Raw genomic sequence first — 72,089 nt, forward strand, 5'->3', positions numbered from 1 at the left:
AAAATTATGGGAGGAAATCTAGGTAAACCACCCTTCACTTTGGTCTGGGAGGGGCAAGAAAGCGCTGTACCCTATGGCTGAGATTAACTGGATGTCAACCAGCTCTTTCACAGACAGCAGTCTGGTGTCACATCATCTGATGACCCAGAAAAACCTCAATATACATTTAAATGAATTTAGGTTAAGATGCCCCAGAATAAGTAGCACCTCTAGACCCATGATGAAAACAATGGAAACCCCCTCTAGATGTAGGGAAAACCACGCTAGGCCTCAAGTTAGTTCAACAAGTATATTTTCACTCTAACGTCCAGAATATAGTCAAAGATGTGAAGACAAACACCTGAGCTGGTGGAAAAATTGGACAACAGAAACAGACCAACAGAGAGGCCAGATATTAATATTATCAGATACAGATTATGAAACAACTCTACTTATGCTCAATGTCATGAGACAAGTTTTAAAGTTTCAAAAAACAGTTTTCACAAAAAAACATTTCAAGAAATTTAAAATGAGACATCACAGATTTTTAAAAGAGTCAAATAGATGTTCTAGACCTGAAATACACAATAATTTAAATTGAGACTTCAATGAATGAATTTACAGAAAATTAGATATAAGTGAGAAAAGAGCATCTAAAATAAAACACTGTGTTATGAAAGGGAAGGGGGATAGAATTTTTTTAATCGAAAATAATTTGAGAAAGAACAGAAAAATAGTACAGGGTAGGCAAATAAATAGCACATCATGATAAGGAAGATCTGATGATAAATGTAGCTATCCTTTCAATAAATGTCAATAAAAATGCTGCAGTTAAAAGAAAATTATCATACTGGATTAGAAAATATCTATTTTAGGGAGTTTCCATTGTGATGCAGTGGAAATGAATCCAACTAGTATCCATGGAGATGCAGGTTTGATCCCTGGCCTCACTTAGTGGTCAGGGATCCAGCATTGCCATGAGCGGTGGTGTAGGTCACAGACATGGCTCAGATCCTGCGTTGCTGTGGCTGGGTGAAAGCCGGAAATTGTAGCTCCAATTCGACCCCTAGCCTGGGAACCTCCATATGTAGGAGGTGAGGCCCTAAAAAAAGAAAGAAAGAAAGAGAGAGAGAGAAAGAAAGGAAGGAAGGAAAGAAGGAAGGAAGGAAGGAAGGAAGGAAGGAAGGAAGGAAGGAAGAAAGAAGAAAGAAAGAAAGAAAGAAAGAAAGAAAGAAAGAAAGAAGGAAAGAAAGAAAGAAAATATATATTTTATGCTACTTAGAAAAACTGCATCTAAAATGTAAGAATATATTGGAGTTCCCACTGTGGCTCACCCAATTAAGAACCCAACCAGTATCCATGAGGATGTGGGGTCAATCCCTAGACTCGCTCAGTGGGTTAAGGATCCATCGTTGCCACAAGCTACAATGTAGGTTGCAGATGCAGCTCAGATCCCAAGTTTCTGTGGCTGTGGGGAGGGCTGGCTCTGATTCAACCCCTAGCCTGGGAACTTCCATATGCCACAAGTGCAGCCCTAAAAAGAAAAAATAAAATACATTTTTTAATAAAAAATAAATAAAATGTAAAGATATAAAAAAGGTTGCAAGGAAAGGAAAGGTAAAGGGTATCCACATCAACACTAACTAAATGTAACTAGGGCAACTCCATTAATAAAGGCAAAAATAGAATCAGTGGCCAAAAAAAGCATTTTTTTAGAAATGAAAAGCATCGTTTCTCAATGCAAAAAGGATCAATTCACTAGGAATTATAACAATAATAAATCTGGATGCACTTAATAACGTGGCCTCCAAATATATAAAGCAAATATTTACAGAACTATAAGGACCAACAGACACATTTAATAATATAAAGGCAGATGTCAATATACTTTCTCAGTAATTGATAATATAAGCAGACTTTTTTTTTAAGTAAGGCTATAGAACAATTTGACCTGATGGAAACAAACATACAAGACATAGCACCTAAAGACAGAAATATACTTCACTTTTTTTAAATTGGCCATACTGTGAGCCATAAAGCAAGCCTTAAAAAATTTCAAAAGGTTAAAATTATAAGGAGCTGCACTGTGCACTATGTTTCTCATGAGACACATATGGCTCTTCAAAATTGCTAATTAAAATTAAATAAGCTTTAAAATTCAGCACCTCAGGCATGCTAACCACATTTCAAGTGGTTAGTAACCACATGGAGCTAGTGCTTTTTTTTTTTTTTTTTTCATTTTAGGGCCTCACCTGCAGCATATGAAAATTCCCAAGCTAGGGGTTGAATTTGAGCTTCAGCTGCCAGCCTATGCCACAGCCACAGCAAAGCTAGATCTGAGCCACCTCTGTGACCTACACCACAGCTTGTGGCAATGCTGGATCCTTAACCCACTGAGCAAGTCCAGGGATTGAACCACATCCTCACAGACACTATGTCAGGTTCTTAACCTGCTGAGCCACAACAGGAACTCCTGGTGTCTATTTTATTTGTAATCCTCAGTCAGACCTTTTTAAGTTGTGTCTATAATATCTAAACCATATGAAAATAATACTCATCTGTCTCTTTACTAGCAAATTTCTTCTTTAGTAACATGCATTTTGTCTGCCTTCTCACCTCAAAGTAGATTTTGTGAGGTCAAGCACCGGATTTGTCATATTGACCCTGGGATCTACTTAGTAAAAGTTTATAGAATTGTTTGATAATCTAATTAATTAATTATTATTATATTTTCCTATAGTATAAACTGAAGTTGGGAGGTTGAATGGCAGGACCATGCATATCAAATGAAAATTTCAGGCAAAAATTCTTAGAAGTGAAAAGAGATTTCTCTTCAATTGGTGATACATCCTACAAATGGTTAGTGTGGAAGAAGTCTTCGATTTTGAATTTAGGAAAGCATGAAAATGTCTGACTGTAAGCGGATGAAGCTCTGGAGTCCCACCTGACTGGATGATTTAAAATTCCTCTCTTTTGGTATGAAGTTGTTCAAAATAATCTCATACCATGCTTTTGCCCCAGAATAAGGTATGGACTCTATTCACCAAGATCTTTAACAATGACCCAGAGTCATCAATGAAAGCATGCATTCCCATCAATCTGAGAATGTCATATTGTCCATGAGGTGATTAGAAACGAGACAGAAAAAAAATTAGAAGTGCCTGTATACCATTCTTTATCCTGAAGCAACAGAGGATCACCAGAAACTCTAAATACAGAGAAGATAAAAGAGAGAAAGGGAGCCTACGATGCCCCAAATGTGAAGAAGAGCTTTGACTAATAGTTGAGTTTTAGAGGACCAGCTTCCCTGAACTAGGTGCAAAGGTGACACTTTTTGTTTCACTGTCCCCAGCTTTCAGAGAATGTGGGTTCCTATGGAGAAGAGTTTAACCTAATATAAACCTATGTAAAAAGCACATTTCTCCAAGGCAGGCTTGGAGAATGGCATAGCCTGGGCCATGACAAGTGGCATGGATAAAGTGAGGGGGGCCAATAATTTAATATGCCACCAACAGAAAACGTTCAGAGGCAAAGCCAACTGGAGCAGATGCTTGGCCAGCTTTGTGAAATCTCACAGAGCCCTGGGGGCTTGCACTGAGAAGAGTTAGCCCTCAAGTCTTCCTGCCAGACGCTGGACTAGGAATTACGCCTTTCCCCCTTCAACCAATCATAGGTTCTACCCACCTCACCCCCGCCCCCCAGAAATCTTCTCAAGAATTCTACATATTCAAACAATGATTTCTAGACCCCAAAATTGTGCATGAGGCATAGTCACACTCAGAAATCAGAGCTGAAATGCCTGTAGGTTTCTTTCCATTAAAAAAAATAAGAAGAAGAATGGTGTTCCCGTCATGGCTCAGTGGTTAACAAACCCAACTAGCATCCATGAGGATGTGGGTTCAATCCCTGGCCTAGCTCAGTGGGTTAAGGATCCGGCGTTGCTGTGAGCTATGGTGTAGGTCACAGACACAGCTTGGATCCCATGTTGCTGTGGCTGTGGTGTAGGCTGGCGGCTGCAGCTCCAACTCGACCCCTAGCCTTGGAACCTCCATATGCCATGGGTGCAGCCATAAAAAGACAAAAAGGCAAAAATAAAAATAAAAAATAAATAAAAATAATAAGAAGAAGAACCTCACAGTAACGTTGAGAGTAACCTTTAGCAATAAAGACCTTGGCTTGTGTTTGGTCTTTGACTAGCCCTGAGAGAGGCAGCCTGGAACTGGGATCCTAAAGCTGATGATAACTAAGATACGTATATTTAGCACTTACAGTGCACTGTGTGCCAGGAACTGTTCGAAGCATTTGCAGCTTTAATTACTGTAGCCCTCTCAACAACCTCCAGAAACAGGCACTCTTAGGAGCACCATTTTTCGGATGAGGGAACCTAAAGCACAGATATGTTATCTACCTTGCCTATGTCACACAGCAAGTAAGTGGCCAAAGTAAGATTTGGACCCAGGCAGTCAGGCTGCAGAAACTGTGCATGTAACCACCACTGTAAACTGTTCATAAAATGAGAAAACAACCTCAATACGATTCACATTAATGATCTACCTTCATTGGCTTACGTCACTTATTCAAAGCAATTGAACTCATTTAAATCAAAGGGTCTATGTAAACCCAGGAGCACCACCTGGTGAAAACTGCTGTCTTTTCTTCCTTTTCAGGGAGATTAGGATCATTAAATTCTAGAGACAACGATAGTTTAATTAAAAGGCAACTGTGGTATAAGAATGTTTCATTTGGGAGAGGGAATTACTGCTTATTAGAACATCCCAAGGGGGGACCAACCTGGTGATAGCTGATCAGATGTTGGAAGGATGTCACTGGTGGTGGCTGTAATTCTTGGACTTGAAAACATGTGTTGTTGCTCAGCACACCATTAGCTCAAGCACCTGGGGACACTTAAAGTGACAGCGGACGGCAAGCTTTCGGCTCCTGCAGAATCACTGGTTTATAAGGAAGTTGAGGACATATTTCTGCAGTGGAAAGAATGCAAAGCTAGGAGATGGAAGAGCCGTGCACGCGGCTGAGGTCAGGCACTGCCTCCCAGGAGAACAGGCCCTCTGCTGGGTGGGCACAGGAACGAAGGGCTGGAATGGCACCTGCCCCTGGAGGAGACAGGGCTGAAACTATTATTTGCACCCTGCTTGTCAGACATCATGGGATCTAACAGCACAGAGAGGGAGATGGGGAGGTATCACTCTCAAGGTCAACACAGATCTGCCACACATACAGCAAACCATCCATGAAGATGCAGGTTCAATCCCTGAGCTCTCTCAGTGAGTTAAGGATCTGGCATTGCCGTGAGCTGTGGTGTAGGTCACAGACACGGCTTGGATCCCATGCTGCTGTGGCTATGCTATAGGCCAGAGGCTACAGCTCCGATTGGACCCCTAGCCTTGGAACCTCCCTATGCCACAGGTACAGCCCTAAAAATACAAAAAGACCAAAAAGAAAAAAAAAAGAAGAGAAAAGAAAAAAGAAATGAGCCTGGTACAAAAAGAGCAATAGCAAAAACATCTGAATCCTGATGAGATGCCAATGGATTTAAATGGGAGCCCTAGGAATCAGGGCAGGCTTGGGACTCAACCATATGTGGGTTTAAAACCTAGCTAGTTATGACACTTAGGATCAATTCTTAACTTCTGAGTCCCACTTGCTCTTTGATTTCTTCAGCAAATATTTATCAAGTACCTACTGTAAGTAAAAACAAGAACTAGAGGAAGGGAGGGATACATTAGGAGGTTGGAATTAACATATCCACAGTACTCTATGTAAAATAGATAACCGGAGTTCCCATTGTATTTCATCAGGTTAAGGAGCCAATGTAGGGTCTGTGAAGATGCAGGTTCAACCCCCTGGCCTTGTTCAAACCCAACATTGTGTCCACGAGGAGTCAGGTTCGATCCCTGGCCTTGCTCACTGGATTAAAGGATCTGTTGTTGCTGCAGCTGAGGTGTAGGTTATAGATGTAGCTCGGATCTGGTGTTGCCATGGCTGCGGTAAAGGCTGGCAGCTGCAGCTCTGATTCAACCCCTAGCCTGGGAACTTCCACATGCAGCAGGTACAGAAGTTAAAAAAAAAAAAATAGATAACCAACAAGGACCTGCCATATGGCACAGGAAACTATACTTAATATCTTATAATAAACTTTAATGGCAAAAATATGAAGATATATATATGTATGTATAACTGAATCACTGTGCTGTATACCTGAAACTAACACAACATTTTAAATCAACTATACTTCAATTTTTAAAAAGTTAAAAAAGGAAGAAGACAAGCTAAAGGACTAGAGTCTATAGAATTGACTCCGTGGAGTTCCCGTCGTGGCGGAGTGGTTAACGAATCCGACTAGGAACCATGAGGTTGCAGGTTCGATCCCTGCCCTTGCTCAGTGGGTTAACGATCCAGCATTGCCATGAGCTGTGGTGTAGGTCGCAGACGCGGCTCGGATCCCGCATTGCTGTGGCTCTGGCGTAGGCTGGCAGCTATAGCTCCGATTAGACCCCTAGCCTGGGAACCTCCATATGCCATGTTAAGCGGCCCAATAAATGGCAAAAAAAAAAAAAAAAAAAAAGAATTGACTCCATTTCCCTACTCATCAAAATGAAGACAGTAACACCTATTGGGCAGGCTCATTGTGAGAATACAGGTAAAGACCCAGCACATGGCTCATCACACATGTTTGGTAAGTGGTCCCACCTGCTGTAGGCTGGAACTCTAGGTTGGGTCCAATATAAGAATTCATAGTCAGGAGTTGGCGTGGCTTCCAACAACTCAGAAAATGCTCAGTAAAAAACAGTAATGAGGTGAATCCACCACCACCACCACCCAGCTCTTTGCCATCCCCCAGTTCCACCCCCAGCATGTACATAGCTCACCAGCTCACAGCAAATGATCTTCCAGGACATAATGGGAGCCGGTGAGCCACAGACAGAACACAGAGCTGCCTTTTACTCTAGGCCACTTCACATTCCAAGTGATTTGGTGCCGTGAGCACATCAGCAAGAGCATAGTCTTCATGTCAGGCAGTCATTAGCCTTTTCTACATGCAAAGGCTTTAATTAGAACAAATGAAGAAGAGGCTGATTTTTTTTTCCATGGCTGTACCTGCAGCATATGGAAGTTCCTGGGCCAGGGATTGAATCTGAGACACAGATGCAACCTGCATCACAGCTGCAGTAACCCCAGATACTTTAATGCACTGCATCGGGCCAGGGATCGAACCTTCACCTCCACAGCTTACCTGAGCTGCTGCAGTAGGATTCTTAACCCGCTGCACCACAGTAGGAACTCCCCAGAATTTTTTTAAAGAAGAAAAATTGTCAGTAAGAAATAACTGACTATAAATTCACAGTGAGCATCTGTGTCTTGGTGGGAAAGCCCAGATTTCAAAGGATGCCTGCTTTTTGTTTACAAAATGGGATGTGATGAGCATCCAAAGTGGGATGTGATGAGCATCCTACATGGAGAAGAAAAGGTCTCTAAGGAGGGGTGATGTTTGTCATCCTTCCAGAGCACGCAGGAGAATACAGTGGCTCATCTGATATTCAAGAACCAACAAATTTGGATGTCAAAAGTTTGGCTGACGAAGGAATGTGGAAGGGAAAGATGGCCCCAGGAGGGAAGGAACATTCAAACAGAACTATAGGCTTTCAAACCTGGAAGGGTCTTCAGTCCTCAAAGGGTTGAAGCAACTGGAAGAAACCAGAAGCAAACTTGCCCAGAGAGACACTAGAGAGCATAATGTCTTAGATTGCGTTCCCCAGAGCCTAAGACAAAGGCCTGGGTGCAGGCCATCTGTGCTGGGGGTCCCAGGATACTGGGGCTGGGGAGACTGCAGCAGGGAAGAAAGAAAAGCCAAAGAAGGCACTGCTAAGGTCACTGCTATGGGCAACGGGAGCTCCTGGTCTGAAAGGACCCCCTGAGCAGTGCACACCGTGCCCCACAGGATGACCTGCCAGAACCCAGACAGGTCCTGTCCCCAGTGGTAAAGGACTGTCTCTCCAGGTTTTAACTCCCCTGCACATTTGCACACGTACTGGCTGAGCAAGCCTCTGCCAGTTCCACTGTGGAAAGAGCCCTAGGGCAGAAGGCCAAGTCAAGGGGCTCGTGCTTTAGGTCAGACACCATCAGCAGAAAGAGAATCGAAGGCTGCGCAGAACCATCCACCCCAGTCTTGGCTGAACTCGGAGGTGAGGTCAAGACAGCGCAAATCGGAGCACCAGAGGAATCTAGTACAGACAGGAGATTAGAGCTGATCCCTTAATGCTCACACATGTTCTGTGGGAGATAGGTGTATGACCCTAATCATCAAAACAGTCTCTGAAAGACTTGAGTAGCCTCTGTGACTATCACTACCATCAAACCAGAGACCCAAGTTTCTAATCAAAGACCTGAGATTCCAACAAGAGACCCAAGATTCTAGCCAAGGATTGAAAGTTCTAACCAGAGACACATAAACATGTTGCTTCGAAGGCCAAAATGCAAAAATCCATCATGTCACATTCCAACTCTACCTTGAGGTCCTAAGGTGATCTTGAATGCTGTTACAGGGAAACTCTGAGCTCCTTGAAAGCATAGCCAATACTGTAGAGACAGATAAACTTTCACCTCCAAAGCACCCTTCAAGCCGGCTTTGATGTCAATATGTAACAGCGCTCTGAAAGAAAAACGGGGTCCAGGCTAAAGGAGCATTTGAGCAGCAGACTTCAAAAGCCCAGAATCAGTGTTGTGCTCTCCTTGTAAGGCTGCTCCATAGTTCTCAAGGGAAATTCAGTTGACAAATTAAATGGAGGACCAGTGAAGTGTCTGGAAATGTCAAAAAAAAGTGACAGGAGAAGCCAAAAATCTGTCATATCCATTTGCAATGGTGCATAGGAACAACCAAACAAGGCCTGCCATTCAATTTTATTGTTCCAGGAAGGCTGCCCAGTGCAATGCCACACTTCACAAACTGAGTTGGGCAGGCTCCCAGGGAACACAGCTGCATGCCAGGGGTACAGCAGGATGCTCAGTAAACATGTCTTTCTTCCAGCAGCATCTATTCTGCTTAAAGATATCAGACATCTTTGTAGCTAAAAGGATATGTGATGGAGTAGAAGGCCAATTGATATAAATTTTTAAGAGAAAAGGTAAAACTCATAAGAATTTTCATACTGTTATGGGCAATTTGGGCAGAAGCCTTCAGGCCCCCCTAAGGGCATGGATTCACTCTCCTGTGCCCTGGAAAAACTCTGACGGAAAAGTTTAAAAAGTGCTGGTGAGGGGGAAAACTCTCGGGATCCAGATTCAAAGCTTTTTTCCTATGGAAGCATTTTGGGTGAGTCATTTAATTTTTCTAAGCCTCAGTTTCCTCATATGTTAAAGGTGGATAATAATGCCTTCTGCTTGGTGTGGTACATAGATACAATGGAATACTACTCAGCCTTTAAAAAGAATAAAACAATGCCATTTGCAGCAGCATGGATGGACACAGAGATTATCATACTAAGTGAAATAAGTCAGAAAGAGAAAGACAAATACCATATGATATTGCTTATATGTGGAATCTAAACTATGATGCAAGTTAACTTACCTACAAAAAAGAAACAGACCCACAGACATAGAGAAGAGATTTGTGGTTGCCAAGGGGAGGGGGTTACAGTTGGGCTGAGAGTTTGTGATTGGCCTAAGAGTGATCTTATATATAGGATGGATAAACAACAAGCTCCTACTGTATAGTACAGGGAACTATATACTCAATACCCTGTGATAAACCATAATGGAAAAAAATATGAAAAATAAGGAGTTCCCTTGTGGCTTAGCAGGTTAAAGATCCAGCATAGTCGCTGCTGTGGCTTGGGTCACTGCTGTGGCATGCATTTGATCTCTGACCCAGGAAACTTCCACGTGCCACAGGTACAGCCAAAAAGAAACACTATTAAAAAGAAATGTGTATGTGTTTTATAACTGAATCACTTTGCTGTTCAGCAGAAACTAACACAACATTGTAAATCAACTATACTTCAATAAAATCATGTTTTTAAGATAATAATGCCTACTTCTTAGGGTTATTGGGACAATTCAGCGAGATAGTTTGATAAAATGCCCAGAAGGCAGTCAGTCAGTACGTGATAACACTAACACATCTACTTCCCTATTTTACTTGGTGGAAGAAAATGGAAATTCAAGTAGGTTCAAGAAGGGCTTAAGTAGAAGAACAATGACAGCTTGGTGAGCTAAGAGTCTAGAGTAGCCCCACTGCATTTATGACCCCAGCTTTTAACCCTACCAACCCCACATCTCCAGCCTTTGCTGTGTGACTTTGTACTTAGCCATAGGACAGGTGTCTTAGTCTATCTGGGCTGCTGTAACAAAATGATTATAAACAGTGGAAATTCACTTCTCACAGTTCTAGAGAAAGGTAAGTCAAGAAACTAGAAGATAAAGGGACTGGCACGAACCCATTCATTTGCTGGTTCATAGACTACAATCTTCTTCCTGTGTCCTTCCAGGGCAGAAGGGGTGAGGGAGCTGGCTGGGGAATCCTTCACAAGGACACAAATCCAATTCATGGGGCTCCACCCTCATGAGCTCATCACCTTCCAAAGACGGTGCCTCCTAATCCCATCGCCTTGAGTGGTATGTTTCAACAGATGAATTTTAAGGGAACACAAACATTCAGTCTAGAGCATCTGGCTTTAAGAGGTGGGATGGAGGGGTACATGAAGCAAGCAGAGGTCTTAAAGCTGTCTTTTCTCTGAATCTGGTCTGCTTTGCCATCTCCCCTCACTTTGAGGACACAGTCTGGGTAGCCTGCTGAAAGAGAGGACATGGTGGAAGGGGCGGGGGTAGAGCCCAGTCATGCCACATACCCCAGCCAAGGCTATTCTGGAGAGGCCGGCAGACAGCCAACCCCTAGAAATGTGGATGAACCACATCAGGGCCACCTGGCCAGCCCGCAGGGGGACCCATGACCCAAGAGCAAGCCCAACCAGTGTGCTAAATAACTATTTATTGTTGAGTGCCAGTGAGCTCTTCTGGGTGTTAGTTGGTAATGGATAGCTGACCCAGCACTGGGGGCTGAGCTGTGTCCCCCCCATAACCATATGCTGAAGCGCTAACTCTCAGTACATCAAAATGTGACCATACTTGGAGACAGAGGCTTTAGAGAGGCAATTAAGTTAAAATGAGTTCTTTAGAGGGGGTCCTAATCTGTTGTGACTGGCGACCTTATAAGAAGGGGAAATGTGGGGAGTTCCCATTGTGGCTCAGTGGGTTAAGAACCCAACACAGTGTCTGTGAGGATGCAGGTTCAATCCCTGGCCTCACTCAGTGGGTTAAGGATCCAGCATTGCCGAAAGTTGTGGTGTAGGTCACAGATGCGGCTCAGATCCAGTGTTGCTGTTGCTGTGGTGTAGGCTGGCAGCTGCAGCTCCAATTCGACCCCTACCCTGGGAAATTCCATATGCCACAGGTGCGGCCTCAATAAGAAAAGAAAAAAAAACAAAAACAAAAACAAAAAACAGGGGAGGGGGGAAGAAGAGGAGATGTGGACACACGAAGAGCTACTAGGGACAGAGGAAGGACCACATGAGGACACAGCGAGGAGGTGGTCATCTGCAAGCCAAGGACAGAGGCTGGGAGCCAAGGCTTCCATTATGGTCCTCAGAGAAAACCAATATGGCAGCACTTTGATGCTGGACTTCCAGCCTCAAAGCTGTGAGAAGAGAGATTGAATGTGTAAGCCACCAGATCAGTGGTATTGTAAAATTAATAATAATAATAACCCCATGACAGATTAATGTAAAAAACATACTTTATGAAAAATAACTCTATTGTCCAACAAAAATTTTTAGTGAGAAAAGTGGGCATATTTTACATCTTTGTAAATTTGTTTAATGTCTACTTCATACAACACAGCTGGATTCTCACATCTGCTTATGCATTCAATTTGTTACAACATGTCATTTTGGTTAAGGAGATAAAGGAAATCTAGCTTCACCCAGATATGCTGTCAGAACAGGGAGGAGAGGTAATTAACCCTTCTAGGTCATTGTGGATCATTTTCTTTACATCACTAAACTAAATAAGTGGTGTTTTCTCCTTGCAAGTCACGATGTGTAATATGAATAACTTTTGTTCTAAAACCATATTGATTATTTTTTGTACTGTTCCTAAAAAATTCCTTGGTCCACCTTACACTTTAAATGGATATTTAAAGTTATTTACTCATGATTGGTTATTTAGAAAACGTTGATTCACTGAATTCTACAAATCTTCCAAATGTTGACACACTTCATTACATTGTAGCAAAAAAAAAAAGAAATTCATTAATATCAGCACAGATTTTGTCAGTGAAACGGATTCTTTTTTTTTTCTTTTTCTTTTTTTTTACTGTGAGTTTGTGGGAAAAAGTAGGCAATGACTAGGGCCATGATTTGTGCTAAGTCACGAACAGTTTTACCCACTATTGGTCTTGTACCAGTTGCAAATGTCAGCCCAATGAAAATGTAACATTTCACGCTATTGTGAAAACAGTTCTGAACTCACAGAAGCCCTCCAAGGGTTTTGGGAATTCCCAGCGATTCCCAGCCCAAACTTTGGGAAGTTTCTCCAGCACGATACTGAAAAGATAAGCTGTCATCTTTTTTACCCGTCTCCAAGTTTTAGACAGAATTTCTTAATACTCTGACTTTCACAAAAATAAACAGCTCCTTCCACCAGAGTTGAGAGTAGGAGAAGGTGTGGGAAGGCAAGAAGAGCTGGTGAGACGGGGCAGGGATTTGCATTAAGGCATTAAGCAGGGAAATCTCCCTGAAAGCAGATCTGACTCCCCAAAAGCTACTGGGAGTGAGATTACAAGTTTTTAACTACAACCCAGTGATCCTTTACCATTAATCAACAAAGTTAATTAGCAGATAATCACTGTCCCTTAGGGTGTGTGCTACTCAAAACTCTCAGCAGATAAATTAATTTTTTAAAAAACAAACAACCCAACTCTTAAGAAATAGTGTGAGTGTAGTTTTTTGTCTCTGGCTTGTAAATAGCACGTTGATGATTTTTCCTTCACGAAGTCTAGGCTTCTGTCAGCCCTGGGGCACCGTATTTTCTGGATGGAGTGCAAGAAGTAGGTGTGTGTGCTTCTGTCAGCCAATCACTGACAGAGGAGCCCTGAGCTCGGACATCGGACAAAACGCTGAGCGAAATCAGAGCTGGTCCGCACTCAAGGTCCAGTAAGAGGGAGGCTTTCAGGAGAGAGCCACACAATTGAATGCGTAATTACAGACAGATTGAGCGCCCCCAGGGCAAGGAATATGGAATCATGAGAACATGTTAAAAAAAAAAAAAAAATACAGGAGGTCCCTGGTGGCTAAGCAGGCTAAGGATCCTGCACTGTCACTGCTGTCACAGGGGTTTGATCCCTGGCCCTGGGAACATCCACATGCCTCGGGGACAGCCAAAAAACAAAAACAAATAAACAAAAAAACAACTTTTTTAACTAAAGAAATAAATAAAACCATCTTTAACTGGAGTCAGACACTTCTGGGAAGCAAAGTCTTCTGTTCTGTCATCTGGAGACTGGATAGGAGCTCACAACCAAAGGCTGCTGGGGGACCCAAGGACACAGGTGATGAGGCCCTGTGTCAGGGTAGAGCAAAGTGCACCAGAGCTAGGGAAGGTAAAAGCTAGACCAGACCAAATGAAGGATGTGGGTCATTACACAGAGAAGGAAGATCAGTGAAGGAGGACTCTTAGGCAGGGTCTGAGGTCAGGATTAAATTTGCATTGAAGATAGTACTGAATATGCAGTGTGGGGAGTAAGAGCCAGTAGTGTAAAGTAGGAAGACTGCCTAGGACATTGCATATGGCAGAGGGAGGGATGGGGTGGTGATGGCAGGGAGGGAGAGGAGGATTCAGTGCACCCCAGGAATACTGAGTTGATAAAATAGAGCAGGACTTGGTGGCAGAAAGGATTTGAAGGTGCAGAGGGGGAAGTATGAAGAATAAGTCCTAGCTTGTTGGGTTGCATAATGGCAGCCCTTTCTTCACCCTTCTTCAAGGTTAATTGCTTCCACCTACATGCCAGCCCTCTTCCTTGCCTACGAGTTCTTTCACATGAGTACCCAAAATGCCCAGGTAACAGCTGTGGCTTGATTAATGGGAATCTCAGTGTGTCCTGTGGAAAAAATGTTCCTCTTTGGGGCACCAGGACCTTGAAACCCACAATTCCCAGATTTGCAGATACAAAATACAAGTTCCCCAATGAGGTTCCTGGGTGGTGGTAAAAGGAGAGCACACACTCCCAACCTTTGGCCTGGACCATCACCAAGGACTCCTCTTCAGGAGGCAATCCCCAAATGAGTTGAAAGTGGATGGTTTTCTGCAGGCAGCACTCCCAAGGGCTGGATAATAGCCCTTCATTGCTAGAGGTGGGGTTGGACGGGACAGCACAGCATTCACCATGAGCAGCTCACCACGAGCAGCAGTTAGAAGAAACGGAGAAAGCATGGGTCCAGCTCTGAGGAGGTGTGGATGGGAATTGGTGGGAGTAGTCTATGAACTGACTTTTCTCTTGAAGAGGGAAGATACTCTGCTCAAATTGGAGTGGGGGAGGGAAAGAAATGGGTTGTTTGTGGGAAAGTGCATTGTCCTGAGACACTTGGAGATACCTCTGAGATAGTAATCAAGAACTTACGTTAATGTCCATTTTGCCTTATTGGAACTGTGGCTACTCTGCGTTTTTTCAGGTGAGGTGAAAACAAATAACAAGTTTCATGCAAGGGTGAATCTTGGCCAGTAAGGTCAGTGTATCAGAATGGCCATCATTAACAAGTCAACAAATAACAAATTCTGGAAAGGGTGTGGAGAAAAGCGAACCCTCCTACATTGTTGGTGGGAATGTAAATTGGTACAACCACTATGGAAAACAGTATGGAGGTACCTCAGAAAACTAAATATAGAACTACCATATGATCCAGCAATCCCACTCCTGGGCATATATCTGGACATTCATTCAAACAGATACATGCACCTCTATGTTCGTCACAACACTATTCACAATAGTTAAGACATGGAAACAACCTAAATGTCCATCAACAAATGAGTGGATTAAGAAGATTTAGTATATATACACAATGGAATACTACTCAGCCATAAAAAAAGAACAAAATAATGCCATTTGCAGTAACATGGATAGAACTAGAGATTCTCATACTAAGCAAAGTAACTAGCAGGACAAAGACAAATACCATATGATATCACTTATATGTGGAATCTAAAATATGGCATAGATGATCCTATCTACAAAACAGAAACAGATCATGGACATGGAGAGCAGACTTTTGGTTACTAGGGGGAGGGGAGAAGCAGTGGGATGGAGGGGGAGTTTGGGGTTGGTGAATGCAAACTGTAACATTTGGAATGGATGAGCAATGGGGTCCTACTGTACAGCACAAGGAACTCTCTGTAATTGGGTCACCTTGCTGTCAACAGAAATTGAAGAAACATTGTAAATCAACTATACTTTAATTGTTAAAAAAAAAAAAAAGATGGAAGGAGGTTACAATTTTGCTGTAAGGAAAAGAACCTTTCATTATCCATAAAATTCAGGTAGGAGTTCCTGTTGTGCCACAGGGGAAACGAATCCGAATAGGAACCATGAGTTTGTGGGTTCAATTCCTGGCCTCGCTCAATGGATCCAGCATTGCTGCGATCTGTGGTGTAGGCTGCAGACGAGGCTCAGATCCTGCATTGCTGTGGCTGTGGTGTGGGCTGATCACTGTAGCTCTGATTGGACTCCTAGCCTTGCAACCTCCATATGCCACAGATGTGGCCCTAAAAAGCAAAAAAAAAAAAAAAAAAAAAAAAAAAAAATCCAGCTAAATACCCCAAACAAAAATTTTCATCATCAATAAAAAGCAGTTACACTCAAAAAATCTGGGAGTTCCTATCCTGGCTCAGCAGTTAACAAATCCAGCTAGGATCTATGAGGGTGCGGGTTTGATCTCTGGACTCACTCAGTGGGTTAAAGATCCAGCATTGCCATGAACTGTGGTGCAGGTCACAGGCAAGGCTCAAATCTGGCATTGCTGTGGCTGTGGGATAGGCCAGCAGCTATTGGCCCCCTAGCCTGGGAACTTCCATATACCACAGGCATAGCCCTAAAAAGGAAAAAAAAAAAAAAAAAAAAAATCGTGTTCCACCCAAGTGGTGGTTGATCTCCTAATTGGAAGAGGTATTCTGACTGTCAGGAGAGATCTATAGAAGCCCAGTGACACTGGAAGAAATTAAGATTTTCATTGAAATAGTGAGAAACAAGATGTGAAACAGAAACAAACAGACGAAAGGAAGAAAAAGAAAGAACTGCAGGTATTGAGGAGGCACTGACCCCATTCACAGATAGAAGGAAGGGGAGCTGCCAGGATCGCTGACTGTGACACACACTACAATAACATCCCCAGCAACCTCAAGGCCACCACCACTGCTGTCCAGCGCAGCTTCCTGAATGCTGCCAGGATGCTCTCTTCCTGTTCAAGCCTCGGCATCTCCACATTACACATAGGACAAAATGCTGGCTGGCCTTTACCTCATCTCATGCCATTCCAGCCCCATAGGAGGCCACTCCACCCTTCACTTACATACTCCGGTCACACTGGCCAATCTCTCATGCCTCAGGGCCTTTGCACCTGCTACTGCACAAGCCAGGAAGGCTCCTTATCCTACCCTACCCCTGCCAGCCCTTCATCAGTCTCTCACCTGCTCACTCTGTGTCTCTCATAAAAAATGTCCCTTCTATGGATCTCCTTTATGGTCTAGTGGTTAAGAATCCTGCATTGTCACTGTTATGGCTCAGGTCGCTGCTGTGGTGCAAGTTCAGTTCCTTGCCCAGGAACTTCTGCATGCCATGGGTGTGACCAAATAAAATAAAATGTCCTTTCCTCAGGAGTCTTATCTGATACCCAAATATTACAAAAGCATTCTGCATAATCACTTATCACACCCTGACACCCAGCTCACATCCCAATATATGAAAAAACACTTATTTTTGTCCTTCTCCCTGGATTCAGCAGAGGAATGGCTTGGACATCTGGGAACTAAAATGTGGGTCAGTGGCAGAGCAAGCAAAGCTTAAATGGGATGCCCAGATCCATGAGAACCAGCCACAGAGCACTGCAGAGAAGCTGGGAAAGATGTGACCAGGGAGTGCCACCAGAGGAGGACAAGCCCAAACAGACTCCCCAGACAGAGGGAATGGCAGCTCATTATAAGGCCTGGGTTTGCTTGGGTGCAGCCAGTACACGGCCAGAGTCAAAGGGAATATGTGCCATGCTCACTCCTGTGCACACCCTCCATCATTCTCTCTGAAGGAGGGCCATATATCACCCTTTACTCACTGTGGTCATCTTTCCCTCCCCAGCTGCCCGGTGTTATTTCCATCTTTCTTCCGTAGTGTCAGGTAATCATTTCTGCCCTCATGGAAGCTTCCCCTGCCCAGTCGACTTGTGGGCAGATATCGCTACAGAAATATTGTAAGACCTTCGCAGGATGCTCTCTTTTTTTAAAATTGAAGTATATCAAATCTACTATGAGGTACCACCTCACACCAGTCAGAATGGCCATCATTAATAAGTCCACAAGTAACAAATGCTGGAGACAGTGTGGAGAAAGAGAGCCCTCCTCCACTGTTGGTGGGAATATAAATTGGTACAACCACTATAGAAAACAGTATGGAGTTACCTCAGAAAACTAAATAGAGAACTACCATATGATCCAGCAATGCCACTCTTGGGCATATACCTGGACAAAAATTTCCTTGAAATAGACACGTGCACCCGTATGTTCATTGCAGCTGTATTCACAATAGCCAAGACATGGAAACCACATAAATGTCCACTGACAGATGAATGGATTAAGAAGATGTGGTATATATACACAATGGAATACTACTCAGCCAAAATAGAACAAAATAATGTCATTTGCAGCAACATGGATGAAACTAGAGGTTCTCATACTAAGCAAAATAAGTCAGCAGGAGAAAAGGCAAATACCATATGATATCACTTACATCTGGAATCTAATATACAGTACAAATAAACCTTTCCACAGGAAAAAACTCATGGACTTGGAGAACAGACTTGTGGTTGCCAAGGGGGAGAGGGGAGGAGTGGGATGGACTGGGAATCTGGGGTTAATAGATGCAACCTACTGCATTTGGAATGGATAAGAAATGAGATTCTGCTGTATAGCACTGGGAACTATATCTAGTCACTTGTGATGGAGCATGATGAAGGATAATGTGGGAAAAAGAATGTATATATGTTTGTGTAACTGGGTCACTTTTCTATATAGTAGAAAACTGACAGAACACTGTAAACCAGCTATAATGGAAAAAGTAAAAATCTTTAAAAAATAAAATAAAATAAAATTGAAGTATAGCTGATTCACAATGTCATGTTAGTTTCTGCTGTACAGCAAAGTGACTCAGTTTTATATATAATATATATATATGTGTGTGTGTATATATACATATACATATATATATTCTTTTTCATATTCTTTTCCATTATGGTTTATCACGGGATACTGATAAAGTTCCCTGTGCTCTACAGTAGGATCTTGTTGTTTATCCTTACTATATATAAGAGTTTGCCTCTGCTAATCCCAAACTCCCAGCCTATCTCTCCCCTACCCTCCTCCCCACTTGCCAACCACGAGTCTGTTCTCTGTAAGTCTGTTTCTGTTTCATAGATAAGTTCATTTGTGTCATATTTTAGATTCCACAAATAGAGAAATATGATATTTCTCTTTCTGACTTACTTCACTTAATGTGATAATCTCAAAGTTCATCCATGTTGCTGTAAATGGCATTATTTTATTCTTTTTTATGGCTGAGTCATAGGGCTCTCTTTTTAATGCCTTAAATGAACTCTGTGGCTCCTAATACCCAGTATGGATACCAGCTTATTCTGGAAGGCTGCTCTCATATCCCCCACTGTGTATGAGTCCAATATAGGAAGGAACACAAGCCACTAAGGTTAAATACCCCCATTGTTGGAGACACTTTGGCCTAACCTGGCAAAGATGGACGTGCACATAACCCATGACCCAGCGCTTCCTGACAGAATCTCACTCTAGAGTGACTTTAGCTCATATGCACCAGGAAATGCTAGAAACAACTGAATTGGCCCTCTTCAATAGAATGAATAAATAAATATTGGCATACGTGTTCAGTAGAATACAATATGGCAATAAAAACCAGTCCAGACACACACAAACACAGATGGACTGAAGCATAGGTTGAATGAGAGAAGTCCATGGGAAACTATAGGGGGTCAATCAATATAAAGTTAAAAGCAAGTAAAACTAAATATTATAGCTTGAAGAATGTATATAAATGTGGTAAAATAATAAAGAAAAACAAGGATATAATTCAAACAAAATTCAGGATGGATATTTATTCCATTATGAGTTCTTAAAGTGCAAATACCATCATATCTGTTATTTTGTATGTAAATGTAGTGCACAATTAAAAAGGAAAAGCAAACGAATACACTAACTCAATAGCACTCAGTCCAGTGGTGACAGAGAATTATGTTCTGTTTTATTTCTAATAAGAAAAATATTTGAAAATAAAAGATGCAAATATTGGAAGGAAAAAAACCAAAAATGTGGAAAGGATAAATCTGTATGTCACAGGCTAGAAAACTATACAATAGGAGACAAATCTAAAACAAAACACAAAAATCTCTCACCACCATTATTTTCTATATCTCAGCTTCTCTCGCTTTGAACCCTTATTGATTGTAAGATGCCTATAAATGCTCAATCCTATCAGTCTGAAGCATTTGGGTAATTAGTCTTCCCAAATGTCTCCTCTTTCCAAGAATATCTCCCTCTCTTTGCTACTTCCCTAAAGGCATGTAGATGCTGGGAAAGGTTAGGTTTCTGGTGATCTGGAAGGGTGTCTGGTCCCCACTGGACCAACAGTGAAGGTGAGTGTCTGTGGCTGTGGTCCTTCCTTCTGACTCAGCCCTCTTACTGGAGAACCCAAAGCTGGCATCACTCCCCACTGGGTCCCAACTTCTAGGGATGGCTTTCCCAAGCCCCTGAGGACCTGGGAGTCACATCCTACATCCATCTCTGAGCACCTTTGCTTTGCTTTCTAGTGCCAGGTGAGAAGTGGCAACCCCCCATGTTTTATCCAAGAAGTACATGTTCTTTCCAGGCTCTGCCTAAAGAGCCAGGACAAACCTCAAGCTCTAGGACTCACCCAGACCTTTCCAGAAGCCTCTGCTCATCTTCTTCTTCCCCAACAAAGGATGGGGCACATAAAGAATGCTAGACTCCACATGCTAACTGTCCACTCTCCTTTCCTCAGCTCAGCTACTCATCTGGCAACATTCTTGGCTGCTCCACCATTGTCTCTAGAGTCAACATCTCAACTTTGGAGTCTTGACATGCACATTAGTCATGATTAGGTTTGGCTGCAATTGGTAAAAGATCCAAATAATAAGGTTTTTTTCACTCACATAAAGATTAATATATCAGTTTTCTATTGCAATGTAACAAATCACCACAAAAGTAGTAGCTTTGAAAAACATGAAGTTATTATCTCACCATATCCAGTGGATCAGAATCCAGACATAGTATGGCTCAGCTGTGTTCTCTGCCTAAAGCCTCTCAAGGCTGAAATCCAGATGTTGGCAGGGCTGAGCTCTTCCCTGAAAGCTGTGGAAAAGAACCCACTTCTAAGTTCACCCAGGTTGTTGGCAGAACTTGGTTCATTGCAACTGTAGGACTAAAATCCCATTTCCTTGGCAGATGGACCCTTCATCTTCAAGCCAACAATCACAAGTCAAATCTCATGCTTCTTCTCTGACTTTCCCTGCTCATGCCATCTGGAGAAAGACCTTTCCTCTCAAGGACTCACACAACTTGGATGTGGTCCACCTGATTAATCAAGGATACTCTTCCCAGCTTAAGTTCAACTGATTAGTAACCTTAATTACATAGGCAAAGTACATTTTGCCACTTAATGGGACATACTAATGGGATAACATCAGGGACAAAGTCATGGCGTCAAAGCTTTGCCTCTCACAGCTGGTGAAGCAATTCTGCCCTGTGAAATCCTCAGGGCCAGTGTACCTCTCTTCACCCTGGGAAAGGGCCTCTCCCCCCTCCCCCCTCCCACCCCCAAGGTCCAGGAGGAAGCATGGGGTTCACTCTGATCAGGTTTTAAGGAAGGTTCCCAGAAGCTGCCACCTGACACTTCTACCTTCATCCCATTGGTCCAGCTTTGTGACTTTGTGATATCCTTTCCTAGCTGCAAGGGACACCGGGTAAGGTAGCTTTATTCTGGTGGTACTGCTCCAGGTAAAAATTCCATCACTCAGAAAGAAAACAAAAATAACCAGTCAGGGACTATGTGTGAAAACACAATTCAGGTAAACTCAGTCAAACCCTTTTTCTCCTTTATAAGCTTGGTTTTCAAGACTTTACAATCTTTAATTTGACACTCAAGCTGAAGCTTGAATTTTTGTTCTAGGCCAATGGCCACTTCCCTTTCCCCCTAGGCCAACAGTCTCAGCCTCCAGGCCTAGACTTCTTGGCAGAAAAGCTAAAGAGGAGTTCCCTTCATAGCTCAGTGGGTTAAGAAACCAATACAGTGTCCCTGAGGATGCAAGTTCCATCTCTGGCCTTGCTCAGTGGGTCAAGGATCTGGCATTGCTGTGGCTGTGGCATAGGCCGACATCTGCAGCTCCAGTTCAACCCCTAGCCCGGGAAATTCCATATGCCACAGATGTGGCCCCAAAAAGAAAAAAAAAAAATTTTAATTTAAAACTTTTTTGAAAAAAGAAAAGCTAAGGGAGTGGAGGCGAATCAGGGAGCAGCTGCTTCCCACAGCGCATTCAAATGCAGGAGGTGTGAAGGGACAGCTGTCTCACAACGTGCACCTCCCACCATCATCTTGCAGGGTTTGACTCATGGCCTTCCTTAAGCTTGTGCAAGAAGAAAAGAAATATCGCAAGGCCATCTTTCTCACGCCATGATTGGGTCACAAGCTTTGTAAATATAAATCCAATTGCCAAGCCTTAAACAAGCCAGTGTTTATTTTTTCTTTTACAAGAAAGGAAAGATGACCTCCAAGAATGTTGTGCAATTATAACCCCTCCAAGCACAGAGGAAAATCACAGAAATGGAACTACAATGAATGCTTTTCCAGGCTCAGCCATACTTAAGAGATACAGTGACTGGAGTGGCCACTTGCTCCCTGTCACAGTTCCACACAACTGTGAGAGACCTGGAGGCAGCTTATCACCAGTCAGGGTGAGCAGGGGGTTCCTGGCCTGACTCTTGCAGCTAACAGACCCCTCATTGAACATCCTGGAAGAGTGGAGATTTCACGCAGGCTCATATCTCAAGCAGTGCCTTTCTTCCTGATGCCTATTTCTTAGAAAACATAATGAATTCCTAGTTCCAAACGTAGACTGGCCTAGGAAGAAAAAAAAAGAAAGAAAGAAAGAAACTTTTAATTCTGATGAATCTGAATGTGCAAATTGGCTCAGTCACTTTCCAACTGTGAGAGCTTAGCAAAACAATTTAGACACTAAGCTTTGGAGTCTTCATTTCCGGGATGAGGATATTAACATACATCTTCCATTCCCTGGGTCCCACTTTAAGGCTCTGAGTTCATAAATGTGAAGTTCCAGGAACATTAGCAGATCCCAGGGCATCATTTGACATGTCACTATAACATGTCAAATCAGGATCACATCTTTATTAAGTGCTGGGATGGCCGGGCTCAGCTGTGAAAAAGTTTAATTAGACAATCTAAGCTACTGATCTTAAGATTCTGGGTGATTTTATTTTGCCCACACCCACAGCATCCAGAAGTTCCTGGGGCCAGGGATCGAACTCTTACCACAGTAGTGACAGCACCAAATCCTTAACCCACTGAGCACACCAGGGAACTCTAAGATTACAGGTATTGACCCAGGCTAGAAATGCCAATGTTGAGTTGCAGGATGTGACGTTCTGTCCAGAATGCAAGGAACACCCAGGTCACTCTGTACACAAGGCATATCAACCTTATTTTTTCCACTCAGGAGATGCTGAAATGCCAGACATGCTCTGACTCTGATGAAAATGGGCAAACAGCAGACACCCTTTGACACCCACAGGCCATTCCTAACCCAACAGTGTCCATGGCAAGAGATCTCTGCAGTGCCACCCACCACTCCTTTTGGTGTGGCCAGGATAACCCAGGCAGAGAATGACTTTCTTACAAAGCATTAGAAGAACACAAGAAGGTAGCTGGAGAAATTCTTACTCCAACTACAGGCCTTGGTATTACTCTCTCTCTAGTTTGGATCAAGACTGGCCTTCAGCCCACCTCACAAGTTCCCAGGCCCATCAAGGAACCACAGTTGAACACCATGGATCTAGGGCTGGGGTCGGCCAACTACAGCCTGCCAGCACACTGAATGCCACCTACCACCTGTATCTATACAGCCCACAAACTATGAATGGTTTCGCATTTATAATGGTTGGGAGAGAGTGGGAAGGAGAATTTCATGACACTTAAAAGTCATATGAAATTTTCCTTGCAGTGTCCGTAGATCAAGGTTTACTGAAACACAGCCATGCTCATTTACATTAAAAGTAAGCTGCTTTTGCACCATGATGTTGTGGCTGATTTTGCACCATAATCTTATAGCTGCTTTTGCACCTCAATGGCAGAGCTGAGCAGCTATGACAGAGACCACCTAGCCCACAAAGATTCACCATATGTCCTTTACAGGAAAACCTTCCTCTAGGGTAAACAAGCACACCTGAGGGGGGCATCATACCTGGTTTCCTGCCCTCTGTCAGATGCTCTGGGTTCATCCAAAGATGGACACTTTACAAAGAATAACTTCCTTAACGCTTCGGTATTAATAAAAAGAAGAGAGATTTTTTAAAATTACCTTTCGTCTTTCCCTTTTTGCTTGCATTCAAATAAGAGCAATTACAGGGCAAAGGCCCGCTAAAAATTCTGACAATTTATACAAAATTAATGTCACAAGAGCCCGAAGCAAATGTATTTATTAAAATAACCCACACATAATCAGATAGCAGCAAATAGAAAGGGTGCGGGGCGGGAGGGCTGGAATTCTAGGAACCTATGATTCCCAGTCAGTATTTCATTTTCGTTTGCATTTAAATGATAACACATCTTGTGGTAAATTACTGCAGACTTTTTCTATCGGGAAAGAGGAGAAGAAAAAAAATGCACTCATTGAAGGAAAGCTCTGCAAGAGGCAGAAAGTGATAAACTTCCCCAAGCCTATTTACAAATGCAGTCAATGAAACAGAATTTTAATGAATTGTGCCACGTAGTCTGGTGGGTAATGAGCTGCAAAAGCCTTTGTCAATTGCAGCGACTGGGAACTAACTCTTTCGGTTTCAAGATCAATAAGCGAATTCGCAGCTCTGCACTACCCAAAAGTGGAACTCTGGGGAGAAAGGAAGTTGTCAGAGGCCTGCCATCTCTACAGATCACAGCGGCAAGGCGGCCATCTGGTTTATACCCCTCCCCCTTATATTTAAATCCGGACTTCAGACCAAGAGGGAGCCAAAGACAGTCTGGAGATCAAAGAGCACAGCTCCTGTGAAATGCTGATACAAAATGACAACAAAAAGGCTGCAGTGACTCTAATAATAGCTCCCCATATTTCAGAAGTTCTATTGCGCTCAACTGCTGGTGTGAACCTTTGGGAGGTGGTAAAGCCCTTGACATTCAGAGTTCTTGATTTACAAAGATAATGGGCAGTGGACTCTTTGGGGATTAAGCGCTGACCTAAGGCTTCCTGCTAATTCTGCTTCCCATCATCCTTCTTTCATCTGCTGTACCTCATTGTTGTGGCTCCAAACAGTCGCATTCTTTTTTGGAGACTTGGAATTTGCAGTCTTATTCCTCTCCATTACCTCCACTGTTGCTATGGAGATGGCGGTTGTTGCTCTGGCCCTAATGCCACAGGACAGAAGGAATCCCAGGTGGAAAAGAGGCCCCCCGCCCCTTTAACAGCAGGTCAACGTTTCCTGAATGCCTACTACACGGAAATAACAAGAAATCTTGGGGAGGTGGAGACCAATCAAAGTGCAAACCTCACCCTTAATTTGCTCTTAGACTACTGGAGGAGATGAACTCTTATGTCCCCTTAAAGAAATTAATAGACAATTGGGTTATAAAGTTTTTGTTTAGGACGTTCCCATGTGGCTCAGCAGTAATGAACTCAACTAGTGTGCATGAGGACACAGGTTCGATCCTTGGCCTCGCTCAGTGGGTTAAGGATCCAGCCTTGTTGTGAGCTGTGGTGTAGGTCGCAGACACAGCTCAGATCTCACATTGCTGTGGCTGTGCTGTACGCTGGCAGCTGCAGCTCCGATTCAACCCCTAGCCCAGGAACTTCCATATGCCTCAGGTACAGCCCTAAAAAGACAAAAAAAAAAAAAAAGGTTTTGTTTAACAGAGGTCTAAAAAGATTATATTTCTTGTTAAGGGCACAGTGAATGTGTAAGAAACTTGCCTCATATTTTGACACCGCATCAATCTAAGGGAAAATATTCCTACCAAGCCATTTCCCCACCTCCAAGCTTGGAGTTCACTTAGAGGCGACTTCCTCTGCACTTCTCTTTTCTTCCATTAAGTTTGTCTCTCTGGCATCAAGGTATGAGACCATTAGCAAAAGCCACAGGAAAGCAATTTCGGAAGGCAAGCGAGGTGCAGAGCTCGGGGCAAGGGGCCGGGGGGAGGACTCGCTAAAATGGAAAACTTGGAGCGATCCTGAATGTTGCATGGAGGAAATTGCCACAGGCATTCCCATCCTGTCAACAGAATGTTCCACTTGACTGAAATCGAGACACAGGTGAAGTGTTTTAAAATGTGGGCTTGCAGGGAGGGAGGCGCAGTGAGGCGCTCCGAGGAAACCGGGCAGCCTTGGGTCACCCAGCATCCATTCTTCTAGCCAGGAAACTCTTATAGAAGGAGGGGATAAAAAGATGCAGTACCCATTGTCGAGGAGCTTACGATCCAGCCAAAGAATCAGGTCTGTGCAGAGAAATTCATAATAAGAGGAGCAATAAATAAAGCAATGCCTATGAGGAGTGGATGGTCGAAGACCAGAAAAAGAGCAGGTGAGATCTGCTTCTCCTTTGCAAAGGTCTGAAATGCAGCAACAGCCCACTGGGGAAGGAACCCCCTGCGGCAAGCCCATCCCACAGGGAGAGGCACAGCCACAGCTCTGTCCCCCTCATTTACCCTCTCCTGGACTTGGGGACAGGAGGAGACTGCTTTCACTAATCAGAACCAATCCTGATGTGCAGCCTGCCCAAGACGCCAGCGCGTTCAGATAAGACCCGATTCAAGTGTCCAGGGAAAGGGAGAAGATCACCTTTGAAAAGTGAGAGTGTGGATGACCAGACATGATACACTCATCTTTGGCTTGTAGCCCTCCTGCTCCCAGGAACTCTTTCTTGCCCTCATGGTGGGCACCATGTTGTTATCACCAGGGAGGCCCCCAAGCCAGGACGATGCTCTTCTCCAAACCTGATTCAGAGAACAAGATGCTGTTAAAGAGGAGGGTGTGCTGCCTATATCTCAGGGCTGGCTTCTTCTCCAATGAGCCACCTTGGAGGACTCCACAATAACCACCGCCTGGGAATAGGCGATGTCCATAGGGTCACAGTTACAGCCCCAGCAAACAGCCACACCTGCACCCAGCACTCATGTTGGTAAGAGGAGATATCAACATGCAAAGCTAGAGGTGAGCAGGGATGGGCAAAGATGGTTTGTTTGGTTTTTTTTTCAACACATGCTGTAAGCAGGAGATTGCCTTTCTTATATAAAAAAAAAACGAAAGTTGAGAGTTGTCATGTTTATTTAGGGTTCTTTTTTTTTTCTTTTTTTCATTTTTGCCACACCCGCAGCATGTGGAAGTTCCCAGGCCAGGGATCGAGCCTGTGTTGTCACAGCAATGAAAACAAATGCAGGAAACTTAAGCAGCTAGGCCATCAGGGGACTCCCGAGATTGCCTCTCAAAATCACTAATCCCAACTGCAAAGAAGAGTGTGCTGCCACTTCACCATCTTTCAAGGTGGCAAAATAACATCTCTTGGCCCCTGTCCTTCAGATCCAATTCAGACTCCTCTCTCTGGTTCCCTAAACCTCCAGGGCTTCCCCAGCTGCCCACCCCCTTCCCACATCTGCTGTAGACCCAGCTACTCCCAGAAGCCTTTTCCATCTTCAGCCAAGCTGACCTCATAAACGTTATCCATCTGTACCTGTAGTGAGTCAGATGCAGTCCTCAACACAGGAAGCAACATCACGTGAGAGATGACCCTGCCCTTAGCTTCCCATCAGTGAGGAAGAAGCACAGGAAAGCAGGGATTTGCACCCATGGGAAGGGCGGGGAGCACAGGAATCCTGTGTGCAGGGGAGAGGGGGCTGGACAAACAGCAGGAGAGCAGCATCTGAGCAAAGGGATGAGTGGTAGAAGGAAGAAGCAGCACAGTCCATTCCAAGAGAAGCCGCAGGAGCAGGTCCCCTCCAGAGAAGCCACAGCAACAGGTCTAAGGGAGCCTAGGAAAAGACCGGGTGACCGTGCCCAGCAGCAGCCAGCCCACGACAGATCTGGGGAACCAAGCTGGGGAAGTTCCTCTTCAGCCTGAAGCCAACGAAACCCCAGAAATGGTTTAAGTGAAGGCAGATTTGTACTTTTAGCTCTGGGGAGGTTGTCAGGGGAGGGGACGAAAGCGGAAGGGCTGCTCAGGGACAATCACAGTGGTCCTGGTGAGGATGCCACCACGGCGGCAGGAGGGCAGGGACCCAGCATCTGGAAGGGGAGGATTCCGTGAACCACGTTTGGTGACTCTCTGTCGAAGACAATTGGCTAAAATTCAGATTTGAAGGAAAGGCAAGTACCTGTATGCTCATTCCTTCCTCCGAGCCTCTGCAGGTTGGCTGCCCAGCCTCAAGGGCCCTCTCCTCTTTTCTCATCCAGCTGGCCAGAGAACTACTCTCACCTCCTCCAGGAAGCCACCCTGGCAACCTCCACCTGCCCGGTTCCCGACCACATGCTGTCAGGGGTAGAACCTGGTGCAGTTGTGTTGCATTTGTCACTGTTCTAGGTGCCGGCCCAGCATGGCTGCCTGGGGGCTGATGTCAGGCCAGGCTCCCATCCCAGTGCTGCACCAGCATCTTTTCCCTCTCTCAGTGTCATCTTATCCCCATTTACATGTACAAGTGCCATTCAGCAGTCTCAGTGGAGGCAGTAATAACTGGCTATCAAACAGTCATCATTTTTTAAGAACAAGGTATGTACCAGAGAACACGTTAGGATGGGGATCTGTATATCTCTCCATCTGTCTGTCCATCCACTTATCCATCTAGAGAAATAGACAACAGATAGACACACAGATAATAGATAGATAGATAGATAGATAGATAGAAACACAGATACAGATAGATAGATGATTGATAGATGGATAGACAGCTAAATAGACACATAGATACATGGATACATAGAGATAGATGATAGATAGATAGATAGACAGACAGACAGACAGACAGACAGATACTATATCTATACAAATATAACCCTCTAGGCAGGGAAAATTATCTGTTTTTCAAAGACCCAGCACTAAATGTGAAAGTGTTGAATCAGATCCTGACGGGCTTGGAATTTCACCCTCCTTGGTGGTAGACAAGGCAGCTGCCCCCCAGTTTACCTGTGGATACTAACAAAAGACACAAGACCTCTAGGGCAGAGACAAAGACCAATGATTCCTCAAGGCAAGAGCAGCAGTCAGAGCAATATCTTGCGTCAGTCACCTAAACCCCAACTCCCTCTGGCAACAAGGTGAGAGCCAGGTGGTACCCACACCTGCAGTGGAGAGCATCACAGGGCAATGAAGAAACTGCTCTTAGATGGGCTGCTGGTGACTGCAGGGGAAGGGAGGGGGAGAGAGAGAGGGAGAGAAGGAGGTAGATGCGGGGTAGGAATGGGGGAGGGCAAAATAGTGGGAGAGGGAGAAGGAGGGAGGGAGGGAACAAAAGAAAGAGGAAGGGAGAGAAGGAGAGGGAAAGAGAGAGAGGGAGGGCAGCTTTTTTTTTTTTTTAACTTGGAATGTGAGCAGATCTCTTCAGGGGAATTTACCATCCTGGTATGTCTCCAGACAGGGAGGCAGGTCTAAGCTTCATTTCGTCAGCTCTAGCTTCCAAGGCTGCCTGCTATCAGACATGCTTGACTAGACAGCCTGGGAAATGTGGGGACGTCATGGAGGATCGCCTCCTGCGACCAAGTCATCATGTGTTATTCCCATCTTAGTCCCCAGATGTGCCCATGATGCTTCTCTGGTACACAGTTCCTTATTCTAGGACCTCTATCATCCTCCCCAAGATCTGGCTCTTATGGAACCGGAACCAGTTAGTAATGGCCACCATCTACCTAACTCTTATAGGTACGTCAGAAGCCAGGTGCTTTACAAACATTATCTCCCTTCCCAGCAACAACACAGTAGGAGAGATGCTGGTTGTTGTTACCACTTTTAAAAATGAGGAAAGTACAATTTGAAGGTCAATGTCTTGCCATTCCTACACCAGAAGTGGTGGCGGCAGGATTCCTGGCCATGTCTATCCAACTACAAAACCTGTGCTTTTCTTCTGCTCTTGAAGCCTCGGGAGTTGGCCTGAGTCCCTAAAGAGGTCGGGCTTCTCCCTGTCTAGGTGGAGAGGGCCAAGCTGCTTTCTTGCTTACTATTAATTAAGAAGAAAGCCATCACTTAGCCAGACCCTTCCTAGCAAGATGGCCTTTTAAGAATAGCAATTAAGAGTTTGCATTTTATAAGCAGTTCTAATTTAACTTAGAGCAGAATGAGATCAAGGGAACAAGCTCATTAGCTTCCAAATGCCAGGCTACCTTTGTTACAAAAAAGGAATTTTTAAAAATCCAAGTGCCTTAAGAAAGTAATGCAACATTTAGGCAGCTTCCTACAAAACACAACCACAATGTTACAGCCACAGATGCCAAAGCTCTGTGCAGTAATGTCATTCCCTTCCCAGGCACTGAGCAGATGGGAGTGGGGCAAAAAGCAGCAGTCAATAGAGCAGAGGCCTCTCAGAACCGCTTCTGCTCCAGGTCTGCAGGCACCACTCCCATCCCAGCCACCCAGAGCCATGAAGAACCCTGGGCCACCGTCAATCTGGTGTGCAAAGAAGAGCCCAGAAATATCTGATGGTTATTGTTTTTAAATCCCTACCATTCGACCAGCACGCCTCTTCCTTGGGGTCTAAACCATTCGTGGCACCTGACAGGCAGTGCATGCAGGCTTATTGGAAGACATTAGACATCTGCCAGGTTGGAAGACAGAGCCGCCTGTGGGAAAAAGGACAGAAGTCACACACCAGCCAGAGAGGAAGGGTCAGCTCACTCCAAGTGAATTCTGTCCCAGGAGCCACCAAATTGAGGCCGCTGCTGGGAGTCAAAGTTAGATGAGAATGTCATGTGTATTGTCCCACCATGGGCCAAATCTCCCTGAGGACCTATCCACAGGGAGCCCTAATTGAGTGAAGATTGATGGAAACAGCAGAATTTCCAAGGTCACTTGCAGATGAGGGTGCCAGCTTGCTAAGCCATGGCTGGCAGAATTGTGAGAGTTGCTATCTGTCTCTCAAACCCCTGCTCTGTCCCCAAGAAGGAGCTTCTTCCTTCCTCTCCAGTGACCTTCAACAGCCTGCCGACCAGCCTTCCAAGGACGAAGATCAAAGATAAAGTTCCTTTTCTTATTTCCTTCATCTTCCTGTTTTATCCCTGCCCTGGTTGAAAAGCAGCATATTTAGCTGGAACAACCCACGGCCAATGGTGAATCTGGCCGAGTTCTCCTTCCACGCCTCCCCGTTCTTCTCAGTGACCATCTCCTCCCTCCACTGGGTCACCACCCCATTCATTCCATTGATTTTAATGGGAAATGTTTCCAACTTTAATAGAAAAATGCATCCACTGAATGGGAGATAAGTTGAAGTCATAAACAACAATTTCAAAGTGTGTACATACAATGCAATGCGATGAAGGAAGAAGTGCAGCTTGTTAAGAACTGTGGGGGATGGAGGAGGTCCAGGGGGGTCGCCCTCTGGAAGGTGAGAGAGAGACAGGTGTTCAGCTTCCAGGCAGGCCTTTCATATCAAAATCAGGTGAACTAGATGACAATTTTCTTTTCCTTAAGACGGACCCTGGAAGGAGCTTCTGATGTGGAAGGCATGACTGCAGAAGTCATGGAATCTATAGGTTAAAAAACAGGGGAAGAGGAGTTCCCGCTATGGCACAGAGGATTAAGAATCCAAATGCAGTGGTTCTGGTCACTGCGGAGATACAAGTTCAATCCCCAGCCCGGTGCAGCGGGTTAAAGGATCCGGCATTGCTGCAGCTGCCACTCAGATTCAATCCTTAAGCCAGAAACTTTCATATGCTGTGGGTATGGCCAAAAAATAAAATTAAATAAAAATAAATAAAAATAAATTTTTAAAAGAGAGAAGAGCAGAGGCAAACCAGTATATATAGGATGGATAAACAACAAGTTTCTACTGTATAGCACAGGGAACTTTCTTCAATATCCTGTGATAAATCATCATAGGAAAGAATATGGAAAACAATGTATATATGTATAACCCAATCACTTTGCTGTACAGCAGAAATTAACACAACATTGTAAATCAACTATACTTCAATAAAATTTATAAAAAATTTAAAAAATGGAGGAGGCAGGGAGAGAGAGCTTCAAAGTATGAGCAAAGAGCATATGGATTCTGCAGGCTAAAGACATAGAAAATCTGATCTCTTTAGCCTTGCTTGGCACACACACACTCACAAAAGAGTATGGGTTCACCCACAAAAGCACACATTTAAATTGTCCTATGTAGTATTCTGTGACTAGAAACTGATGTCACGTCAACGGCTGCCAATACGTCTGCCCCAAGTGCAACGCCAAAATCCCGCCACTTATTCACGCAGCATACTTGAAGGTGAGAAATCATGGTACTGGGAGAAGAGCCATGGTGTGAAAAGAAGAATAATTTCCCCAGAGCCACATGGCAGAAGTCACTAAAGGCATAGTTAGGGCTCAGGCCCTGCCCTGCCCTCTGGAGCACTCGCCACCCTGGGCCACCCTCTGTGCGGAGCCTCTGGGATCTCCCTTGTGAACCAGACTTGTTGTTTCCTGCCTTCATTGCCTTAATCCTCCTTTTACCCACAAAGTGCGCAGAACTGGGATAGCCCCTGAGGGGCACTCCATAGTGGGAAGTTTTAATTTATCAAATAGCATTTTAAATGGGGAACCCACACACACGTCCTAAAACTTCCAAGCCAATGCTTCTCAGAGTGGGGTCCCTGGACCACCAGCAGCAACTCCTGGGAACTAACTAGGAATGCAGATTTTCAGGCTTCATCGCCAATCTAAGGAACTAGAAAGTCTGGGGCAAAGAGCCAGCAACATATGTTAAAACAAACAAAGTACTGGGGATCTACACTAAAGCTTGGGAACCTCTGCTCTAAAGAATCAGACATTTCATCCAAAATGTCCTTCCCTGTTACATGCAGAATGGATAAGCAATGAGGTCCTACTGTACAGCCCAGGGAGCTATATCCGGTCTCTTGGGATAGAACATGGTGGTAGATAATATAAGCAAGGGAATGCATACATGTGTGTTAGCGCCAATCCACGTGCCTGACACATAGTGAGGCCAAAACAAACCAAAATGTTGGAGTTTGGAGCAGAGAAAAGTTTACTTCAGGACTCTCAAGGAGACAGGTAGCTTGTGCTCCAAAAATATCTGAACTTCCCAAACCAAAATTATAAAGTATTTTTAGGTTTCTTTTTTTTTTTTTTTTTGTCTTTTGTCTTTTTGTTGTTGTTGTTGTTGTTGCTATTTCTTGGGCCGCTCCCGCAGCACATGGAGGTTCCCAGGCTAGGGGTTGAATCGGAGCCGTAGCCACCGGCCTACACCAGAGCCACAGCAACGCGGGATCCGAGCCGTGTCTGCAACCTACACCACAGCTCACGGCAACGCCGGATCGTCAACCCACTGAGCAAGGGCAGGGACCGAACCCGCAACCTCATGGCTCCTAGTTGGATTTGCTAACCACTGCGCCAGGACAGGAACTCCCTGTAAAGTATTTTTAAAAGCAGGGTGAGGGAGGGGCTGTTTGCTGTTGCAAACTTCTTAGTGTAGAAATCTTTTGTTCTTGTAGCTGCCCACAGAGGTCAGCTCACCAGGTTCTTGTAAACCTCCAACAAGATACCACTTTATACTTCTGCGAGGAGCTAAAGCACAGGATATGGGGGAAGGGCCTGCCCCCAGAAAGGCCACACAGGATCATGCTCGGTTACATATGTATGACTGGGTCACTTTGCTGTACAGCAGAAATTGACACAATATTGTAAATCAACTGTACTGTGATAAAAAACTTTTTTTCAATTTTTTTAATACCCCACCAGATCTTGGATATTCAGTCTCAGGAGCTCAAACCAAATACTCCTAGGACGGAAGCCTGATTCCTCTGACTTGCTGGCTAGCTTGTGTAATATAACCACTCAAAGGTGTTGATTGTCCTTTGATTTGCTACAAGCCTCAAGTTCAACATTAGAGGTTAATTAGTCATTCTTCCCAGTGTTTTGTATGTACAGAGAAATAGATGAAACTTGAAAGTGTCGTTACATTAAACTGAACCCACCCAAATTACCATATGAAGTTAACAATGAGCTCACAGAAGGCAAAAGACATTATCCTTTTCACCTCTGTATGCTAATGATACAGCACAAAACTGGTCCAGAATTAATGCTTATTGAAGGAAGGAACATGTGGATACTGAAAAAAATAGTGTGGGAAAACCTGAAATTCTTGGTTTGAAGTAGTCTGTATGAGTAAAACATCTGTGAACTTGCTTCAATACTGACCAGTGATTCAGGCCCATTCTAGAATGAAATTTCAATGGCACTGAAAGAAAACATATGGTTCCCCTGTCATAACGGGGCATTGTGTAGACATAACCGAAATTTGAAAACCTCTTCAAATAGAAACCTTTATTCCATCTGTCTCTTAAAAAAGAAAAACTCGTAATTGCTTATAATCATGTTCATTTACCATTTTCGCAAAAGCTTAACAGCTGGTAGGGGGCGGCGGACAGACGGGCAGGAGGAGACATGGGTAATTAATAAAAGTCATTCTCCTGCCTTGATTTTAAATGGTCTCGGTGCTTAAAATGTCAAAAGCACTTCCTCACATTCCTCAAATGACTCGCCCATGACATGTCATAACTGAACCCACTTCTCCAGCCCATGGGTTTACCCCTGGAGAATTCCACAGAACGAGCGAGTGCAACACAACTACTCTTTTTTTAGTTAAAGGAGAGATGATTTATAATGTTGTGTTAGTTTCAGGTGTACAGAAGTGATTCAGTTATACATATAAATGTTTTTTCATATTTGTTTCCATTATAGATTATTACAGGCTATTGAGTAGAGTTCCCTGTGCTGTACAGTAGGGCCTTGTTGGTGATCAATTTTACAGATAGTCATGTTTACACGTTAATCCCAAACTTCATTTAAAGGACTTCCAAGAGGCTCTGATGAAGAGCGAAACATTTGCAGGGACAATTCAAATGATCAATAAAAATATATGGCAAATTTTTTGTCTTAACATTCAAATTGAACTTCTTTTCAAGACTAGGGATGAAACCAGCAGGCAAATGGGACCTGCTTCTGCAAGGGAACAGAGCTGACAAGCATCTAAGGATATGTGTCCCCACAGGTACACTTTAGCCCCAGTACTTTGTCGTGCACGAGGAGAACCTGCCTTGTGGAGGTGTGTCCTGTCCACCGAGGTGGTTGTGAGGCCCACAAGCCCAGGCTACCTGTAAGCCCACAGACCATGCATACCCACCCCCCACTGCCAGACTTCCAGAACCAGAGTCCCTGGGTGGGTTCTCGATGGCAAGGTAACAGTGTCCCCTGGTGACTCTGATCTAGGTCAGGGCTGCTGCTTCCCTGCCACTCACTCTGGGCATGTGCACAGCTTATCTGCATCCGGCTGGCTTTCTGCAACAGTACCTGAAGGAAGTGGATATTCCACGTCTTTAACAGGACACTAAACAAGCTTATTGGAAGTGTCTGCACACACAGACACGGTCTGGAAGGAGGAGGACTTGGAGCGTTAACTTGACCACAATAGTAGAGCATCCTCTAAATGGTCATCTCGGGGGGGGGGTTCCTGGATGGCCTCAATTCTTCCTCTTCAGAAATTATTGAAGCCCTAAAGGGCTCGGCCTAAAGCGGCCTAGGCTGTTAAGAGCCTGGTCTCCACCTTCAGCCAGACTGAAGTCTTCAGTGACCGTCAGCTTTTGCTAGAGCACCTTTCCCCACCCAGTCTCCTCCTGGGCCATCTGCTCATCAGAGCCCCTGTTACCAAACATGAAATATGCTCATCCCCGTCACTTTGCTGTATACCTGAAACATCCTAAATCAACTGTACCTCAATTTTTTAAAAAAGATGTAATAACCTATAATGGAGAAGAATCTGAACGAGAATAGTTATATATTTGCAAGCGAATCACTTAAATACACTTGAAATGCACACACTACACTGTATATTAACTATACTCCAATAAAAAACAAGAAACCCACAGATGTGTGCAAAAATAAATAAGCAAACAAAGTTTAACATTTTTAAAAATTGTAAATAAAATAAAAATAACAGGACAATCATACACTGTGTATAAGGAACTCATTTTAGGAAAAATGATAAAGGTAAATCAAAAATCAAAGAATTGGAAAAGTCAAAAGAAAATCCTCAGCCTTTTCATCCATAATTAAGTAGATGGAGACTTAAGCAGATGGAGTAGGAGAAACAATAATAGTTGAGGAATTCCAACGTGGCTCAGTGGGTTAGGGATCCAGCATTGTCACTGAAGCAGCTTGGGTTGCTGCTGTGGCACGGGTTCAATCCCTGGCCCAGGAACTCTGAAAAAAACAAAATAGTAATGGTAATAATAATGATAATAGAGATCAAACATCCCTGTGAAGGACTAGTGCTACACCTATTTTGGAATGAAACAAATGGAGGAACAGAGAAGTTAAGAACCTTGCCCAAGGACACACAGCTGGTCATTGCCAATATAACGGATTGGCTCACTTTGGAGCATGGGTCAGGAGTTGGTATGCCTAGACTTCAAATCCTGCATCTACCTCTGACTAGGGAATTATTTAACTGCTCTAACTCTCATTTATCTCATCAAAGAAAGAGGAATGATACTAATAATAATAAAATTGTGGAGCTGGCTGGATGAGTGAACTTGCAAAATGCTGAGCCCATTGCCAAAGCATGATAGGCAATCAATAAATGTTGTTGTCATTGCTATTATACAGTATTCCACAGGAAGTCTGTCCCCTCTGGTGCTCTGTAACATGTCTGCAAATTACCCCCTCAAGAGAAGGACCTCTTCCTGTGTGGGCTCAGGGCCCCTGCACAGGCTGCAGCATGAATGTCTGAATTTCTAGTCAGGAAAATTTCCCTTCTCTCTCTCCTCCATCTGCATCTTGCCCAGAGGGACAGTGGGCAAGGGAGGTCCTGCTCATTTGGTGGGAGAAATGCCTGCTTGGTGGCACATTCACAAGAATGGATTTTCCTCCATTGCACAGAAACATAGCTGCGACCACACTTACGTCCCCATCCTGCAGCAGGGGTTCCACCTTCACATCCGGTTGCCAGCCCTTGCCCTGCACTGCTCAGCCCTGCTGGAAAGAAAGCATTTGGTATGGGAACTCCCTATGAAGACCGAGGTTTTCTTCCCCATGTCTCTAGTGGCAGGTGGGCAGCCACTAGGCTGCAGAAAAGAAGCCAGTGCCTATCTCATGCACATGGCTGTCCCCACTCCTTTTTTTTAACCCTACTATTTCATCCATCCCAGATCCAGCCCATCCTCTCCTGGAAGCCTTCCCCATCCACTGGGACCTACACGCTTTGTCCCCATTCTGCATCTCACTGAAGCTTCTGTCATGTTAGAACGGATGTCTTCTGAGTCACCTTAACTTCCCAACTGGTCTTTGCCTTCCCTTCTTCTCTGAGCATTTAGGGTTGAGGACCATCTTAAAGGAAGAGGATGATCTGGACTAGGTATAGTTGGAAAGGAGTTCCAAAACCCAGACATTGGGGGTAATTTTTTTCAATTTTTTAATTATACTTGATTTACAATGTTGTATCAATAGAGGGTAATTTTTTTAAAATTCAGGTTTAAAATTCAGATTCTTCCATCCACAGGTATTGGCGAATGTGTAAATAGACACAGCGTTTTGAGAAGTCTATTTACCTCTATCCAAATCTAAAATAGGTCTATCCTTGGAGTTCCGTAGTGGTGCAGTGGAAACAAATCCGACTTGGAACAATGAGGTTGCGGGTTTGATTCCTGCCTTGCTCAGTGGGATCCGGCATTGCCGTGAGCTGCGGTGTAGGTCGAAGATGCAGCTTGGATCTAGTGTTGCTGTGGCTCTGGTGTAGGCCAGCGGGTACAGCTCCAATTAGACCCCTAGCCTGGGAACCTCCATATGCTGCAGGTGTGGCCGTTTTTAAAGACAAAAAGACAAAAAATAAAATAAAATAAAATAGGTCTATCCTTCCACTTGCCAATTCCCCTTCCGGCTACCTATCTCGCTATATCTTTGCGTGTGCACACAGAAAGTCATTGTTACCAAGTTCATGTGTTCATGTGCCCTATACATAGTGAGGCCAAACAAACCCCTATCCTGAGTTTGAGCAGAGAAAGGTTTATTGCAGGGTGATGCAAAATGATGGGTGGCCCATGAGGATTGGGGGAAACAACTCCCAGAAGGGTTTCAGCAAAGCACTTTTATAAGAAAGGTGAGGGAGGTGCAAGCTAGTTGTTGCAAACTTGGTGTCGGAATCTTTTCTTTTTGCATCTGTCCACAAAGGTTAGGTCATGATGTTCCTATAAACCTCCTAAGGCAAATATTATTCTCCATTCTGCAACTTATCTGAATACAAATGGGTACAAAGGTCAGAGGCCTGAGAACCAGCTATCCTGTGTATTTCAGGCTCTAGGCAACATTCTTAACTTGAAGCAAAAGCAATAGAATACAGAGGTTAAAGTAAAAGAAACATTTAATATGGAGTCAGATTTGTTCTCCCTATTACAATATTTGGAATCATTCCTGGCATTTATTATTTATAACAGCAAAAAGCTGGAAGACATCCAACATTCATCCCTAGAAGAAGGACAAAAATTATCTCACCACATTATGCTGAAGTTAAAGAAAATGATTATCTGGATATACTGAGAAAGATCTCAAAACAAATTCCATTAAAACAGAGATCAGCAAACTTTTTGTATAAAGGGCCAGATGGTAAAAATTTTAGTCTTTGCAGGCCATGGGGTCTCCAGTTACAACAACTCAGTTCCACCATGGCAGTGCAAGAGTTGCTATACATGATAAATTAACAAAAAGGTATGGCTGTGTTCCAATAAAACTTTATTTACAAAAACAAGCTTGGGGCCAGATTTGGCCCACAAGCCATAGCTTCCCAACACTGGAGTTTTGTTCGTTTGTTTATTGTTTGGGGGGGTTGGTTTTTTCTAAGTGAACTCCAGATCAATATGCACAAGTTGAAAAACAAATCTAGACAATTATATAGATAGACACAAAAGCATATAGTTCTGTATATGTTCTTTACTACATGTAAACATGCATTTATAGAAAGTCCTGAAGGATTATAAAAAATAGTAAAAATTAGGTCACCTTCAAGTAACAGTTTGAGGAATTTTGACAACTTTATGCATGACCTCTGTTCTCCTACCACCTTCAATTAGACAGTAACTCTAACACATTATTCTTCTTAGAAAGGAATTAAGTAAGAATTTAACAAAAGAACAATTGGCAGGCAACCAAATCTCAGAGCTCTCTTCCAGCATCAAAATGGGCCAAGCCAGCCAAAGTTGGGGCCAGAGGCAGCCACAGGCCTGCTGGAGCAGGTATTTTCATACCTGGTCTTTGCTCTTAAAAATTCCAAAAGCCAAAAACAGAAATTCTTTTTTAAAGGGCAATTTATTTGAAGTATTAATTAAAATGCAAATTACTCCAAGATGGCTTGGCTTTTAAACATTTGCTCTGAAGTTTCCATGAATATAAAGCATATGACAAGCTTCTGTTTAGAATGATCTGCATACGTGCTCACAGTTGAAAAACTGCCTGACTTGAAAATAACCAAGGAGGGCAGTAAATGCCAAGCAAGGCAGCAAAATCCTTTAGCAAGAGCTCTTCTCCTTCAGGAAGACAAGGGCAAGAAGGGATTGAGGAACAACCCTCTGCTAAGACTCAGCCACCTATAGGGTCCTTTTTAAGGGGTGGAACTTGCCACCCACAAGGAAGGGGAGCCAGGTTACCCAGGCAGACCTCAAAGTTGTAATGCAGTTAAAACCTTCTTCAATGCATTGACTAGTTTGGACCCTCTATTTCTTGAGTCACAGGAGGGGAAGAAGCTGTAGACAAACATGAAGCTTATGAGCAGAGGGTGAACCCATCATAACCATCAAGGAAGGAGCAAAAGAAATGCATGTTCATAAGCATCTTCTTTGCACCAGATTCCAAGTGTAGTTTCTTGACATCCTTGTCCCAGTTAATACTCCCCACAAGCCTGAGAGATAGGAATTAACATTCCCATCTAATGGGGAAAAAATTGAGGCAGAAAAGTTGAGCCATTTGGTCCAGGATCATGAAGTTAAAAGGCAAAAGAAGAGAATGGAAAAGAAGTAATAATGATGACAACAACAATAATAACAACTTTGGCAACTACAATACTTGCTGAAGAGGTTACATTATAACCAGGTACATCACTTCTCTTATTTAAGTGACAAGGTATGGAAGAGGAACTTCATCAGGCAATTCCAGGGATGGGCACCACCATGCTAGTCTTCAGATCAAGAGTACAGGGCTGGACCAGGACCAAAACACCTGTGCAATGAGAAAAAGTCCTAACAAGAGAGGTGGCTTAAACGGCTCTACCCACCAAGACTTTCAGCATCTAAGTAACCCACCCCATCAGGACTCTGGAATTCTGGCATTCTGGTCTATGACAACAAACCTCCCAACATCCCAATATCTACTTACCAGTCGTAGCCTAACATAGTGGTGACCAGTAGACCTTTTGCTTTCATCATCAGCCCTGATTACCACCACCTTGTAACCAAGCAGAACCCTGTGAGGCTTTCCCAAGGTGAACCCCCACTCATGTCCTTTTTATCTTTGTAAAAACCGTAGTCAAAAAATTAATTTCATCAGAGAAGTGAAAATATTATAGAGAAAAAGGAAAACAGTCAAGCATGACAGAATTATGACAGTTTAGCCATTCAACAGAGTCAAGGACATTTAATTAGGTCTTCTTCAAAGACTATAAATAATATCCCAAGCCATGTCCTTGGAGCCGTTTTGCAGGTGCTGAAGCCTCCACCAGGTGGAAAAAGTCAACTCTATGCTGCCCAGGAGCACATAGACCCCAAATTTGCTGGACCAGAAGGTTGATGCTGCTACCTCCCAATGACCTCACCACCAACCCATTGGGAAACTGTCCATGAGCCGACTACACTCTGTTCCTCAAACACTATAAGACTGCTCATTACCCCTTCCAAGGGGGGCACAGTCTTTGAGGCACTAGCCTGCTGTGTCCCTTCTTTGCCTGGCAATTAAAGCTACTTTTTGTGTTTCTTCCAACTCTGTCTCTGCTTTTATATTTAGTGTTGGAGACAGAGACAGCTGACATTTGAGCAAGGACCTCAGACCAATTGGTTGAAACTGTCGCTTTCTGTAGCAACTTGAAGCTATCTTGTTGAGGTGCCTCTTTGTCTTTATATACCATTTCCTGCTCCAACACCCACGTTTGCTTTCACAGGGCTTATCCTATGACAAATCAGTTATTCCCAGCCAAGAATCTCTTCAGTCCTAGGCAGTTTGTGAGCTGGCTTAGGTAGATTTACTGAAAAAGCTCAGGGGAAAGAGGAGGAAGTTTACTTCACACTTTCCAGAGCAAACAACTCCAAGTTCTTCCTTTGTTATTTTGTTTCTCAAAGTCCCTCTTAGGCCCCTCCTTCCCCCAGGGGGGCTGCTTGTCTGCACCCAAAGGAGTCCTGGCTTCCCTGGCTCCACACTTGTGGATTCCAGTCTCCTCTCCCTGCATTGTTCAGAGAAATTCTCCACTCCCAGACACTCACCCCCCACACCCCACCCCACCCCACCCCTGCTCTTGTGCACCAGGGGCTCAAAGAATGCTTGCCATGTCAGTAAACAAAGGATGCTGTGGCCATCAAGCCAAGAGCCACTGCGGTCACCCCAACCCTACTCCTTGAAGGAATTCAGGATGGGAAAAAGCAGGATACTGGCCCAAAAGAGCTGAGGTGCCCATCAAAGGAATGATTTCAATGAGCCCAGATTCTTGCATCTTGCCATACAAAAAAAGCACTAAATTCCTTAACTTGAGATGTCTGATTTTCTTTAATTAATAGTAATCTTTTGATGTTCAATTACTTGGGTTTTGTTGGTGGTGGTGTTTTTTGTTTTTGTTTTGTTTTTTTTCCAAAGAACTCTTATATATCCTGACTCCTCCCTTCCTTCTTTGTAGCAGTGCCTCAGAGCTCTCTGAGAGGCTATCTCCCAGCCTTAAGTCCTCAGTAAGACCACCAAATAAAACACAATTCTGAATTTTTAGGTTGTGCTTCTTTTTTAGTTGACAACCCAAACAAGAGGCACCCTCACAGAAGAAAGTTTATCAACCATCCTTCATTAATAAGCACATCTCACTCCCAATCTCTACCCCAAACAGCCCATCAAGTCATCTCTTCCAAACCGAAATCAAACGGGGCCAGGAAGAATTCAGGTGAAAGAAGCCCTTCCCACCTAATTCCATATTCCCTTCAGCACATCTGTGGAGATGGGGAGAGGAGGAGGAATGAGAATGGCACAGCCCTTGTCTCTGTCAGCCTTGGCTACTCATGAAAGGCTCCTATGGCCCCTGAAAGTGGCCAACACCTCTCTGAGGGGCTGCCTTGGCCAGAAGGAATAGACTTGCCCTATGTGGTGTTTAGGCACAGGATGGACATTGTAACTGAGGAAGGGCAGATCTTTCTTGCCATGGGAGCTGTCCCTCATGCCAGGCACCTGCAAGGTGGTGCACCCCACCCCAGTCCAAGGTGTCAGCAGGGCCCCCAGGACCACATGGGCAGTTGATGAACTGCTAGCTTCTCTACCAGAGCTCTAAGATGCTCCAAGCTCACTGTTCAGCCTTCAGGGAGGCGTCAGCCTGCATACTGATCATGTAAAAGTGTTCTTAATTGTTCTGCAAGCCCACATTACCTCCTGACCTCAATGCTCCCACTGTCTTACAAAGGAGACATTGGCTGACCCAGTTTTAATGAGTAAAAACACATTCGCATTAGTAGCATCGGTTTGATAAAATGCAAAACAATTTGTTGTTTTACATAGGTTAAGGACACTACTAAAATTCTACTTATACTCTTAATTTGTTTAACAAATGTTTTCTTCGAAAGAATGCAATAAACTCTGGCCCTGCCTTTGGAGGGAATGATGATCAGATCTGAATTCAAAGCTTTTAAATAAATCTGCCTTCTCTAACTGTGAAAAATCCCATAGTGTAATTTTAATCTACCCATTTTACAGAATGATGGGCTTGAGCAGAGAAGAGGGTACAACCTAAACCCAGGCTCTCTGGGCTATGCTGTCTGGAACACATGTCAAGGGCAAGTTAGGACCCACAGGAATGGTCCTAACTGCCTCCAAGTGTTCTTCTTCATTTGGGTTTGGTTTAGTTTAGTTTCATTTTCATTTCATTTTGAGTTTTTTGCTTAGATTGCTTCACTTTGTTTAGTCTTGGGGGTTAGGGGACAAAGATCAACATTTTAAGAATGGATATCAGATATCTAGTGTGTTCCTGAAAAGAGAAGTAAATAGAGTATTTCCTAAGGTCTACTCCATCCCTACCCCAACCACCCAAACCTGAGGATGCAGATGTCCTCTCAGACGTCCCCAGTCCAACTCAGGCTGCAGGCCTAACATCTATGAAATGGTGAGGAGGCCGATTCTCTCCTTTAAAATGTTTTGGGCATGTGCTGTGTGCCAAGCATTTGGAGGGGTCCCGTGTAGAACCTAGTCCCAAGTCTGAGTGCTGACGACCTAGAGAGGGACAAATAATAACCCAACGCACAACACAGTCATTCAGACAATTCCACGCTGTAAAGGTCAGAGGGAAAAAGAGTCCACAGCAGGGTTGCTGGATTTAGCAAACCAAAACACAGGATACAGGGAGTTCCCATTATGACTCAGTTACAAACCCAACTAGTATCCATAAGGACACAGGTTCCATCCCTGGCTTCATTCAGTGAGTTAAGGATCCAGTGTTGCCCTGAGCTGTGGTATAGGTCCCAGATGCAGCTCAGATCCTGCATTGCTGTGGCTGTGGTGTCGGCTGGTAGCTGCAGCTCCCATTCGACCCCTAGCCTGGGAACTTCCATATGCTGCAGGTGCGGCCCTAAAAAAAAAAAAAAAAGCAAAAACAAACAAACAAACAAACCCGCAGGATACAGAAAATGTCTGGGACACATTTATACTAAAGAAAAGTCTTCACTGTTTATCTGACATTCAGATATTAAAATACTAATTTACTGGGCAACAATATTAAAATACTGGGCATCCTGTATTTTATCTGGGTGACAAGATAAGGTCAAGCTTCTTCTAGGAGTTGGGATGGATGTCAGGGAACCTGTACATTCAAGTGGGAAGATGTTACAGGAATTCATGGAGAAGGTCAATGTGAGAAAAGTTCAGGATGGACTAATGGCTGGGCTCTACTAAGGCACCTGTCTTAGTCCATTAGTCTGTTATTCTATAACAGAATCCCATAGACTGGGTGATGCATAGACAACAGAGATTTATTTCTCACAGTCCTGGAGGCTGGCAAGTCCAAGCTCAAGGCACCGGCCAATTTGGTATTTAGTGAGGTCTTCTTGGTCTTCTCTCTGTAACTTCTCACGGCAGAAGAGGACAAGGGCACTTTTATAAGGGCACGAATTCTATGAAGCACATCTCAAAGGCCCCACTTCCTAATAACATCACTTTGGAAATTGGGATTCCAGAGAACACAAACATTCAGTCAAATGCAACACCTTAAAGCTGGAAATGCAGGGGAAGCAGATGACAGGGGCTGCAAAATGTTGTATCAATTGTATAATTCTGTCTCAGATAAGGAGCTTGATTCATCAAATCCACGTCATAATCAATGAGAGGAGCATTACATAGAAACACTAGGGAAGCTTTGGAAAGGCCAGTCCACCCATCTTCCAATTTATAAATGGCGGTTATAAACTTGTGGACCTGTGTCATTTCTTTTTCTTTTGCTCTTTTTTTTAAATTTTAGTGGAGTATAGTTAATTGACAATATTGTGTTAGTTTCAAGTATACAGAAAAAGTGATTTAAGTTATACGTATATAATACATATGTATACATGTGTATGTATATATATTTTTTTCTTTTTCAGATTCTTTCCCTTATAGATTATAAGAGAGTGAATAGAGTTCCCTGTGTTCCACAGATAGGTCCTTGTTTTTATCTATTTTATATATAGTAGTGTGTAGATGTTAATCCCAAACTCCTAATTTATCTCCCCCCCACCTACTGCTATCCCCAGTGTCATTTCTTTTTTTTTTTTTTTTTTTTATGGCTGCACCCACAGAATATGAAAATTCCCCTGCCAGGGAATGAATCTGAGCTACAACTGTGCTGGGCCGAAGATTGAACCTGCGCCTCCACAGCAATCCAAGCTGCTGCAGTCAGGCTCTTAACGCACTGCACCACAGTGGGAACTCCCTCCCCCATGTCATTTCTGAAAGAAGGATCCATCTGTGCTGCAGTTGAGACCAGCTCATTTCATGCTTGGAAATTTCATGAAAGGGACATTGCAGTCCCATCTGAACTGAGTTTGATCAAAATGAGAGAGATGTGCTATCAGTAAATTTTTGAAACTACCAGGATCTAGGCAAATGTGAGTTCCAGCGATGATGTCCCCCACAACCAGCTTCTCACTATAGGGTCTTGGCAAAGTCCAGTAGCCTCTCTGGGCCTTAGTGTCCTCCCATGTGAAGTCGACCTTGCCCACCAGGGTCAGGAGCAGAGATGGTGTCTGCAGAGCTCCTAGGATAATTAATGCAGGATGCATTAGGCACTCTGTAAATGTCGTGTTGGCAGGAAGCTCACTTCCAGCACCATTCCGATGGCTCCATGAAGATTTCTGGGCTACAAAACAGTCATCCGAGCCGTCTTCAATCTCCTTTAAATAAAAGTTTATGATCTGAGTCCTCCTCTTTCTCACCAGTTACTCTTTAACTAAAACCTCATGTGTGGCAGCTGTACAGCCTGTTTAGCAGTGAAACAGCCAAGGGCTGGGGCCAAGCCTCGCCAAGCCTGTGTGTGTGTCTGCCAAGGCTCGAAGACCCAAAAGAAGCACATGGTGGACCCTGGCAGCTGGCCGAGCTCCACTGTTTATCCTTTACAGGACAAACTTATCACATCCCCAATCCTCGGTGCTTCTGCGGTGCTTTTAAATTAAAAGATCCTTTGATGGAAAAAGAGTGGTCTTAATTTTCTGAGTTGGCTTGAGCTCCCATCTCCCCCACTGAGGTCAGGACTTGCCTTTGGCTCCAACCCCATACTGTTCCCTGCAGCCCTTTAAATTCCTTCACTGCCAGCAGCAGGTGGCCCACCTGCCCACACCTGAACAAATCACCACTGGGGTTGGCACCAGCTCTAGAAACAGGCATCAAAGACACTTTGTGAGCCTAGTATTAAGCCCTGAAAGAATAGGAATAACCCTTATGAACGCCAAATGATACTAATCCTACTTCCTACACACCCTTCCAGTTACTGGGTAACTGGGTAACTCTTATTTACCCACAGCCTTATCTCAAGGCATTCCACACTCTCAACTCAGTTTCCTCCTGTATAAAATGGGAAGAGCACTCTCAGGGTTGTTGTGAAGCAGAAATAATTCATATGTATGTATCACCTCACATTTTCTTGGCACAGTCTGCACTCAATAAATGGTAACGATAAGTAATAACATCTATTGAGAGTTTACCATGTGCCTGCAATTGTTTTAAGTGCTTTGCAAATATCAGTCCATTGAATCCATGCAGGAATCTTGCAAGGAAAGAGTAATTATTGTCCTCCATTTTTCTGAGAAGAAAATACAGCCTCTGCAAGATTCCATGTCTTGCCCAAGTTCTCACAGCTCTTGAAGGGCAGCTGGGCTTCCAGACTCCAGGCCCTGACCACTACCTTGGACTTGCCTCCTTATCCTTATCACTTAAAGAAGGGCATTGTTTGGAGTTTCTGTCTTGGCTCAGTGGTTAATGAATCCGACTAGGAGCCATGAGGTTGCGGGTTCAATCCCTAGCCTTGCTCAGTGGGTTAACGATCCGGCGTTGCCGTGAGCTGTGGTGTAGGTCGCAGATGTGCCCCGTATCCTGTGTTGCTGTGGCTCTGGCGTAGGCCAGCGGCTACAGCTCCGATTCGACCCCTAGCCTGGGAACCTCCATATGCCCCGGGAGCGGCCCAAGAAAATGGCAAAAGGACAAAAAAAAAGAAGGTCATTGTTTCACTGCAGGATGGGTAAGCCACAGGCTGGGTCAGCCTCAAGTCCCTGAGCATGAAGGCTGGACCCAAACCTCAAGCCTCCACCAGTTGGCGGAAGGGGGTTGGTGCTCAGGACTGGCTCCCACCCTTGGGAAAAGGATCCCTTGGAAGCGAGGTGACTCACACACCATTGACTCTCCTATTTCTGAAGCTCAGTCATAGCAGTGCTACTGGGAAAGCCTGATGGGATCTCTCAGCCTAAAAGCCCTCATCCAGAGTTCTTCCTAAACTTCCCACAGCTAGGACAGGCCACTGGTCTTACTGTTTTGTTTTTTTGGTTTTTTTTTTTTTTTTTTTTTTTTTTTTTTTGGCCTTGGCATGCAGAGGCTTGATATGGGCTCTCAGTTCCTAGATCAGGGACTGAACTTGGGCCACAGCAGTGAAAGTGCCAAGTTCTAACCACTAGAATATCAGGAAAGTCCCTGGCCTCACTTCTTTATTAGTTGAAAGGCATTCAGCCTTCTTTGTTGTCCTTCCTACATGTTCCTCACAAGCCCACCTGCGCCCCTCCCAGGGCTACACACTCTGCAGGCACACACTGGGCTCTGATGCTCCCAGCCTCCTGGGGCTCAGTCCATCTGGCCCTGCACCATCCTGGCCTGCTGGGTGCTTCCACTCTCATCTCCAACTCATTCCTCAGGTGGGATTTCTCAGCATCATAGCTGTAGCTTAATCTTGGATCTGCTGCATCTTGGTTCTGGCCCCAGGCATGACTTCAGATGCTCTAGAGATTAGCCTCCTGAAGTGACCGTGACCCTGAGACATTTTATGCATCATCTACCCTGTCAAGCAGCTCATCATGCAGTTTGGCGGGGGGGGGGGGGGAATTACTGAGGGGAGCAGACACATTCACTGGTCCCCAAGAGTGATCCAACAGCTCAATAGAGGACCGACCAGGCCTCCTGTGCTGCCCCCAGATCATTCTGTCCACTAACCCTCTTTTGAGACGGGCCCTGAGACTGAAAAGTTTGAAAATGGCACCTACCAACATCCCCGTCACTGGAGAGGCTAGGAAATGCTATGAATTGTTTGCCTGAAATATTTGACCTTCCTTTTTACAGTTCACCCATTAAGAAAGTTCCATGAAAAAAAAAGAAAGAAAGAAAGAAAGAAATGGGAGTTCCTGTCATGGCTCAGTGGTTAACGAACCCAACTAGCATCCATGAGGACCCAAGTTCGATCCCTGGCCTCGCTCACTGGGTTAAGGATCTGCATTGCCATGAGCTGTGGTGTAGATCGAAGATGCAACTCAGATCCCATGTTGCTGTGGCTGTGGTGTAGGCCGGCAGCTATAGCTCCAAATGGACCCCTAGCCTAGGAACCTCCATATGCCGCAGGTGTGACCCTAAAAGACAAAGAAAAAAAAAAGAAATGACCCTGGGGATAACAGTATGTGGGGGGAGATAAATGAGTGTGAGATTAACATCTACACACTACTATATATAAAATAGATAAACAACAAGGACCTATCTGTGGAACACAGGGAACTCTATTCACTCTCTTATAATAACCTAAAAGGGAAAGAATCTGAAAAAAAATTTTTTTTTCTTTTCTTTTTTTCTTTTTTATGGCTGCACCCACAGAATGTGGAAGTTCCCCTGCCAGGGACTGAATCTGAGCCACAACTGCGCTGGGCCAAAGATTGAACCTGCACCTCCACAGCAATCCAAGCTGTTGCAGTCAGATTCTTAACACACTGCACCACAGTGGGAACTCCCTCCCCTGTGTCATTTCTGAAAGAAGGATCCATGTCCATACAATACACCTTTCTCTGCTCCAAATGGCAATATTTCGTTTGTTTTGGCTTCACTGTGCACTGAGCATGTGCACTTGCACAAACACGTCTAGTTTCTCACTAGTCCCAGAACCTAGAGCTCTGCCTGGCCTAGTTGGTGCCTAGGTATTTGCAAGAAGAAAATGAATGACCACGGAGAGTGTCTGCAGAGGGCAGGTCTGGCTGAGAGTCCCAAAACAGCCGGCCTGATGGACTTGTCTCTGCATTCATTCATCTTGATATTCTCAGGGTCTATGTGGACAGGGGTGTGTGCCAACCAGATCCCGCTCCAGGGGAGGCCTCCAGCTGTTGGGGATGCTGTCACAGACCAAAGTGCTCTCAGCCTCTCCACTTTCACCACCAAGAGGCATGATCTTGGGTACATCCTTCTCTGAGCAGCCCTCACCCACTGACCAGGGAAAGTCAGGGTACAAAGGCCTGGCCATCAGGGTTGCTCCAGCCCCAGGGTTCCTCATGGGGCTGGGCTGGGCTGCTATCAGTTTTGCAAGTAAAAATCATAATGGAGCCAACACAATTCAGGCTACAGAAGAGGGGTCAGGCAGCCATTGAGGATCTGGTCTCTGCCCCACTGAGAACTTGAACTTACTTTGAACTGTACCAGGCCAAGGACACTACCAGCCATATTCAGAACAGCACCTTCCAGCTGTAACCTTATGGTCTCAAGGTCTCCCTGGTAACTATGTAACTATTTTGAACCCCAATCAATTCTTAGTTTTTTTTGGTCACACCCACATCATTTGGAAGTTCCAGGGCCAGGGATAGAACTGGAGCCACAGTAGTGATAACACTAGATCCTTTACCCACTGAGCCACCAGGGAACTCCCCAATCAAACCTTACTTAACAAGCACCCATAGGAGTTCCCATTGTGGCTCAGCAGTAATGAAACTGACTAGTATCCATGAAGATGCAGGTTCGATCCCAGGCCTCGCTCAGTTGGTTAAGGATCTGGCATTGCCATGAGCTGTAGTGTGGGTCCCTGACACGGCTCAGATCTGGTGTTGCTGTGGCTGTGATATAGGCTGGCAGCTACAGCTCTGAATCAACCCCTAGCCTGGGAACTTCTGTGTGCCATGGGTGCAGCCCTAAAAAGACCAAAAAAAAAAAAGCACCCTTACTTCTTGTCAAGTCCAACTACAACTCTTGATAACAAATCAAGTAACTGCCACCTTGGGTTTTTTGCCTTTATAGACATTCCCCATTTTGTAGTCCACTGGAACATAATTCTTGAATCTGTGTCTCCCAGGCTGTAGTCCTAAGAAACCACAAATAAACACCTTTTTTAGGCTATAATTCGAAAAGATACACACACCCCAATGTTCACATCAGCTCTATTCATAATAGCCAATACATGGAAGCAACCTAAATGTCCACCAACAGATGAATGCATAAAGAAGATGTGGTACATACATACAATGGAGTATTACACAGCCATTAAAAATAATTAAATAATGCCATTTGCAGCAACATGGACAGGCCTAGAGATTATAATACTAAGTGAAGTAAGTCAGAAAGAAAAAAGACAAATACTATATAATAATCACTTATATGCAGAATCCAAAGTATGACACAAATGAATTTATTTGCAAAATAGAAATAGACTCACAAACATAGAAAACAAACTTATGGTTACCAAAGAGGAAAGGGTGGGAGAGAGATAAAGTAGGAGTTTGGGATTAACATATATATACTACTATTATAAAAGAGATAAACAACAAGGACCTACTTATAGCACAGGGAACTCTACTTAATATTCTGTGTGATAACCTATATGGGAAAAGAATCTGAAAAAGAACATAGATATAAACATAGACATTCTTATGTATGTATAACTGAGTCACTTTGCTTTATACCATAAATTAATACATTGTAAATCGACTATACTTCAATAAAATGAACTAAAAATTTAATTTTTAAAAATACCGTTTTATTTCCATCAGGTCTCCATTTCTGTAATTTTGGTTCACATAATATACTCCTGCTTCCCTCCCCTTCCGTTCACAGAGTGGGTTCCCAAGGGCACCCCCTCCCACCTCACGCACTCACCTCCCGACACCTAAACTCAAGACTCTGCTCCCTGGGCAGCCCAGCCCACAAGAAGGCCCTTCCAGGGCTCAGCACTGGGCCAGGTGTGGCATCACAGCAACATGAGCCCAGGCGCTCACACCCAGGGAGACAGGTGACAAAGCAGCCAACAGTTACAGGACTAGGATAGAGCTATGGTGGAAGAAGGTCCACTGCCAGCAGGGTCACTCACCAGCCTTGAGGGACCCAGCCAAGTAGCAGCACTAGAGGAACTTGAAGAAATTGCTGCTTAAGTTCAGTTCTGAGGAACCAGTGAGAGTACATCAAAAAAGATGAATGGGGACTGGACACCGAGTCACATGCAGGGAGATGAGGCTGGAAAGATGAGCAGGGACCAGGTGAGGCAGGCAGAGTGTTGGACCCCAGGGAAGAGGATGCAGGTCCCACAGAGGAGGAGGAGGAGATATAGCTGGACAGCTGGACCTACATCACTGTCAGGTCACAGAGGGCACAGGGCTGTACATGCAACCATGATTCTACCCCTTCCTGGAGGCAGCCTGGGATTGCAATTCATCGCTGAGCTGAGCAGTGGGAAGGAAGGGTAAGGGAGTCCAACCTGACCTCCACCTGCTGTCTCATCTGACAGCACTATCCCCACGTCAGCTCTGGGTCCTCGGGCCATACCAGCTGCTGCCCCTCTAGCTGCTGCTCTTCACAAGTCCACCCACCATGTGTCCCCATCCTGTGGTATTTACCACCTAATGGAGGTCTGTGGCCTTTCAAGTCCAAGGGCAGCCATCTACAAAGCCAGCCCTGCATTTCCATATTCCTATCAGAGTTCATCTACCCTTGACCAAACTACCTGGTGACCATCTCTGATCGTGAAATGCCGTGGTGATTAAAACCCCTGGCAGACCTGATATTTGAGAGCATCATTATTTTCAAGAACACACTTCACTGCTTGGATAGCTGGGTAGCTCCATCACTTGGGAGAATTTCCTTTTCACCCAGGCCTGAGTTTTTCCTTTACTATTATTTTTTCTTTTTTTCTTTTTTGAGAAGGAGAGAGCACCAAGACAGTAGGCTTTGTGCTTCAGGTTTTGTTTTTCAAGTTCACTTTTTTTTGTTGTTAGTTCAATTCTTTTCTGACTTCTCTTAAAAGTTTTTGAAGTAGCCCCTCCCCCCAAAAAAAGCTTTCAAGGTAGGGGCTATTTTTTTCTTTATTTTTATTTTACTTTATTTTTTTATTAAAGTATATTTGATTTACAATGCTGGGTACAGCATGGTGAGTGACCCAATCATACATACGTATACATTCTTTTTCTCATACTGTCTTCCATCATGTTCCTTCCCAAGAGATTGGATGTAGCTCCCTGCACTGTTCAGTAAGACCTCATGGTCTATCCATTCTAAATGTATTAAATAACTGCTATTTTTATTCTGAAAGCATTTCTGTTTACACCGACCACTGGCTCGGTTTTAGCTAATTAAACTTATGGACCAAGGAAGTGGGTAAAAATTCATTCCAGAGGTACCAGCTGAGAAGATTCTTCATGCTAGTAGAGCCTACAAGCCCACAAAGGAGCATACCTGCAGGCTGTCTGCTATTCTGTTTTCTGTTCAGTTATTGCCTCCCCTCCCCCAGTATAGCCCCAGGAGCTTGGGGATGGGGGCTGGGACTGTGACATCTATTGGGGGAAATCTGATATTTGGGACATGATTCTTCACTGCTTGCTTTCTCATTTTAGAATCATCCTCTCACCGCCTTTTATTAAATATTGTCCATAAATGACCCAGCCATGACTGAGGGGACCTTGAAAACTCCAGTCTGATGTCTGATTTGCATCATCATTCAGAAAGATTGGATTTGATTACAACAATCGTTTTTTAATGAAGCAAATGTATGATGTGGTTCATTACCAGGGTTTCCATGTAGCAGCTCCCCTGTGCCAGATGTGATCCAGATATTATTTCTTGTTCTCAGAACAACTCCACAAAGCAAGCTTCATTACCTCCTCTGTCCGAGGACCTGCAGCTCCAAGAGGCCCAAGATTACAGAGCAAGTGGATAGGTTTGCACCTAGACCTTCTCAAGTTCTTGTTCTGTCTGTTGAAGATTTAAAAACAGGTACTCTAGACCTGGCTAAGAGAAAGCAGGCTTGGGTGTTAGAAGAGGGGAGAGGGGTCTGCAATCCAGCCTACCCCGGGGAGGGGGGCGGTTCTCCCCTTTGTTCTACAGTTGAAGTTTTGTTACCAGACATTTGCTTTTTATATCTTTATTTTTTTTATTTATTTTTTTATCCCACTGTACAGCAAGGGGATCAAGTTATCCTTACATGTATACATTTTTTCCCCACCCTTGTTCTGTTGCAACATGAGTATCTAGACATAGTTCTCAATGCTACTCAGCAGGATCTCCTTGTAAATCTATTCTAAGTTGTGTCTGATAAGCCCAAGCTCCAGATCCCTCCCACTCCCTCCCTCTCCCATCAGGCAGCCACAAGTCTATTTTCCAAGTCCATGATTTTCTTTTCTGTGGAGATGTTCATTTGTGCTGGATATTAGATTCCAGTTATAAGTGATATCATATGGTATTTGTCTTTGCAGCACTATTCACAATAGCCAAGACATGGAAACAACCCAAATGTCCATCGACAGATGATGGGATTTGGAAGATGTGGTATATATACACAATGGAATACTACTCAGCCATAAAAAAGAATGACATCATGCCATTTGCAGCAACATGGATGGAACTAGAGAATCTCATCCTGAGTGAAATGAGCCAGAAAGACAAAGACAAATACCATATGATATCACTTATAACTGGAATCTAATATCCAGCACAAATGAACATCTCCTCAGAAAAGAAAATCATGGACTTGGAGAGGAGACTTGTGGCTGCCTGATGAGAGGGGAGGGAGTGGGAGGGATCGGGAGCTTGGGCTTATCAGACACAACCTAGAATAGATTTACAAGGAGATCCTGCTGAGTAGCATTGAGAACTATGTCTAGATACTCATGTTGCAGCAGAACAAAGTGTGGGGGAAAAAAATGTAATGTATACATGTAAGGATAACTTGATCCCCTTGCTGTACAGTGGGAAAATAAAATTTTTAAAAATAAAAAATAAATTAAAAAATTTTTAAAAATAAAAAAACAAGAGTTTAAAAAATTAAAAATAAAAAATATAAGATATAAAGCTATATGAACAGTAGAAAGATATGAAAATATATAATCTTAAAGGAGAGAAGGCTTTTATAAGCATGACACAAATTGAGAAGCCATAAGGAGATACTGATAAATCTGACCATATAAATATTAAAGAGCATCTTAATACAGTCAAAACACGAAATTGGGAAAGTATTTATAACTCTTGGCATACAAAAAGCTAGTGTCCTTAATATATAAAGAGCTCATAAATCAATAAGATGACCCCAATAGAAAAAATATATATATATTGTCAAGGCCATTAGCAAGCAATTCAAAGAAAATTAAATGCACCTGACCATCAATCACATAAGAACAAATGCTCAACCTCATTCAAAACTAAATAAATGCAAGTTACAGCAATAGGAGTTATCTTCTACTGTTGTCTCCCTCTTAGAGCAAACTCAATTTTTCAAAACACAAATATGTATCCCTGTGTTTCAACCTTTTCAAAGAGCTCCTTCTTCTCTTAGGAAAGGGTCTAAAACCTTACTGGGTCCTGTGTGGTCTGGCCCTGAACCCACCTCTCCCTTCTAACTTTTCCCCACCTGGGTTCCTTTCAAGACCTTTGTCCATGGTGTGTTCCCTCTCTCCATGATGTTCCTTCTCTCTCCTTTCCTCCTCCACCTAACGAATCTCTGCTCATTATGCAGATTGCAGCTCAACTGTCCCTTCCTGGATGGAAGCCAGTCCAGGCCACCCAGCCCATCCTCTATTAGATCAGCTCTTGTGTATGCTTTTCGAATAATTATGTATTTCTCTTTGATTGCTCTTCTAAAAGTGGTGCTTTACATTTACCATTGTATTTGATGAATGTCTGCCTCCCCATCTGAGCCGTGAATTCCATTGGGAAAGGGTCTGGCCATTTGCAAAAAGCCATTTCCCTCCACATTTTCCCAGAACTTAACACACGTGCTTGGCACATAGCAGATGCTTGACTACTAAATGTGACTGACTAAATGAAAGAATTCTTCTCTCCTGTGATTTTGGCAAATATTAACAAGATGCAGAGACAACCAAGCATGCTCATATGCTACTGGCAAGAAAAATTATTGAAAGCCAACTTAATTTTTTCTTTTTTTGTCTTTTTAGGGCCACACCTGCAGCATATGGAAGTTCCCAGTCTAGGAGTCAAATCAGAGCTGCAGGTGCAGCCTACACCACAGCCACAGTAATGCCAGATCCGACCCACTTCTGCAACCTACACCACAGCTCATGGCAACACTGGATCCTTAACCTACTGAGCAAGGCCAAGAATCAAACCCATATCCTCATGGGTACTAGTCTGGTTCTTAAGCCACTGAGCTACAATAGGAACTCCAAGGCCAACTTAATTTGTATCTAACAGAATGAATTAGCTATACTTGTAGATGTACACAAAGATACATGAAAGAAGATGCCACTTGCAGCATTTTTGGTAATGGCAAAAGCCAAGAAACACACATAGTCTCCATCAGAGAATGACTTGGAAAAATTATAATACATCCACATAATGAAATAGTGTGTGGCTATTTCAGAAATCCTTACACAGATGTGGCAAAATCTCTAAGATAAAATATGGAGTTAAAAGTAAGTTTCAGGAGTTCCCTGGTAGCTGAGAGGGTTAAGGATTTAACATTACCATTACTGTGGCCTAGTTCGATCCCTGGCCCAAGAACTTTCACATGCCACGAACATAGCCAAAAAAAGAAAAGTTAAGTTGCAGAATGATCCATACAATGTGATCTCGTGGGTGATTTATTTAAAGGTGCAATATATATTCTTCCATTTGCATAGGAAATTTCCAGACAGATAAACAGTTAGCATTTATCACAGCAACTTCACAGGCAGCAGGGCGGAGGGAGACTTTTCACCTTTTATGCCCTTCCAGAAAACTTGAATTAAGCCATGACTATGTATTAAGTTTTTAATATTGCAAACTAGTTATTTTCAAAAAATAATTGTTTAATAAGGGATCCCAAAACAAGTTCATTAGCACCGTGTTACAGGGACCATTATTTACAGTCCTCTTTCCCTCCTTGGTTATCTTAAAGTTAAGAGGTTCTTAACCCTGGACTCTCATTTTCTCCATCTTTGTGCATTTTTAGTATCACTGCATCACTGGTGACTTTTCAGTTTGGTTTTTTTTTTTTTTTTCGTTGTTTTGTTTTGTTTTGTTTTGTTGCAGTTACAACTACAGTATATGGAAGTTCCCATGTTAGGCATGGAATCAGAACTGCAGCTACGGGCCTAAGTCACTGCCATAGCAACACTAGATCCGAGCCACATCTTAGACTTACACTTCAGCTTGTGGCAGCACCAGATCCTTAACCCACTGAGCAAGGCCAGGGATCGAACCTGAATCCTCACAGACACTAGTCAGGTTCTAACCCACTGAGCCACCATGGGAACTCCAGCTTTTCAGTTTAAAGGGATGTTTTCTTCAAGCAAAAATCCCTCCAAAATACCAGCAAGTGTTCCAAGTGTACCTAAGCAGTAAGTGTTCCTTTGTCTGGCTTTTCATACACCAAGGCTCGCCTAGATCAGGGTACCAGGAGCAGTTCCTCTCTCAATTTCACATCCCTTCAAATGGCCCACATCAGGAGATTACGTCAATACAGAACCTATCTATTCCATGTCTCCATGGAGCTCGTCCTTCCCAATACCTCTCTTTAGTGCTTTGAATTAATTTTCAGTTAGAGCTGCCAAAAGCTAGTTACTGCCGAAATAAATATATACCCAAAGTAAAACAAATCTACCTGTAATCACCATATGGAGTGTACCAACGCTGCATTCAGGAGGAGAAAGGAATTACGTAACAACCCACGGCGGTGTAGTAGAGCTTGTTTCCGTGACACTATAAATAATAAAACCACCCTAGATGCTGCCTTAAGTGAGCTATGAAGGATACTTGATTTCCTCCAGTTCTTGGGCGTCTACCATCTGTTGTGCAGATAACACCACTAAAGGGAGCATTAACACAACTAAAAGCCTCTGCCAGCTTATAGTTTTCCCCGCGTGCTCTTCAAATAGTGTACCCTGTGCTGGCAGTGTGACTTGGCTACTTGTATCCAGAATAATTCCAGGAACGCGTTCCTTCTCCTCTCTGTTCTATCTCTTTGCCTTTGCTCTCCTGCCAACATCCTTGTGAAAGAAAGCATATCCCTATGGTTCCCCTCCTTCCATGTCCTCCACCTGCATTTGTTTTGTTTTGTTTTGTTTTGTTTTTTTGCATGTGGAAGTTCCCAGACCAGGGTTCAAACCCTCACCACAGCAATGACCCGAGACGATACACTGACAACACTAGATCCTCAACCTGCTGTGCCACAAGGGAGCTCCCACCTGCCTTTTGTTCATAGAAAAACTTTAACCAAAGAATAAGTTTAATCAGAGAAGTGAGAAAATGCAGAAGCAAAGGGAAACCACCAAACAAGAACAAATAATAAGATTTAGTCATCAAGCAAAGTCAGGGAACTTTTAGTTCCTTCTCAAAGACCGTGGATCATATTCGGAGTCATGTCCTATGAGCTGGCTTGTAGAGACTGAAACCCCCACCACAATTTCTGAGAACCTGCCTCAAAGAAATGGGAACAAACTGACCCTCGAACTGAAGACTAACTGTACTTAAAACAATCAAGATGATGCTGGTTAGACATCGCATGACCAATGTCAAGGTGACCGTCAGAACTGACAGTGCTATTTCTGCATGTAACCCCCTCCTTCTACCTATAAAATCTCTTCCCCAATGGTTATCAGTTGTGACAGTGGGAGGAATCAGCTTTTGGATAGAAGTCTACCCTCCTCTCCAGTTGGAGGCATTCAAAATAAAGCAAACTTTCCTTTCCACCAAACTTGCCTCTTTTTTTTTTTTTTTTTTTTTTTTTGTCTTTTTAGGGCCCCACCATGGCATATGGAGGTATGGAGGTTCCCAGACTAGGGGTCTAATCAGAGCTGTAGCTGCCGGCCTACACCACAGCCACAGCAACGCCAGCTCTGAGCCGCATCTGCAACCTACATCACAGCCCACGGCAACACCGGATCCTTAACCCACTGAGCGAGGCCAGGGATTGAACCCGCAACTTCATGGTTCCTGGTCAGATTCATTTCCACGGCGCCATGATGGGAACTCCCAACCTTGCCTCTTTATTGGCTTTGGAACAGCAAGCAACCAGACCCCACTTTGGATAATACTTGCAGCAGGCAGTGGTGAGCTTACTTTCCTGGGTCAGACAGGGCCTGAACTTATAGTTGGTCCAAACACACTCTGATGCAAAACAGGAGGATACAGAGACAACAAAGGACACACCCAGATGGTGAGTCCCCACCAGAAACAAGAGAGCAAAGGATGGCTACACCAGTGACAGCTGCCCTCCAGGCGCCTGTGTTTTCCTACTGCCTCTGGCAGGACAAAGAGGAGGGTCCTGAGTTTCATAGCCTGGATGGACAGGACCCTTCCTGGTCCAGCTACTGCCAAGTGTGTGCTGGCCATTCCCAAGGCCACTCTCTCCTCTGGACCCACTTCTGCCCCCACCAGTCCCTTATTCTCTCCAAAAGCCCTTTGGAAGGCCCAGTCCTCACTCAGTTAAGTCTTTCTTCTGCTCAGAGGAAGGGCGAGCTCTTCACACATGGAGAAATGGCAGGAGACTAATGGAGACGTGGCTCTGGGTTTACTTTTCCAAGTTCATTCACGGAGGAGGTAGATTTTCACCCAGGGTACCTATCCCTTGCCTTGTAGGTAGCCATCCCATAATGACACCATCCACCGCTCCCAAAAGACAAAAAAAATCACAGTTGTCTCTAGGGAAGTGACATTATGAACCTCGGAGACATTTGCCTCAGCAAGTTTCAATGAAAATGCAGAAGGAGAATTTGGGAACCCAGGAGTGGGGAGGGGAAGGGAGTCTCCACCAGCCTCTCCCTGCAGCCACAGGAGCAGTGGTTTACCTGTGGGTACAGATCACTGAGGGTTGGGGTTCATTCTGGTGGCTCCTCTGAAGAGTCAGGTGTGAGGATCATCCATCCAGGAAGGATGGTCGCAATGGGTCCTTTGAGAGCATCAAATAACACCAACATCACCATCTGCTTGCCCCTCCCCACCGCCTCAGAAATGTGGAACCTCATGATCGCAAGCATAGAATACAGAACCAGAGAAACATGGGTTCAGATCCTTTCTCCACCACTTGACAGTCGTGTAATCTCAAGGTCCCTTAAACTTTCTAAGACTTCATTTGTTCATCTATAAAATGGACGTAAGAAAATCTACTTTGTTCAACTGTTATGAAGGTTAAATGAGATCACGTTTCTAGTACTTTGCATACCCCATCACTGTCCTTTCCTTTCTGAAAAGTGCAACCCAACCTTCCTCCTTCTTCACTGTGGCTGACAGGGAGCTCAGAGTCAGATTGAAAGCTGCAAGACAGGCCCTGCCATGGGCACTTTTCCACCCTTCTTCTCCAGGCTCTTCCTCCCTTCTTCTCCAGGCTCCCTTCCTCTCCAGGTGTGTTGCTTATTCATCTCTCTCGGACCAAAACCTTCGTAGTTATATTTATGTTGTTTTATTTAATCTGTTCCTGTTTTAAATTGCCTCTGGGCCCTTGTAAAAAGAGTAATATATAATTAAAGAGTCTTATGAAACTAAAAGAGGTCCCTTGCCCACCTGCCTGCCAGGCTGCAACTTTCAACTTTCCTCTGGGGACTCAGCTAGGAGATGACAACTTTGATCACAAAGATGACTAATATTCTTTTAGCTCTGACAGAACTCCAGGTTTAAAGTGACCTTTATCATTCTAATCCACAGAAGGTATGTCACCTGCAAAATCATTTTGAATCCTTCAAAGGCAGGAAAAAGAAAAAACCAGGGCTGTATCCTAACATGTTCCAAGTCTGAGGCTGAATAGTTATCCTTCCTAAGAGTCCTGTGTTCCCTGAGTGGGGGGCCTTGGCTGGTAAATCACACCTGATTTATTCCCTCCTATGAGTCTCATCTAAAGCCACCCAGGGACAACGTAGTGCATCAAAAAGACAGAACCAGCCTGGAGATGGGGTTTGGAGACCCACAAGCCAAGGCCAGAAGCTTCCAGCATCCCCATGGCAAGGCACAGGGCACATTTCTAGAACACCTGCTAGATGCCACACCCCATGCTTGGGCATCTCCTGGCCACCCATTTCATGCCTGTGGGAAGCCCAAAGCATCCACTTGGCTGAACGCCTCCATCAGACTCCAGGCAAACAAGTCAATGCCAACACACATTCTTGGTTCAAAGTTCCGGACCCAAAGTTCCACACAAGTCTCACTGACCAGCACCAAGTACATCTGACCCTACAGGACAGAAGAATGTATGGTGTGGTCCATGTCTTCTATGCATTGTGCCCTACATTCCAGGACAGGGACTCGCTGTCATCACTTCCTCCCTGGCCTGCCTGTCAGCAGCCTCACCAGCTCAGCTTGTACTCTGCCCCCCACCCTTCATGAAGTCATCCCCACCTTCTGCTGTGGAATATCTCACTCTACTGATCAAGCTCAGACTCTCAGCTGCTTTACAGAGGTTCATCCTCTGCTCAGATTTACTCCCTTAGGCTCCATTTTAATCCACCATGTGAATCAAACCAATTCTATCACCCCACTTCTCACATCCCTCACTATCCTCAGCAAATACTTAAAAAGCACCCTTTTAGGGTACTGCATTGTCCTAGGTCTTAGAGACACTGAGAAAAAAATCTGTGGCCCCTGGCCCTCAATAAATCACAGGTAATAGGAGAGAGGGAAAGTGGTCTCCATGTGTGTCATCACCTTGTTATCTGTCCCTAGAAAAGCCTCAAGTTCTCATCTGTGAACTGGGTGTAAGACTGGTCCCTACCCCCTCCACTCCTGCACACAAATGCCCCTCCTTTCATGAAGAGAGCACTTAGTTTCCCTCCCATTCTTAGCTATGCGACTCGAGGAGGTCGAAACCCATCCCCAGGTCCCAGATAAGGTTCTTGAGCCAGTCAGGGAACCCCGTGCCTCTAGCCATCATGAATTGGTTCAAGGGAATTCCTGCTATGGAGCAAAAGGATTGAACATGTCTCTGAAGTGCCAGGATGTAGGTTTGATCTTCAGCCTAGCACAATGGGTTAAAGGATCCAGCACTGCCCCAGCTGCAGGGTAGGTTGCAACTGTGGCCCCGGTATGATCCCTGGCCCAGGAACTCTATATGCCACCAGGCAGCCAAAGAGGGGGAAAAAAGAGAGAGAGATGAATAAGAATCAGTTCTAGGATGGATATACAAAATTAGTCAGAGGCAAGGAGCTAGGGCTTGTGGGAAAGTCAAAAATCTCTCCTTGTTCTGTAAATCTGTTAGAAGAGACTCTCTCTTTTATACCGTGTGTATGATACAATCAGAAGTTGTACAGATTAGAACTCCAGCAACTGTTTTGGAACTGCAAGGTATCCTGAGCTGCCAGGAGCCTTCAGTGTACACTTGAGGATAAACCTAAGCCAGGAGGGCAGAGCAGGAAGAAGAGGACCTGACCCTCAGAGACCCCTTTTGCACCCAGATCAGGCTTCTCCTGAATACTGACTACCTCTGAGCATATCAGGTACATGAACCAGCCAGTAAATCCCTCTTAGAAATCAAGCCAGTTGGAGTTTTTTATGTCGCTTGCCCTTAGACACACACTAATGGATGTCCTTCTTTACAGAGGCATGGTGAGAATTAAGTGAGGAAAAGCACAAAAAGCTTTCCACACCCCAGGTGGTGTTGTGGGCCTGCAAATGACTCAGCAGATGCCGGATAAACACTTTTTGTATCTTCAGGCCTGATCACCCCTGCAGAGAAATTAACGCCAAGCAGGAGGTGTGTCTCTTTAAACCAGAAAGTTGCTGTAACAGCTGTTGTTGAAAACCTCTGGAGACTATGAGAATCACAAACCACTGGAGATCATGAGAATCTTGCAAGTCAGAGCTGTGGGCGTCCCACCATTGACGCAACTGTGCAGGTTTCCAAGCCCCAGATGGAGGGGAGGTGCTTACCTGCAGGGCCAGGAACTCAGCTACGAGCTGGAGATGCCGCTGCCAGAAACTGAAAATAATCTGAGGTCGATCATCAGAGCGAGGCAGAGACGGCCGGTGGAGAGATGGCAATCTGAGAACAAGTTTTTGCCTTTGGGGGACAGAATCTCATGCACACATGCTCAGAGAACCGAAGATGTGCAAGTCTATTCGCATCAAAAGGGGTTGTCAAAACATGGGATCAGTCTCTCTGGATGCAAAATCTTATCAACACATTGACATGTCTGATCCTGAGCAAATGCCAGGGCGGTGTATTAGGGAATCACAGTCTATGAGGTGCCTGGCACCTGCTTCCTTCCTTACAGAGGGGGTCAGAGGCCTCACAGAAGGGAACAACACCTTGATTGTCCTTGGGAAGCTCTACAACTGCTTCAGGCCATACAAGGCTGAGGCAGAAGATATGGGGACCCCTAGTAGCCAGGATATGTCACCGAATGCAAGTCTATGTGCCCCATGCACAGAGGCCAAACAAACCGAAACACAGAGTTTGGAGCAGACAGAGGTTTACTGTGGGGCCAAGCAAGGAGACAGGTGGTTCGTGCCCCCCAAAACCCAAACTCTCCAAAGGGTTTCAGCAAAGCAGTTTTGAAGGTCTGGCAAGGGAGGGGCATGGTTGGTTGCTGCAAACCTCATGGTGTCAGAATCCTTTGTTCTTGCAGCTGTCCAAGTAGGTCAGGTCACAAAGGTCCTGTAAACCTCCAACAAGACACTGTGTTAGTCTCTGTTCTGCAACTTTTTATCTATATGAATGGGAAAGTGTTACACCTTAAAGGTCAAAGCATTGAGAATGGGCTATTCTGTGTATTTCAGGCTCTAGGCAATATTCTTAACTCAAAGCAAAAGCAATGGAATAGAAAGACTAAAGTAAAAGAAACAGATTTAATATGGGGGCAGATTTGTTCTTCCCTGTTACAGAGAGGGCTCATGCCCAGCTCTGGCAAGTATGTCTGCTAGGGGCCATATGAACAAGGAGGGAGCCTTCTTCGGAGTCTGCTCAGATGTCCAAGCTGGTCTGGAAAGGAAGGTAGTCTCCAAGGTTCTCTTTCAAAGTTTGACTACGCAGGAGAACCAGGTCCAACAAGGAACCCACTCCCCTTGCCATGGATCCTGGGCTCCCTAGAGACCCCTCCAGCCTGCCTCCAGTCCAACACACAGTGCCACACACCCAAGTCCAACTCTCTAGCACAAACCAGCCTTTGTTTTATTGTAGCTGCGTCAAGGATGGTGGGACATCCCACCCTTCTGTGGAAATTCATAGGCTTCATTAATAGGAAACTCATATTTTTCTAAATAGTTGGATTTTCTTTTTCCAATGACACTGTGATTTTTGTGGATAGCGTTTCTTTGCTTTGGCTGCTATGGCTGCTAGGAAGGTCAGAACCAAATTTGTAATGACCTCTAATACCTGCCCAAAACCCTAAGACTGACATTTTTTTATAAGCCTGGCTGTAAATTTTTCTTACTTTTTAAATCATGCGTCAATCTTAGTACAAAATTGGAACTACAGTAAAGAAGGACTAAATCCTCAAGCTTTGGAAGTTTCACCAGGCAACCTGTTTAGAAATCCTCAGCATCTCAAAAATCACTTTATATAGGTTGAACATCCAGAGTCACTTTGGAGGTTATTTATAAACATGAGTGATTCTTGCTGGAAATTAAACCATACATTCCAGAGAAGTCAGAAAAGATTCAGAGGCTAAATCAGAAAGTACCTGGAAATGAACACACGGCCAAGAAGTGGAAACCCCATGAATATGGAAAGGACATGCCCACTGACTGGGTAATAATTAGCCACCTTCAGACCACGGACTGTAGCCTGAACCAAAACACTGTGCAGCATAATTTACTGACACCTGAGCCAAGGTCGTCCCTGGGTACACTGTTCATGGGGTTTAAACCAGTTCATAAATGGCAGTTAATGGCCCATACCAAGGAGAGCCTCTGCATTCCTAATGGCCACAGGTGACATTTGAGAATATGTGTTCACTCAAAGTTACATGTACATAGGAATCTGTGATTGAGCACCTGCCATACAGCCAAAACATAGGAAATGTTTCAGTCCTTGGTTGTGCCAAGCATTTCTGAGCACCCAGTGCATAAGGAGCCCTGTGTACTTGTTTCCCTCTCTGTCAGGTGATTCAAGACTAACCTCTCTACCTGCTTCCAGAGCTGTGTTGAACATCAAAGGATAGGCTAGTGCAGAACTAGCCCCTCACCCACTAAGACTGTGGCTTCTGGAAAGACAAACATTCTGCATGTTTTGAGTCTCCTGAAGGTCTTGATTAAAGTAACTGATAGAAGAGGCAGCAAGATCAGGGTTGCAGTGGAACTGGACCTGTGCCTGGAGGACAAGGTGTCCAAAGTGCAGTCCCCACTCCCAAAGAGTTTATATTCTACTGGGAGAGATAAAATTATTAATCCCCATTTTGTTTTTTAGGAAACTGAGGCAGGAGGGGCACATGACTTATCCAAAGTCACACAGCTTATTAGTGACAGAACATTATGGGCATCCAGGGCCTAAGGTTACTTGGGGTGTAGCCACTGCTGTCAGGGCTCCTGTGAACTACAGCTTTCTAGATGCTCCAAATAGCTACCAGCTGCCAGGCATCTGCACCTCTATATCTGAAGGCTTTTCTGGAAACAGCAAGGCTGCTCTGTTCAACTGCAGGGCAGATCAGAAGTATCTAGGAATTAACATCCCCCGGAGGAGGCCTCAACCAATGACAGACAGGAAATGATACACAAATGCCTGAAATCCTTCAACCCAGGGGAGAGATTGTTGTGAGGTATCATTTCCCTGCCCTCCTGAATGAATTGCTTGCCCTTGAACTCCATCTCTGATGCTGAAGTAACTCAAAATGTTAGAAAAGGAGATATAAAATCTTAAGTATAAGAAACAACTGGAATTGTCACATAAATAGAAAGCAATCCTAAAATTTGTTTAAAACCATAAAGACCCCAAATAGCCAAAGTAATCTTGAGAAAGAAAAACAAAGCTGGAGGAATCAGGCTTGCTGACTTCGGACTATACTACAAAGCTACACTAATCAAAACAGCATGGTACTGGCACAAAACAGACATAGGTCAATGAACAGAATAGAGAGTCTAGAAATGAACCCCCACATATATGGTTAATTAATTTACAACAAAGAAGCCAAGACTATACAGTGGGGGAAGGAGTGTCTTTTTAATAGATAGTACTAGAATAACTGTACAGTCACATGCAAAGGAATGAAACTAGACCCTATCTTACATTATACATAAAAGTCAACTCAAAGTGGACAAAAGACTTGAATGTAAGACCTGAAATCATAAAACTCCTAGAAGAAAACATATGCCATAACTTCTTTTGGGGGAGGGGGGGACTGCATCTGAAGCATATGGAAGTTCCCAGACTAGATAGGGGTCAAATCGGAACTTCAGCAATGCCAGATTCAAGTCGCATCTACGACCTACACCACAGCTCACAGCAATGCTGGATCCTTAACCCACTGAGCAAGGTCAGGGATTGAACCTGCATCCTCATGGATACTATTCGGGTTTGTTACCACTGAGCCGCAACAGGAACTCCCTGCCATAGCTTCTTGACATAAGTCTTAGTGATGATTTTTGGATTTGACACCCAAATCTAAGGCTATAAAAGCAAAAATAAACCACTGGAAATATATCCAGAAAAGCTTCAGCAGAGAAAAGGAAACTATCAACAGAATGAAAAGACAATCTACTGAATGGGAGAAAATATTTGCAAATTATATATCTGACAAAGGATTAATATGCAAACTATATAGAGAACTTAAGGGCAAAAAAAACCACAAACAATCCAGTTAAGAAAGGATCTGAATAGACATTTTACCCGAGAAGACTACAGATGGCCAATGGGTACATGAAAAATTTCCATCAGAGAAATGCACCTCAAAACCACAATGAGATGTGACCTCTCACATCTCATTGTCTGATGATGTCAGAGTGGTCATCATCAAAAAGACAAGAAATAACAAATGTTGGTGAGGATGTAAAGAAAAGGAAACCCTCATGCACTATTGATGGGAGTGTAAATTGGGGCAGCCACTGTGGAAAACAGTATGGAGGTTCCTCAAAAAATTAAAACTATAATGACCATATGATCCAGCAATTTCACTTCTGGCTATTTACCTGAAAAAACAAAAACACTAACTTGAAAAGATATCCATACACCCATGTTCCTTGCAGAATTATTTTCAATATCCAAGACTTGGAAGCAACCTAAGTGTCCACTGACAGAGGAATGGATAAAGAAAATGTATACATACACACACACACACAATTCAGCCATAAGAAAGACTGGAATCTTGCCACTTGCATTAATATGGATGGACTTTTAGGGCATTATGCTAAAAGAAAGACAAATACCATATGATCTCACTCACAGGTGGAATAAAAAAAAAAAAAAGCTTATACATAGACAAAACAGATTAGTTTTGCCAGACATGGAGGTGGATGAAATTGGTGAAGGGCATCAAAAGGTACAAACTTCCACTTACAAAATAAATAAGTCCTAGAGATGTAATGTGCAGTATGATAACTATCGTTACTAATATTGTATTGCATTTTCAAGAGTTGTTAAGCGAGTAGATCTTAAAAGTTCTCATCACAGGGAAAGCAATGTTGTGTAGCCACATGAGGTGACAGATGGTAACTAGACTTCTGGTGGTGATCATTTCACAATATATATGAACATCAAATCATTATGTTGGATACCTGAAACTAATATAAAATCATATGTTGATTATGTCTCAATTTTTTTAAGAAAAGAAACAACCAGAACATATACATAATAGGCAGTACGATAACGTGGGAAGAACGTGGCCTTTGTGGTCAGATGGCCTGGATCTCGGTTCTGGTCCGTTGCCTTGGTAACACCTTTCATTTTTCCCTTGGTGCTGAGAACACCTGCTGCTTCCCAGTGGATAACTTGCTTATATGGAGTAAGTCAGGGGAAGAGACCCTCTTGAATTGTAGGAGGGAATCCTAATTCAAGCTTGGTTATCTTCCACGATGGAATTAGAGGAGAGGACAGTTTTGTTCCTGATGCAAAATCACAAATCTCTGCTTGGTTTTGTGCACAGGAGCCCAGCCTGGTGACATCACTGGATCGGCGTTTCCAGTCACATTCCCTCCTCAGAATGCCTCCCAGGACACCTGTTGACCGGGCCCTGAACTGCCTAGCATGTTTCCCCTTCCTCCCCTGTCCCCATCTGTGTATGGTCAGCAGCCCAGGCTCACACCCACATGCTCCCTCCCCAGCTTCTCCCTGTAGTCTGGACCAGACAGGCTGAGTTTGGGACTCTGTCCCATCACCTTGAGAGTATTCGGCATACAGATTCTCACTCAGAAACAGCCCTGACCCTGACCAAGCTGATCCCCAGCCAGCTCTCCAATATCCATAGTCATCCTTTCCTCATTGTCACTTTCATCTCATTGGTATCCTGCATAGGGCAGACCTTGGCATTCCCAGGGGAAGATAGAGCTCTACAGAAAAGTTAAAATATATATGGGACAGACGGGGAGTTTGGGGTTAGCAGATGAAAACTATTCCATTTAGAATGGATAGGCAATGAGATCCTACTGTACAGCACAGGGAACTATATCTAATCTCCTGGGACAGAACATGATGGAAGATAGTATGAGGAAAAGAATGTCTATATATGTATGACTAGGAAACTATGCTGTGTAGCAGAAATTGACACAACATTGTAAATCAAATGTACTATATTAAAAATAATTTTTTAAAAGAAAAATTAAAATATATAATTAGGAGTTCCTATCATGGCTCAGCAGTAATGAACCCGAATAGCATCCTTGAGGACGTGGGTTCAATGCCTGGCCTCACTCAGTGGATTAAGGATCTGACATTGCTATGAGCTGTGGTATAGGTCACAGACATAGCTCAGCCTGGCATTGCAGTGGCTCTGGTGTAGGCTGGCAGCTGTAGCTCTGATTCAACCCCTAGCCTGGGAACTTCTATATGCTGCAGGTGCAGCCCTAAAAAAGACTATATATGTGTATATAATTGTGTTGCAACTGAATGAAAAGACAATGTATGGAAGATGCCATAAAGGAAAGTAGAACCAGATCGACCCAGGAGGAACACAGTGCTGAGCATAGGAAGAGAATTAGAAGCTCACCTCTCGAACAAAGAGAGCACTCATACTGATGGAGGGAGGAGTCAGACCCAGGCCTGGGATGTGGGGAAAGCACAGCACATTGGAGGAACCACAGGTTGGGTGATAAGCGAGAAGCAGGTGCCAAGTGAGATGCAAGATCTGTGAGGCTTTGGCAATCGATAAGCCCCCCAGTTTGGTGAGAAGTAACAAGGTATGTGCCAGCAGAGTTTCCTGGGACAAAGCAAAAGAGTAAGCAGAAGCATCCCAAGCACAAGTGAGACAGTAAATTAAATAATCAGATACAAGCAGCAGGCTTCTTTTATTATTTTTGGCCATGCCCGTGGCATGCGGAAGTTCCTGGCCAGAGATCAAACCTGAGCCACAGAAGCCATCCAAGCTGCGGCAGTGACACTGCCAGGTCTTAACCTGCTGAAACTCCCACAAGAGGCTTCTTTTAAATGAAGACCACTGTACTGGCCTCACATCCCTGGCCATTTCCCTCTGGAGGTGGAAACCCCCAGGTTGGCATCCTTTTCCCCAGACAACACAGCTGGACCGAGAACACAGAGAAGTGCCTAGGGCTGGGGTGTATGCCCACAATGGAGTGAGGCATTTCGATGGTCATGAAGAGTGAGCCCCATAGGTCATACCCTGGATGGGAAGGGAGGTCAAAGCTGGTAAAGTGAGGCCAGTTTGCATCGTCAGTGAAGGGACCTTCCAGAATAATGGGAGGCAAGGATTGAAATCAAAGGCAAGGAGTTCAGGACTCTGAAATGGACAGGCAGTAGAAGGGGCAGAGAAAGGGGGTCAGCAGAATTCTGGAGGCCAGAGGGGAAGGTAAAGGGGGTTATCACTCCCGGTGACAGGCACTGCTCAGCGAGTCCAGACAGGGGGAATAACCCACACAGAAGATGCTTCCATCTGTTGTCTGGAGGGAGAGGCCTTGTGGGTAGCTGACCACAGCTCTGTGTCCACTCACATGTTGGCTCCAAGCTCCCTTGTGGTCACCCCCTGAGCATATGGCCCTTCGTGCCAGGCACTCAGCAGACATCTGAGTGGCTTGGGTCCCTTCAGCTCTGAGACTCAAAGATGTGCTGGCACAACGGCAGGCCGCTGTCTCTAGAGGCTTGGGGTATGACTCACTGCCCAAGACATAAATCCTCCTACTGGACACAGCCTGGACAGGGGCTTGGAGGCATGAAGGTGGAACCATATTAATCCAAGGTCTGTACGAATTGGATCTAATAAACACAGCCTTGGGCTGCCCCACATTCCTTCCTCTCCACTGACCTAATCATTGGTATTTATGTGACAGGAAAAGTGCACAGAATCCTAAGGTTTTATGGTTAAGTTCAAAGGAAAAAACAGGTCCTAAGAATATGAAAATGTGATTTCCTCTGATGGAGAACCCACGTGGGAGAAGCTGGGGGTCAAAATCCTACCTCAGTCCTTCGTGCTCTGTGGGGCTCAAGTAGGGCTGGGAGGCAAGGACAGAAGCCAGGACATTTATGCTGGCTTCCCCTCCCGTTTGCCTTTCCATAGAAAAGGCTGAACAGGGATCAGGTGTTCATCTATAATGGAGAGATAAAAAGCATTCGTTAAAACCAAAACTGGGAGTTCCCACTGTGGCTCAGCGGAAATGAACCCAACTAATATTCATGAGGATGCGGGTTCCATCCCTGGCCTTGATCAGTGGGTTAAGGATCCGACGTTGCTGTGAGCTACCATGTAGGTCACGGATGTGGCTCGGACCTGGCATTGCTGTGGCTGTGATGTAGGCTGGCAGCTACAGCTCTGATCAGACCTGGGAACCTCCATATACCACAGTGTGGCCCTAAAAAGCAAAACAAAAACAAAAACAAAACAAAACAAAACCGACAGTGGCTGCTTTTGCCTTTTGTGGGCAGAGTGAGTCATTTGTATCCTAGGGTGACAGGATGGACTCTTCCTGCTTCGATTTCCACTGAGCACCAAGACCATAGATGTCCAATATCAAATGGCCTGGGAGACAAAACACCAAATGCAGAATTACAAAGGCAAGGTGGAACCTCAGTCTACAAGCTGAGGACTCCCTCACCTCCCCGTGAACACACACAAAAAAACAATCTTTACAGACAGATGCCAAAAGGCACATGAAAAGATGCTCAACATCACTAATTATTAGGGAAATGGAAATCAAAACTACAGTTAGATACTACCTCACACCAGTCAGAATGGCCATCATTAATAAGTCTACAAATAACAAAGGCTGGACAGGATGTGGAAAAAAGGGGAAACCCCACACACACACACATTGATAGCGGCAATGTAATGTTCTCCCCACTGTGGAGAACAGTATGGAGGTTCCTCAAAAAAACTAAAATAGAACTACCATGTGATCCAGCAATCCCACTCCTAGGCATATATCCAGACAAAACTTTAATGCAAAAAATATATGCCACCCCTTTGTCATAGCAGCACTATTTACAAGAACCAAGACATGGAAACAACATAAATGTCCATCAACAGATGAATGGATTAAGAAGATGTGGTACATAGACACAATGGAATACTACTCAGCCATGAAAAGAATGAAATAATGGCATCTGCAGCAACATGGATGAAACTAGAGATTGTCATACTAAGTGAAGTAAGTCAGAAAAAGAAAGACAAATACCGTATGATATCACTTACATGTGGAATCTAAAATATGGCACAAATGTATTTACACAACAGAAACAGACTCACAGACATAGAGAACAAATTTGTGGTGGCCAAGGGATGGGGGAAGGAGTGGGATGAACTGGGAGTTTGGGGTTAGTAGATGCAAATTATTACATTTAGAATGAATAGACAATAATGTCCTACTGTACAGCACAGAGAACTACATCCAGTCTCTGGGGATAGAACATGATAGAAGATAATATGAGAAAAAGAACTGTGACTGGGTCACTTTGCTGTGCAGTAGAAATTGGCACAACATTGTAAATCAACTATACTTTAATTAAAAAATAAATTTTTAAAAAAGAAAAGAATACATAACATTTTAAAAAAAGAAAAATGGGCCGAAGACCTCAATAGACATTTCTCCAAAGGAGACATTCAGATGGCCAGTAGGCACATGAAAAGATATCTAACATCACAAATTATTAAAGAAATGCAAAGCAAAACTACAATGAGGTACCACCTCACACCAGTCAGAATGGTCATCATTAAATTTACAAATAACACATGCTGGAGAGGGTGTGGAGAAAAGGGAATCTCCTAGACTGTTTTGAAGCAAATGCTTCTAGATGGAAGCTCTCAACATCTCTCATAAAGCAGTCTTGCCAGAATAAATAAAACTGTAACACAATCAATTCAATTTCTTTCGGCAAGACTATTTTATGAATGGTGTTGAAAACTTCCATCAGGAGACATACAATACCCAGCTGTTTCTCATTTTATGATATCAACAGTGTTGATGATCATTGCCTACATCCTTATTTCATTAGCGGTCACAAAATAGTGGAATTCTTATTTATGTTCCTTCTGTATCTATTAGCATCTATAAAGAGAAACTTCCCCTTATCAACTATTTGGTTACTCTGGGGTTCAGTTAGTATGGTAAGAGCAGGGTAAAGAATTGTTATTTTCCCTTTTTTTTTTTGACATTTCAAAATAATGAATAGTTTCTCTAGAATCTAAAAGTCATAAGTGAGGTCTATTATTATTATCCTCATTATGGACTGTATTCAACCATATTTAATGTGTCCAATATATTGCAGTTATTTTTGTTGATGGAAAAGTTGTCCTTCATTTAATCAGTAGGAGCCCTTTTAACAAGACCCAAGAGTCTCAGAGAGTTTGCTTGAATGGAAAGAAAGAAAGAAGACAGATTCTGTTTCACATGTTTGGGTCAAGGCCAGTACAAGAATAATGGAACAGTTTCCAAAAGTACAGTAGAAAAATGATACCTTGTTAAGCTCGTGTTCCTAAAGCACACTGAGGCCAAACAAACCAAAATGTTGGGGTTTAGAGCAGAGGAAGGTATACTGCAGGCACCAAGCAAGGAGAATGGGCAGCTTGTGCTCAAAAAACTCGAATGCCCCAATGGCTTTCAGTCCAGAGCCTTTAAAGACAGTGCTAGGGGAGACAGTCATAGGATGT

General features: G+C 44.0%; 1 long non-coding RNA gene across 1 annotated transcript; it reads right to left on the minus strand.

The window, feature by feature from the left end:
- On the minus strand, positions 21,921 to 28,279 carry LOC110257120. Its single transcript, XR_002339359.1, has 3 exons — positions 27,292 to 28,279; positions 26,403 to 26,557; positions 21,921 to 22,462 (listed from the first exon to the last, which is right to left on the minus strand). It is a non-coding gene; the product is annotated as an uncharacterized LOC110257120 (long non-coding RNA).

This window comes from Sus scrofa, chromosome 15, assembly GCF_000003025.6.
Source record: "Sus scrofa isolate TJ Tabasco breed Duroc chromosome 15, Sscrofa11.1, whole genome shotgun sequence".
NCBI lineage: Eukaryota > Metazoa > Chordata > Mammalia > Artiodactyla > Suidae > Sus > Sus scrofa.